Here is a 69,495-nt window from a genome sequence, read left to right on the forward strand (position 1 = left end):
GAGCAGTCCATTTAATCACTGGCTCTATGACAGCTTCTTCTTTCCACACACTCAGATTCTTTCTGGACAAGATAAAGAGAAACTTTTCAAGGTTGATTTCCAGAAATTCTTCTTGTTGCCACACCTCCTTAAATCTGGAACATAGAATTCTTCGAGATTCTTTCTCAAGTTCTGGACACATATGAAACTCTGCAAAGGAGTGCATTCCAATACAGTTATCAATGTCTAGGTGCCTCACCAAAAACTGCTCGCAAGCTTTCTTGACTGAAAGGAACTGTAGCTGATCTGCTGCCTCAAGCAAACTCTGAACATTTCTTTTCGTTATCTCAATTTGGGAAGTGTATGCATAATTTACAAGGCCTTCCAGAATATCGTGGTGGATGCCAGAAAGTTTTATTTTATTTTTAAATTTTTCTTTCATATCAGCTGTGAACATTGCCTTAAAGTAATTGCTACAAGCAGCTAAAACAGCTCGGTGACAATGGAAGATGATTCCTGAAGGACACTGAAGGGTAATATCAGTGAATAGCCCATCCACGTAAAATGTTCGGAATGCACCCAGAAAATCCACTGGATGCGATGAATCTTTGAAAAGATAAATATAATCTTCTTGTCCTTTTAGAGCCATGGCTGCAATAAATATAAAAGACACAAACGTGTTTTCAATTTGGTACATTACCTCAAAATAATACTACATATTCCAATCATGAGAACTGGATTAGCACCACACGCACCCCAAAACCAGACAAGTTCAGCGCCTCCACAACAAAGACAAAGCCTGTTTGGTTTCACTGATGATGTGGTGGTGGTCTTTTTAAACCCGGGGTGGCTGGGAGCCGGAAATGAGGCCCCCAGATTTCTCAGCTGTCCATCGGAAAGGAACCGCGGCCAGTGGGACCCAATGTGTGCAGCCCGTCCTGGGCTGGAGACCCCGCGCTGGGCCAGGGCTGCCGAGGCTCACCCCAATCGCCAGCCCGGAACGCCTCCATCCGGCCCCACTTTAACCCCTTTCGCTAGCCCGTCTCCCCTCCCAGTCACACCGAGAAGCCGCGAAACCCAGGGTGGAAAGCCCAGCGGAGACCGATCTCAGGCACGGGAAGCCCTGCGTCTCCGGGATCTCCGGGGACGGGGAGAAGGGAGAGCGGCCCCGAGCGCGGGCAGGGTTTCCGCGCGCCCCGCGCCAGGGCCCCGGGCCCGAGTTCCCGCCGGGAGCCCGGTCCGCCCGGGGGCCGGGGAGGAGGGCTCCGCTCCCCGGGGCCGCGCTGCCCGCCCTCCCGCTGCCGCGCTCCCGCGTCCCGCACCGCGCACAGGTGTGGAAGGGCGCCACACACGCCTTCCGTCCCGCGCTCCACCCGCCCGGTGCCCGCGCGGCCATTGTCTGAGCGTCCGGGCCGCTGCCGCGACCCGGCGGGCGGGCGAAGCGGAGGGCTCCGGAGGCGGCGCGGCCTCGGTCTCCCGCGCCGGGCCCCGTTCGAAGCCCGCGGCAGGCCCCGGGCGGCGGGCCCGCCCCGCACTCACCTCCGGCGGCGGCGGCGGCGGCGGTGGCGACGGCGGCGGCGGCGGCGGCGGACGCGGTGCAGGCCGGGGCTAGCGGCGGGCGGAGCTGGGGGCGCCTCCCGACCCTCTGACCATCTTTGGAAGCGGCGCGGCACCGCGCGGCTGAGGTTGCTTACTGCCTGCGAGTGCCGCGCCGGCCCCCAGGCGGCTCCTATTCGGGCGCCCGGCCGCGCCCCCGCCCCCGCCCGGCAGCCCCCCGCGCGGCCTGGCTGCGGGCCACGCCAGCGGACACACCCCCTCGCGGCGGGCCGCCGAGCCAACCGCCGGCGGGGGCGGGGCTCCAGGGGTCCCCGCAGCAGGTGGGGCGGGACTCGGCCCACGCCGCCCACCCCGCAGACCTCCCCGCGCCGCCCTTCCCCTCCGCGCCCCGCCCTCCCGCACAGAAACCGAAGGACCGCCGCTGCCCCGCCGGAGTACTGGCGAGCGAATCCCCAGGCTGCCGAGCATGTCCAGGGTTAACCTGGATGCTTTGAGGGAAACTGAGGACAGCCAGGGTCAAGGCCAAGTCCCCACGACAGGCGTCAGGTGACCATTCTCCAATGCAAGAGGCTGCGTGGATCTTTTGTTCACATAAAACATGTCTACGTGTTACACCAGAAAGTTCATTTTCTTGTCCCAACAAAAGGCACTGCTCATTTAAGGTTTGGGAGTTGGTGGCCAGGCTGAAACAAGACCCTTAGCCCTCTTGGCGCTTACAGCCCCGCACCTTCCCTGAAGAAGTCAGGGTGTTTCTGAGTGTGGCTGGAAGCCAGAATGGACAGTGGCCAGCCCCTAAGTGATAGCACCGCTCTGACCCGCCGAAGGAGCACGCCATGCACAGCCACAACCTCGGCAGCAAGTGGACCAGAACAATTGGCGGGAGGTCAGCTACTGCCAACTTCTGTTTTTTATCCCCATTTTCACGCCAGGAACAACCAGAGAAAGCCAAATTCATTATCTAACCCAGTCACCTATAATAGCTGACCCTAGTTTTCCCATTTCCCCTGCCAACAATCTTCAATCAGCAGGTACCGTGTGTGTGTGTGTGTGTGTGTGTGTGTGTGTCCCTCTTCCATTTTTATAGACTTCTCGCTTCCTTGACTGCCTTTGAAGCTCTGCCAAAGACAAGCGATGATGACTGACTTTCTTGCTATATCAAGTTCTGAACAAATAGCATGTGTGTTCTCTTTGGGAGGGGGGGGGGTTGTAATTTAGTTCCACATATCAGATCATCTTAATTGAATTATGTGGGATGCTGGTTATGTAGAACTTTGCAATCTCTGGAGTGCAACAGCTATGAACAGGTAAGAGACTGTGTGTTAGACCCGAAATGGAGGAAAAAGGAAAGATTTAATATATCAATATCTGGTCACAGTTTAGTACTACAGAAAGAAAATCAGATTTAGATTTAGGCCTGTTTCATCTCTGACAGTTCTCTTTTAGCCTTGAGTAAATTATTAAACTTCTTCAGGCCTAAGATTTCTGGTCTGTAAAACACAGGCAATATACTGTCTCAACCCAACATGAGGCCATTGTAAAAATAAAACTATGTGAAAGCTCTCAGAACAGGACATTACAATGGAAGATAATTACATTTAATTCCTCACCACAACCACATTTTGGGAATCAGTGTCTTACTAATACTTCTTCAAAAAAATTTGAACTCTTGAGTTTGCAGTGATAGAGAGCTTGTACAAGGCCCTGGGTTTCATGTTAAGATAAAGCCTAGTTAATTGAAAAATTGTAATTACAGGGGTGGGGAGTTTGGCCTAGTGGTAGAGTGCTTACCTAGCATGCACGAAGACCCGGGTTCAATTCCTCAGTACCCCACATACATAGCAAAAAGCCGGAAATGGTGCTGAGGCTTAAGTGGTAGAGCTCGAGCCTTGAGAAAGTCCAAGGACAGTGCCCAAGCCCTGAGCCCAAGCCCAGGACTGGCAAAAAAAAAAAGAAAAAGAAAAATTGTAATTACAGTTATTCTCTACAACTGATAGCAATGGTAATAACAATGCTGCCATGCAAGAAGAGCACAATTATGACTGATGGAAGTGGGATACTAAAGCATAGGAGTAGCTATTTGTGGCTATACTTGTTATATACCAAGCTTAATGCATAGAAAACATAGATTCTGCCTAATTTAGGGCCAGGGTTTCTAAAGTCCTAACAATATACAATAATTCTTGAATAAAATTTGCTATATTGTTACCTGTACAGAGTTATTTCAGATTGTTGCAGGCACTAAAACTTTTGCTTCCAGTCAAGATGTGACATGGTAAATCTGTAATCCCTGCACTTGGGAGGTTGGGGCAAGAGTGCCATGAGTTTGAGTCCAGCTTCTGCTAGAGTGAAAAGCTGTCTCAAAAAAGAAAACCCACTTTTCCTGTGTCTATCATGGCGCAGGATCAAGGTGAAAAGGAGAACCCCATGTGGGAGCTTCGCATCCAAAAGCTCTGCCTCAACATCTGTGTCGGGGAGAGTAGAGACAGGCTGACCCGGGCAGCCAAGGTGTTGGAGCAGCTCACAGGGCAGACCCCAGTGTTTTCTAAAGCTAGATACACTGTCAGATCCTTTGGCATCAGGAGAAATGAAAAGATTGCTGTCCACTACACAGTCCGTGCGGCTAAGACAGAAGAAATCCTGGAGAAGGGTCTGAGGGTGCGGGAATATGAATTAAGAAAAAATAACTTCTCAGATACTGGAAACTTTGGTTTTGGGATCCAGGAACACATCGATCTGGGCATCAAGTATGACCCAAGCAATGGTATCTACGGCCTGGACGTCTATGTGGTACTGGGTAGGCCAGGTTTCAGCATCGCAGACAAGAAGCGTAGGACGGGCTGCACTGGGGCCAAACACAGAATCAGCAAAGAGGAGGCCATGCGCTGGTTCCAGCAGAAGTATGATGGCATCATCCTGCCTGGCAAATAAATCCCCCTTTCTAGCCAAAGGCCAATAAAATGTTCTCAGTGAAAAAAAAAAAGAAAACCCAAATTTTGCTACAGCATTAGAAATCTAGCTATAGTATATTTTGCTACCTTATCATTTTATTATGTGACTTCTTCCAACAGAATGTACATTCCATGTAGGCAATGATTGTATATATGCGTGTGTGTGTGTGTGTGTGTGTGTGTGTGTATGTATGTGTAAAAGCACCAGCATTAAAACTTGAATTCTTTTTCACTAAAGGCCAGTAGTCTACCACTTGAGCCCCAGCTCCACTTCTGGCTTTTGATCTCTCAGAAAAAGTAATTTTTTTTTTCTAATCCTGGGGACTGAACTCACAGCATGAGCACTGTCCTTGGGCTTTCCTCAAGGCTGTGCTCTACCACTTGAGCCACAGCATCACTTCTAGCTTTTCTATGTATGTAGTAGCAAGGAATGGAACCTGGGTCTTTGTGTATGCTAGGCAAGCACTCTACCACTAGGCCAAACTCCCAGCCCCAGAATATGCTTTCATATTGACTTGGCCTGTAATTCCCAAATTCAAAGTTGAAGGCAGGAGTATTTGGAGTTCCATGTCAGCATAGGCTAAAGAGTGAAACTCAGTCTCAAAAGAAAACATACTTTCTTCTTGAGCCAAGGATAAAAAAACACAATCGTTTGGAACTGGTTGTAAAAGCATTGTCATTGCCTGGCACTGGTGGCTCAGGCCTGTAATCCTAGCTACTCAGGAGGCTGAGATCTGAGGATCACAGTTCAAAGCCAGCCCAAATATGAAAGTCTGTGAGACTCATCTCCAATTAATCACCAGAAAACTACAGTGGAGCTGTGGCTCAAGTGGTAGAGCACTAGCCTTGAGCTGAAGAGGTCAAGGCCCAGAGCAAACTCCACGACCCATCAAAAAAAAAAAAAGGCACTCCTGTAGTCCTACCTACTCAGGAGGCTGGGATTGTGGTTCAAAGCCAGCCCAGGCACAAAAGTCCATGAGACTCTTTTTCTCCAATGAACCACCATGAAATTATAACTTGCGCTGTGGCTAAAGTGGTAAACTGCTACTCTTGAGCTCAGGAAGAGTGCACAGGAGCTGGTTTAATCCTACCACTGATCCCATCCTTTAAAAAAGTTGTAATTTTGGTATATAACAAAATCCACAATATGATGTAGAGTGGTAAGAAAGTAGGAACGAGGGGCCAGGAGTTTGGCCTAGTGGTAGAGTGCTGGGTTTGATTCCTGGGTACCACATATATAGAAAAAGCCAGAAGTGGTGCTGTGGTTCAAGTGGCAGAGTACTAGCTTTGAGGAAGAAGCCCAAGGACAGTGCTCAGGCCCTGAGTTCAAGCCCTAGGATTGACAAAAATAAATAAAGAAAATAAAATAAAGAAAGCAGGAATGAGCAAGGTTTCCATTGTACACCGTTTATAAAAATTTTTTGTGGCAACCAGTATTTAGTTTAATTGTAAATAATTTTTGCTAGTTGTTTATATATATGACTGAAAAAAACCCTATCATTTAAATATAAAAGAGAAACTATTTTTCTTTTGCTAAGTAACATTATGTATAAACAGTGGAAGGATTTGTTAGGAAACATCCATGTTATTATTTTGTTTCCATATGAACCATCACTATGTATACATCAAGTCTGTATGATAGGCCCAAGTAGAAGATTTAACTTTTGGCCTAGGATGTGTTATCCCATAAGCCCATATAGAGGACATACAAAAATCTGTTTTTAGTGGGGGAGGGAGGAAGGGAAATGGGGACCAAGACATGTGAAAGGGTATCAATGTGTGGGAATTAAGGCACCATTTATCTGGCAAATATCATGTAACCCTTCTATTAATTACAATAAAAAATATATTTAAAAAAGTCTGTTTTTAGGGCTGATAGCGTAGCCTAGTGGTAGAGTGCTTGCCTCCCATGTACAAAGCCCTGAGTTCGATTCCTTGGTACCACATCGAAAAAGCTGGAAGTGTTGCTATGGTTCACGTGGCAGAGCACTAACTATGAGCAAAAAGTGTCCAAGGACAGTGCCCAGGCCCTGAGTTCAAGCTCCACGACCGGCAAAAAAAAAAAAAAATCTGTGTTTAACAGAACCTAAAAATTAAATGCACCTAAAAATTAAAGGCAACACTCCTCTCTGCTGCCCACAGCAGTAAGCATTTCAAAGTAGGGAAAGTAAGGACAGCAGAGCAGCCAGATGTTGGTGGCTCATGTGTATAATCATAGCTACTTAAGGGTCTGAGATCGGAAGGTCAAGGTTTAAAGCCAGCCTTGGTAAGATGTCTGTGAGACTATTATCTCCAAATAACCACCAGAAAACCAGAATTAGAGCTGTGGCTCAAAGTAGTAGAGTGCTAGCCTTGAGCAAAAAAGCTGAAGGACAAGCTAGGACACAGTGGCTCACACCTGTAATCCTAGCTACTCAAGAGGCCCAGATCTGAGGATCGTGGTTCAAACCTAGACCCAGCACTAAAGAATGGGAGATTCTTATCTCTGATTACCCACTAGAAAACTGGAAGTGGGGCTGTGGCTCAAGGGATAGGGCAGTAGCCTTGAGCCGAAATGCTCAGGGACAGCACCCAGGCCCAGGGTCTAAGCCCCAGGACCAACAACAAAAAAAGCTGAGGGACAGTGCCCAGGCCCTGAATTCAAACCCCATTACTGACCCTACACACAAAAAAATTTTCCAAAAGCAGCAGAGTTTTAAATTGATAGTTGTATACTTTGAAGATTAGGCCTTATGTGACTGACAAGCCTGTGAAGCTGGCTCTGTGTTCAGATCTCCTTTAGCAACAACCAGATAAAGACTTTCCAAATGCTGCAATTACTGGAATATGTCACTTGTCTTACTCTTTAATAAATTTTTGAGCAAGGGGTGCTGAATTTTCATTGCCCTGGGCCTCAAAAATTATGTAGCTTGCCCAGTGCTGGTGGCTCATGCCTCTAATTCTAACTATTCAGGAGGTTGAGATCTGAGGATCATTGTTTGAATCCAAACCAGGCAGTAAAATTCATGAGACTATTTTTTTCTCCGTCAGTCATAGGACTTGAACTCTGGGCTTGGGTGCTGTCCATGAGCTCTTCAGCTCAAGGCTGGTGATTAATTGGAGATAAGAGTCTCTCAGACTTTTTAGTGCCTGGGTTGGCTTTGAACCTCAATCCTCAGATCTCAGCCTCCTGAGTAGCTAGGACTACAGGTATGAGCCACCGCTTTCAGATCATGAGACTCTCATATGAGACTCTTATCTCATTAATCACTAAAAATCTGGAAGTAGAGCTATGGCTCAAGTGGTAGAGTGAGCACAAAAGCTTAGGGTCAGTTCCCAGGCCCTGAGTTTAAACCCCAGGACTTTCTCTCTCTCTCTCTCTCTCTCTCTCTCTCTCTCTCTCTCTCTCTCTCTCTCTCTCTCTCTCATACACACACACACACACACACACACACAAACTGAACTGTGAACTGTTGCCCTTTAATATTTAGTCGAAAGAATAAAAATGATTTAGTATTTTACAATATGATTAACAAAATGTAATTATATAAAAAGGTATGTTGAAAGCTAAGCTACCTACTACTTGAGAGATGGAATTAGCTACTCCACAAGTTTTCCACTGCCATGTAAAATCTGCCACAAATTGAGTAATTTAAAACATAGATTTAGAGGATAGGAGTTTGGCATAGTGGTAGAGTGCTTACCTAGCATGGCATGAAGTCCTGGGTTGGGCCACATACACAGAAAAAGCCAGAAGTGGTGCTGAAGCTCAAGTGTCAGGGCATTATTAGCCTTTAGCAAAACTAACAAAAAACCCCCATAAGTTTGGTATCTTATAGTTTCTATAGTTACAAGACTGGGCATGATGTGACTAGCTTCTCTGCTCAGGATATTATCAGACTTAAGCAGGGTATCAGTCTGGGCTTTCATATATGGGGCTGGGAATCTCTGTCAAAGTCACGTGGTTATTGGCAGAATTCATTTCCTTGCAGTTAGTTATAGAACTGACATCTCTATTATTTTTTTAATTATTTTTTTTTTTTGCCAGTCCTGGGCTTGAGCTCAGGGCCTGAGTCCTGTCCTTGGACTTTCTCAAGGCTAGAGCTCTACCACTTGAGCCTCAGCACCATTTGCAGCTTTTTTCTATGTATGTGGTACCAAGGAATCAAACCCAGGTCTTCATGCATGCTAGGCAAGCACTCTACCACTAGGCCAAACTCTGGGCCCTCTATTGTTTTTCTAGTTGTCATCCAGAGCTGCTTTCAAAATCTCGCTGGGGGTAGGAATGTCTAGCCTAATGGCAATATAAGGCTCTTTACTGTTTCACATATGTATGTATGTGTGTGTGTCCCTAAATGGTCTAGGTGCCCGTGGTTCATGCCTATAATCCAATCTATCCTCAGGCTGACACAGCCTTTTCTGTGTATATGGTGTGCAGAATCAAACCCAGGGCTTCATGCATACTAGGCAAGCACTCTACTATTAGGCCATTATCCTGGCCCCACACACAGTTTAAACAAGAAAAATGTAAATAAATATCTGATTGTCCTTAGCAAAAAAAGGTTCCCACATGATAGTTGTCCACATCCTTACTGTATCCCTCCTTCCAATGTTAAGCCAACAGTGGCATATTAAAACCCTTGGTGTTCTTTGATTCTGTTCTTTTACACAGTTGTGTTGTTTCTTTTGTATTGTTGTGACAAAGTACTTGACATAGAAAATTTAGATAGGAAGGATGAAGGCTCATAGACTCAGAAGTTTCAGTCCATTCTGACAGTGGCTCCCTTACTGTAGATCTGAGGTGAGACTGTGGAGGTACAACTGTTTACCTCTTGGCAAACAAGATGAAGAGGGCAAGAGAGCGATAGAGGGTCAGATATAACCTTCAAAGTCATGTCCCCCATAACTACTTTTTCTAGCTAGACAACCTCCTAAAGTTTCATCACCTCCCAAAATAGTGCCACCAGCTGAGGAAAGTGTTCAACACATGAGATAGTTCATATCTAAGTCATAACAGCAACCAGGCAAGAAAACTCTCTGGTTTGAAAGGCTCCATGTTTAGGTCAGACCCAGTTATCTTGGTTTCAGGTCAACTGTGCTCTAAAATACAACATAAAAATTATCCTAAATATGGCAAGTCACTAGGATCACACAGCACACAGCAACCAGGGACCATTTTAGGATGTGTCTTGGACAACAATGAGCAACTTGGGTGGAAAACAGGTGCCTTTATTCTATTTTCTATTCAATTCTGTTGTAATTTTAATAGTCACACAATGAAAACTTACCATAAAGAATTTGCTTCTCTCTGGGGGAGAAACAAAGGTTCTTTGGCTTTAATTTTAAAATTTTAAAGAATGTTCTTTAGCCTATTTAGTCTATATCCAATATTGGCTTCATTTTAATGCAGAAGACCAGCTTATGGAAGAAGCAATCAAGCATAAGATTTAGGAAAGATTAATGTAACATAATCCTGTGAAAATAGAATGTACTACCTCAAATATATTTCTTTGATGTATTTAGAGAAACTGCAGACATCTGCAGGCACAAGAATAGCTCTAAATAGCTCTAAAAAGCTGTCCATCTTCAAAACAAAAGTCATTTATATATATATTCTATATATCTGCATCAGTAAAGTCAATGGCAGATGCTATGCCCTTCCTGTACTCCCCTGCTACCTAGGAAGGGTCTTTCTACAGGAAAAGGATACCTCTTCCAGGTAGTTCTTACATGCATAATATGACAACCTTGTTTACTGTGCATCCATCAACCTCCCATAACCTGCACCCCCTCACTTCTCTTCAGAAGCAACAACACCTGCCCCTTTGCAAAGATTTAAATAAGGTTCAGCCAACTTGCCCCTCCCTGAGTCTCATATTCCTATGTCTTAGGCATGTAATGAAATTTGTACGGCTTTTTTCTTGTTATATCTGTTGCTGGTTTATTGCATAGACAAAAGTTACTTCAAATAGAAAAGAATCAATATAAAACTCTGCAACACAAAAATTATTTACCACACATATGGCAGCGTTATATTCTCCAAATAGGAAAACAGAACACAAGACCCTATGGATAAATGAACAGAGGTCATCCAATGATATTTTTAAAAAAAGAAATAGAGGTAGGGGTCCGTGGCTAATGTCTGTATCCTATCTATTCAGGAAGCTGAAATCTGACAATCACAGTTCAAACTAGTTCAGGCTGAAAAGATTTGTGAGCATCTTATCTTCAATTAACTACCAGAAAACTGGAAGAGGTGCTGTGACTCAAAATAGTGGAGTGCTAGTCTTGTGCTGAAGAGATTAGGGACAGTGACCAGGCCCAGAGTTCAAGCCCCATGACTGATTAAAAAAAAAAAAGGAAAAATAAAAGAAACGATTATTTTAATAAGGTTGGTTCACAAAGAATTAGCATTGAGGGCCCAGGAGTTTGGCCTGGCAGTGGAATGCCTGCCTAGCATGTATGTAGACCCTAGTTTGATTCTATGTATATGTACCACGTATATAGAAAAAGCCAGGAGTGGTGCTGTGGCTCAAGTGGCAGAGCTCTAGCCTTGAGAAAGTCCAAGGACAGTGCTCAGGCCTTGAGTTCAAGCCCCAGGACTGGCCAAAAAATAAAAAAAGAATTAGCATTTATTTATTTGTATTGTAGGAATGTAAAGTGTTGGTTTAAGGCAAGAATTCAGCCAAACACCCTGTTATGAGTGTTTCTAATCTGAATCCATTCACATTAGATAGGCTGATGCCTATACTGGATGGCAGGGTATAAGAAAGGAACAACAGGCTGGGAGTTTGGCCTAGTGGTAGAGTGCTTGACTAGCATGCATGAAGACCCGGGTTCAATTCCTCAGTACCACATACATAGAAAAAAAGCTGAAAGTGGTGCTATGGCTCAAGTGGTAGAGCTCTAGCCTTGAGAAAGTCCAAGGACAGTGCTCAGGCCCTGAGCTGAAGCCCAAGACTGCAAAAAAAAAAAAAAAAAGAAAAAAGAAAAGAAAGGAACAACATAGGAAAGTTCCAGAAATCTGTAAGGGAAATCCGTTCCATTAAGTCTGTGGTTGAATATTGTTATGCTATGCATGTGTAGGATGAGACTCTGTAAGCCTGGAATGACTCCAGGAACTATACACCAATAATTTCAGAGCTTACCTGTAGCTGAAAGACACAGATTCCATCAGCCCATGAAGCACCATTTTAATATACTAGAGACGAAGAAGGAAAAATGAAAAAGAATGCTCATATTAATAGGACTTTTTTTTTTTTGCCAGTCCTGGGCTTGAGCTCAGGGCCTGAGCACTGTCCTTGGACTTTCTCAAGGCTAGAGCTCTACCACTTGAGCCTCAGCACCACTTCCGGCTTTTTTCTATGTATGTGGTACCGAGGAATTGAACCTGGGTCTTCGTGTATGCTAGGCAAGCACTCAACCACTAGGCCAAACTCCAGGCCCCAGGACTTTTTTTTTTTTTTTTGTTAGTCATGGGGCTTGAACTCTTGAGCTAGGTGCTGTCTCTGAGCTCTTCAGCCCAAGACTACTACTGGGCCTGGGCGTTGTCCCTGAGCTTTTCAGTTCAAGGCTGCCGCCCTACCCCTGAGTGCTTCAGCCCTACTTCCCATTTTCTAGTGATTAATTGGAGATAAGAGTCTTACATTCATTAGTGTCCGACTGGCTTTGAACTGTGATTCTCAGATCTTAATTCCTGAGTAGCTAGGATTAGGGGTTCCAGCCACCATTGAGCACAGTTCCTCTTACTGTATTTTTTTTTTTTTTTTTTTTTTGCTAATCCTGGGCTTGAGCTCAGGACTTAAGCACTTGGACTTTCTCAAGGCTAGAGCTCTACCACTTGAGCCTCAGCACCACTTCCGACTTTTTGCTATGTATGTGGTACCGAGGAATTGAACCCGGGTCTTTGTGCATGCTACGTAAGCACTCTATCACTAGGCCAAACTCCCGGCCCTCTTACTATTTTTTGTATGTCCCAACTTTCTTCTGTATTTTCAGTTTTATCCTTCTCTGTACTATTAGGGATTTTTCCTGACCTGTCCATTCACTAATTACTACTTCAGCTATGTCTGTTCTATCTATCTAGTAACATAATTTCAAACTCAATGTATCAACATTCCTATAATTCTAGTATTCAGAGGTTTGAGGCAGGATTAAAAGGTCAGCATGGGTTACTGGGAAAAAATCTGAATTTTATAGTATTCCTATTGGGGTTTTTTTGGCTTATGTTTACATCATATTTTAAATGACAAGTTTAACAAACAAGTGTTCAAGGAGGAAATCTCTAATTACAATCTCTGGGACTTAGTATTTAGAACTTAATCAAAATTAGGCTAAGGGTTTGTATGTCATAGAAACATATCAATTTATGAAATAAAACATTATGTCTATAGAGTCATAGGTTTTTATGTCTATATAGTTATGTTTATATTTCCATTACCATGTCCATAGCTTTGGGTATGCAGTTATTGACTCCTCGCTCTTGTACTCTTTGGATTTAATAGCCGCATATTAAGGATACCATGCGCCTTTTGTTCCTTAGGTCTTGACTTGTCTCACTCAGCATGATTCGCTCTAGATTCATCCACTTCCCTGCGAATGCCATTATTTTATCTTGTCTGTTGGCTATGTAGAATTCCCTTGTGTATATATACCACATTTTCTGTATCCATTCATCTGCAGTAGGGCATCTGGATTGTTTCCATTGCCTGGCTATTGTGAATAGTGCAGAGATGAACATAGCTGAGCAGGTGTCATTATAATATCCTGGGTCATGCTGCTCAGTATTCCTATTGTTTTGAGATGGGTTCTTCCCCCTCTCCCCTCACCCTTGATCATAGGGCTCAGCTCAGGGCCTGGGCACTTTCCCTGAACTCTGGTTCTATTTTTCTGGTGGCTAATTGGAGATGAGTCTCACAGGTCTTTTCAGCCTGAGCTGGCTTTGAGCTGTGATAGTCAGATCTCGGTTTCCTGCATAGCTAGGATTGCAGGCATGAGCTTCTGGAAACCAGCTTCATTCTTGTTATATAACCAGATTGGCCTCAAAGTTGTGATCTATTTCAGTCTCCCAAGTGCTGGAATTATGGACTATACTACTATCCCTGGCTTGCATTTTTTTTCCATTTTCTGGAGTTCACTGAGATAAATATATGATCATAGGCACAGAGGCATTGTGCCTTTGGGTTTCTCCCCTAAGACTTCACTATTTTAGTGTAATGTTTACTTTTTTGCCAGGATCTTGAGAAATATTTGTCTCCAATAACTGAAGGTCCTGCATTATGAGACTGACGTGCTACCTACTGCACTAACAAGGCACCTGCATTTCTGTTTAAATGGTATCTACACTTCTACACTTGCTTTTTGTGGCTACTTTCTACAGGTGCGGTACAATATCCTTGTAAATTTTTGTTTTTTGCCAGTCCTGGGCTTGAGCTCAGGGCCTGAGCCCTGTCCTTGGACTTTCTCAAGGCTAGAGCTCTACCACTTGAGCCTCAGCACCACTTCCAGCTTTTTTCTACGTATGTGGTACCGAGGAATCGAACCCAGGTCGTTGTGCATGCTAGGCAAACACTCTACCACTAGGCTAAACTCCCGGCCCCCCTTGTAAAAATTTTTTATTTGTGGTACTGGGGTTTGCATTTAGGGCCCTGTGCTTGCTACGCTGCCACTAGTTGTTAATTCACCAGATCTTTTGCAAAACTTTTTACATATTTGGAGGGCTATTTTTTATTCTTCAGGGTAACAATATTCCTACACATTAAAGTGTCTTAACACACATCTCAGGTTCTGTGGGTCAGAGTACAAGCACAGCTTATTTATCTGGGTCTATTTATGTAGCTGCTCTATAGTCTAAGGTTGCACTTATGGTATTTGATGGTATCAGGATCCACTTCCAAAATCACATGGTGGTTGTAAACATCAGTTTCTGACACTCATTGGAACAGGGTCTATTTCTTGTTGACTTCTGCCTAGAGATCAACCTTAGTACTTGCTTTGTGGCTCTCCCCCCAAACCAGCTCACAAAAGCAGTGTAATTCTTTGAAATTAACGAGTCTCTTAAGATGGGAGTTTGATGTAATATATAATTTTCTCTCATGATGTGCTACATGATATTCTATTGATTTGAAGCAAAACCTAGTTGTCCACTCCCCTCTACCCATCAAAAAATCAGTGTAGCAAAGGAACCCCTATGTCCTCATACCTAAGGGCTTGACTGATCAAAGAATAATGTCTATTCCTCTTACCTAGGATGTTTATTCCCTCGAGAAGCAAATTTAATTTGCTTCGATCAGGTACTTAGAACCCTAAAAAATCTTAGATTTCAGAGACTATAAGAGTATTTAAAACTGAGCTGCCATTCTTTTAAGCTACTGTTTCCTTTTTTGTGTGTGCCAGTCCTGGGGCTTGAATGAACTCATAGCCTGAAAACAGTCTTTGGGTTTTCTCAAGCTAGCACTCTACCACTGGAACCACTGAACCATTTTGGGCATTTTCTGTGTGTATGTGTGATACTGAGGAATTGAACCTGGGTCTTCGTGCATGCTAGAAAAGCACTCAGCCAAACTCCTGGCCCTCTAACCATTCTTATATCTAACTGGCAATCACTTGTGGTCCTTCTTTAAGGTACTATGTATTTCAACATAATCAAATCTATTAAGGCAAAATAAAGATTCATAATTAAAAAAAAATAAAGAGTTGGGATCGGGGTCTAGTGGTAGAGTACTTGCCTAGCATACACAAAGTCCTGGGTTCAATTCCTTGGTACTATATACACAGGAAAAAAAAAGCCGGAAGTGGTGCCATGGCTCAAGTGGTAGAGCCATGAAAGTCCAAAGACATTGCCAAGACCCTGAGTTTAAGCCTTAGAACTGGCAAAAAATATATATATATAGATATAGATATATATATATCTATATATATATGAATACCATTTTTCTCTTAATAAATTTTACTGAATATCTCTTTTTGGAGAGTTCTATAATTTAGGAAAGAAAATCCTAATATTAGAACATACTGAATATGACTAAGTCATTAACATAGAAATGATAAATTTTCTGAAAAAAATATCTGGTGGTATTGGGCTTTGAACTCAGGATTTTGTGCTGGCTCAACAAGTACTATGTTTAAGCTATACATCTAGCCCTAAAATAGCATTAATAAAAATTTCTAGACCAGTTGATACCTCACCAATATATCAAAATCTCCTAAATGTTGACTATTCCTGTAAATTATATGCTACATTTCCCATGACAATAGTGTTATATTTGTTTTCAATACTGACTAAACAAGCATATTGAACCTAGGTGTGGTGGTACATTACTAGCACTCAGGCAGCTGAAGCAGAATTACAAAGTTGAGGCTAGTCTGGGCTACCTAATGAGACAATCTCAAAACAAAAAACAGCCAAGTGCCAGTGGCTCATGCCTGTAATCCCAGTTACTCAGGGGGCTGAGATCTGAGGATCATGGTTCAAATCCAGTCTGGATACCAAGTCTGAAACTTTTTTTATTTTGACCAGTACTGGGCACCGTCCTTAGGCTCTCTCAAGGGTAGCACTCTACCATTTGAGCCACAACACCACTTCCACATTTTTTTGTATAGGTGGTATTGAGGTGAACAGAGGTCTTCGTGCATACTAGGCAAGCACTCTACCACTAGACCATGCTCCCAGTCCCGTGAGACTCTTATCACCAGAAAACTAGAAGTAGTGCTGTGGCTCAACATGGTAGAATACTAGCCTTGAGCTGAAGAGAGCCCACGGACAGCATCCAGACCCAGAGTTCAAGCCACACAATTGACAAAAAACAAAACAAACCCCGAAAGTTCTTTTTAGAAAAAGAACTTCCAACAATACTGTACCCATATCTTCAAAATACACTTAGGAAAGCATTATATACATTTAAGAGCTTATTTGTAAACTCTGCAACTACTTTTTATTTCTGGGATATCTGCTGGAGTAAACATGACCTCCATAGGAAATTTAAAATGCAATATGCTTATAAATATCTTTAGTAGGGACTACTAGTTGTACCTGCCTGAATTCTCTTATCCCAATTTCCATAAAGCGAAAGCCATTATTTTCCATCTTCCCTTGAAGTAGATGGTGCATTAACTATATCTTGGCTAATGTACTCACTGCCATCCATGATGCCCAGAATGTTGCTATGAGGGCTGAAGCTTGAACAGGAAGTTCAGTTCATAAATTAAAAGCCAAGTGCTGAGGCAGAGTACCTTAGCAACCTTGAGATATTTCTGGAATTCTTTTGAAGTGAGAGGAAACACCCCCACCCCCTCCTTTTTAAGCCACTATCATCTAGCACATTGTGTTTTTTGTTGTTGAACCTAACCTTAACTAATACACATTCCAATTGTTGGCATTACTCCTTTATTAGAGACTGTAAATGAGAAAGTATTTCGACACCTGAAGACCAAACTACAATAGAAGATTCTATGGGCTGAAGATCTTGAGACATTTTGGAAAGAGTTTTATGTAAAGTATATCCTTTCCGTGGCATGGCAACATCATTCTTCTTTAAAAAGGTTACTGGACAGAAATCATTTCCACCATCACCTACATAAACAATTCGTGTATAATTCACTCCCTGCTTTAACCGTTTATCTACAAATTCTACCAGTACTACATTTTTGCAAAGATTCTTTGGGCACCTATCACAAGAATGGGCATGATAATTTTCCACAGTGAGATGACCATTGGTATCAAAAGCTGCTGGATTTGTAAACACATTATCAAACACATCATGGACATTAGCAGCTTGTAAAATCCAATCTATGAAGACTGAATTTGAATCTGAAATAATGATGCAGTCAAATGTATTCTTATTCTCTCTTATGAAGTTGAAAAGTTCCACCACCCCTGGAGTGAAAGGCATTGATATCATTGTTCTTTTCATTTCATCTTCTCCTATGCCTTCATTTCCCAAATACTTAAAGACTCTGCCCATAAATTCTGTCCAAAATCCTTTTTGGTAAGAATCTTGAAGTTCAATTGGAAGCTTTTGGTTTGGAGCACATTGCACAATCCAAGTGTCACTATTGTCATCTATGATTGTATTATCGAAGTCAAACACCAACAAAATTTTCATTGTTCCACAAACAGCTTTGGGTTACCCTAAAAAAAAAAATAAATATTATTCCCTAAATATTGTGTTTATACTTATCTAAATCAGGAAGTAAATGTTAACTTATTAAAAGACACTGTATAATCCAAGTGCATTACTGTCATCTATGATTATCAAAACCAAACACCAAAAAATTTTCCTTGTTCTAAAAATAGCTTTGAGTTACCCCCCAAAAATACAAATATCATGTAACCCTTTTATTAATTACAATAAAAATATTTTTAAAAAAGAATATTATTCCCTAAACATTCTGTGTTTATACTTATCTAAACATAGAAGTAAATGTTAACTTATTAAAAGATAATGTATAATCCAAGTGTCACTATTATCATCTGATTTTATTATTGAAGCCAAACACCAACAAAGATTTTATTGTCATAGAAATAGCTTTGAGTTACCCTAAATAGTCTGTGTTTATACTAAGTGAAAACTAGAAGTAAGTGTTCACTTACTAAAAGAACTATAATCTAATCAATCACTAAGTAGTTTAGGATTATAAACTAAAACTCATTTTAAAGAAGCAAAGTTTGTATAAGTAGTTTAAATGAGTTTAAGAACAAAATATCTAAAAAAAAAAAAGGGGTATCATTGTGCTGTTATAAGGATGATTCTTTAAGAGTATTCACAATGAGGGGGGAGGGAAATGGGGACAAAAACATGAGAAAGGGTAGCAATGTTTGTGAAGTAATGCACCTTCTATCTGGTGAATATAATGTAATTACAACTATAGACCTATCAAAGAGAAGTAGGTTATCTGAAATTGGATAGGGAACGGGGGAAAACAAGATGAGGGGTGGGGGAGGGGGGAAGGGAAATGGGGACCATGACATGTGAAAGGGTATCAATGTGTGGGAATTAAGGCACCATTTATCTGGCAAATATCATGTAACCCTTCTATTAATTACAATAAAAAATATATTTAAAAAAAAAAGAAAGAGAAGTAATGAAACAACCTCTTACAGATAAATTTATAAGTTAGCCGGCACTGGTGGCTCACACTGCAATTCTACCTACTCAAATTTGAGGACTGCAGTACAAACCAGCTCAAGCAGGAAAGTCTGTGAAGTGTTTTTGTCAGTCCTGGGGCTTGAACTCAGGGCCTGGGCACTATCTCTAAGTTTCTTTTGCTCAAGGCTAGCACTCTACCACTTGAGGCATAGCAACACTTCCAGCTTTTTCTGTTTATGTGGATACTGAAGAATTAAACTCAGGACTTCAACCATGCTAGGCAAGCACTCTACCACTAAGCCACATTCCCAGCCTCTCCCCTCCCCCCCGCCAACTTTTTTTGTTTTGCCAGTTGTGGGTCTTGAACTCAGGTCCTGGGCACTGTCCCTGAGCCTCTCTATGCTCAGTTGAGCCACAGTGCCACTTTTGGCCTTTTCTGTTTATAAGGTACTGAGAAATGGAACCCAGGGCTTCATGCATACTAGGAAAGCACTCTACCACTAAGCCATATTCCCAGTACCATCTTTTTTTCTTCTTCTTTTTTTTCCCTCTAATGTGTTACTAAGGAATTGAACCCAGGGCCTCATGCATGCACTTTGCCACTAAGGCATATTCCCAACCTTCCCTGAGCTTTTTTGCACAAGGCTAGCACTCTACCACTTTGAGCCACAGCTCCACTTCTGGTTTTCTGGTGGTTAACTGGAAATAGTCTCACAGACTTGCCTGCCTGAGCTGGCTTTCAACTGTGATCCTCAGATTTCACCCTCCCGAGTAGCTAGCATTACAGGTACGAGCCACTAGCACCTGGCTCTTATCTTCAGTTAGGCACTTAAAAAAAGTTCAAAGTGGAGTTGCCTCTCTAAAGTGGTAGAGCACTAGCCTTGAGCAGATAAAACTCAGGGAGAGCAATCAGGCCCTGAGTTCAAGCCCCAGGATCCGCACCTAAAAATAAAGAAAAACTATGTTACATGACAGAAAAAATTCAAAACAATTATCTTTTGCTAACTTCAAATTATCAAGCAGCCACACAATTTTATTATACATGAGTATTAAGTAACAAGGTTATATATAGTAATAATACTCTGTATACTAACCAAAATTCTGAAGAGATTTGATATAGCATTCATTTTATTTATTTTTTTCGGGGGGGGGATCATGGAGCTTGAACTCTGGGTCTGGGTGTTGTCTCTGAGCTCTTTAGTTCAAGGCTACTGCCCTACCCCTTAAGCCACAGCACCACTTCCCATTTTCTAGTAGTTAATTGGAGATAAGAGTCTCATGGTCTTTAGTGCCAGGACTGACTCTGAAGCGAGATCCTCAGATCTCAGCCTCCAGAGTAGCTAGGGTTACAGGTGTGAGCCACCTCACCCTGCAAGTAATCTCTTTTGTTTTCTGGAATTGGAACTTGACTTGAGGGTCTTGCTCTGGCTTGGCTTTCTTTTTCTTCCTCCTCCTCCTTCTTTTTTTTTTTTTTTGGTCCGTCCTGGGGCTTTAACTCAGGGCCTGGGCGCTGTCCTTGGATACTTTTTGCTCAAGGCTAATACTCTGCCACTTGAGCCACAGCACCACTTCCAGCCTTCTCTGAGTATGTGGTACTGAGGAATCAAACCCAGGGCTTCAAGTATGCCAGGTGAGCACTCTACCACTAGATTGTGCTCCCAGCCCATGGCCTGGCTTTCTTGCTCATAGCTAGTAATCTACCACATATGATCTATTTCCAGCCCTGTTTTGTTTGGTTTGGCTAGTTAATTGGAGATAGTTTCATGAACTTTTTAGCTGGGCTGGCTTTGAAATGTAATCCTCCAGATCTCAGCCTCTGTAGTAGCTAGGATTACAGGCATGAGCCACAGGCACCCAATTTATAATCTTATAAAACACACATATAAACACCTTGAACTCTGGCCTTTGTATTATCCCCTTTGCATTTTTTTTTCCACTCAAGGCTCTACCATTTAAACCTCACCTCCATTTTTGGAGGTAAGAGTCTCAGAAATTTTCCTGGCTGAGCTGCCATTGAACCCCAATCTTAAAATCTCAGCCATCTGAGTGGTTGCAATTATAGAAGTGAGCAACTGATGCCTGGCTACAAAATATAACCTAAAAATATTGGGCTGATTAATATGTACCAATGACATACAAACCCTAAGCTTAATTTTAATTATGTTCTAAAATCTAAGTGTCAGGGATTATATATAGATTCCCTTCTTGAATATTTGTTTGTTAAACATGACATTTGGAATAAGATGTAAAAATCAATGTTAATAAATTCTGTAATACAAAAAAAGTTCAAATAAAAAATATATATATTGGTCTGGGAGTTTGGCTTAGTGGTAGAGTGCTTGCCTAGCATGCACGAAGACCCGAATTTGACTCCTCGGTACCACATACATAGAAAAAGGCAGGAAGTGGGTCAAGGGGTAGAGCTCTAACCTTGAGAAAGCCCTAGGACAGTACTCAAGCCCTGAGTTCAAGACCCATGACTTGCAAAAAAAAAATCTTTAGCTTGATATCAATGTTTAAATGCCATTGCTGTAACTTAAGTGACTGATTTATGTTGTATTTGAAATTCTAAAACAACTACTTGAGAACTAGAGGCAAATCTAGTATAGTATAGTATAGCAAGTATAGTATCGAGGGAAAAAGTGCAACTCATTAGAAGAACACTTGCTGGATATGTATGATGCTCCTGGTTCAAAACTCTAGCACAACTAGTTAAGATTTTATTGGACTACAGACATGGCTCAAATTGTCGAATGCCAGCCATGAGCAAGAAAACCCAATAAGAACACTATGACAAAAGTTCCAACTCTAGCACCAATATCAAACACTCCCCTCCAAAAAAAAGTCTGAACCCAATAGCTTTTGTTAAACATTTTTCATGTATGCTTATAGTTTCTCTAGACGATTTAATTTTAACATACCAAATCATCTGAAAGTATCCAAGTGATGACACTGCTAATGATGCAACCACTAAGTTTTTGTTTTCACTGGAAGAAAATGAAGTTCATTAATTGTAAATATAAACAGAAGAGGGGGACAGGAGTTTAGCCTAGCGGTACAGTGCTTGCCTAGCAGGCACAAAGATGGGGATTTAATTCCTTGGTACCACAAACATAGAAAAAGTCAGAAATGGTGCTGTGGCTCAAGTGGCAGAGTTCTAGCCTTGAGGAAAAAGCCCAAGGACAGTACTCAAGCCCTGAGCTCAAGCCCAGGACTGGAAAAACAAAAACAAAAACAAAACAAAACGACAACAACAACAACAAAAAAAACAAAACAGGAAAGGAAAAATTAGGCTGGACAACAAATACAGATGAAAATTATCATATAAAGACTAAATAATTATACTATTCACAATATCCAAGTGATGGAAACAATCCAGATGTTCTACTGCAGATGAATGCAGAAAATATGGTACACACACACACACACACACACACACACACACACACACACACACACAAATGGCATTCTACATAGCCAACAGACAAGCTTCTTTTCCTACTTGTGCCACAGGACCACTCCCAGCTTTTTGAGTAGTTTATTGGGGATAAGTGCTTGGGCTGGCTTTGAACCACAATCCCCAGATCTCAGTTACCTGACTGGCTAAGTCATTGCTTTAAAAATAAAAACAAATACAAAGTTGGTGCTGGTGGCTCACATCTGTAATTCTAACTACTCAGGAGGCTGAGATGTAAGGATCACAGTTTTAAGCTAGCCTAGACAGGAAAGTCTGTGAAACTCCAATTTCTTTGCTTCCTTTTTTTTTTTTTGCGAGTCCTGGGCTTGAGCTCAAGGCATGAGCACTGTCTTTAGGTTTTATCAAGGCCAGAGCTCTACCACTTGAGCCACAGCACCATTTCTGGCTTTTTTCCTATATATGTAGTACTGAGTAATCTCATCGGGTCTTCATGCTTGCCAGGCACTCTATCACTAGACCAAACTCCCAGCCCGAAACTCCTACTTCTAATAATTTACTCAGAAAAAGCTACGTGAGCTGGGTGTCGTGGCTCATGCCTGGAATCCTAGCTACTCAAGATGCTGAGATCTAAGGATCAAGGTTCAAAGCCAGCCCGGGCACAAAAGGACCTGAGACTCTTATTTCCAATTAACCTCTAGAAAACAGGGAACTGGGGTTTGGCTCAAGGGTAGGGCAGCAGCCTTGACCTGAAAAACTCAGGGACAATGCCCAGGCCCAGGAGTTTGGTGGTAGCCTTGAATTAAAGAGCTCAGAGACAGCGCCCAGGCCAACTTGAAGCGCCATGACCTACAAAAAAAAAAAAAAAAAAGAGAAAAAAAAAAAGAAAAAGAAAAAGAAAAAGCTGTAAATGGCATTATGGCTTGAGAGGTGGAGCACTAGCTTTGAACACAAAGAAGTTCAGGGACAGCACCAAGGCCATGAGCTCAAGCCCCAGAACTGGCAAACAACAACAACAAACAAAGCAGGTTTGTGACAAAAAGATAGCTAGTAGAATAATCAAGCAGTTCAGAACTGAACTCTACAAATCCAAAGCACTTGCAGTATTTCCTAAGCATCAGTTTCCTTGGAACCATGTGTTTTTCATTTTAAGTTTAGTTCTTCCTTAAAAAAAAGTGTTTTGGGCTGGGTGCTGGTGGCTCACACCTGAAATCTTAGCTACTTAGGAGACCAAAATCTGAGGATTGTAGTTCGAAGTCAGCTGGGTCAGGAAAATCTGTGAGAGGTTTATTTCCAATGAACTACCAAAAAGCTACAAGTGAAGCTATGATTCAAGTGATGTAGTGCTAGCCTTTACGTGCTCAGTTGGAGCTCCAATGAGCTACTTCCAGCAGTACATTTTGCTGGTTATTTTGGAGACAAGAATCTAATAAACTGTCACACCCAGTTCGGCTTTGAACTGTGATCCTCTGGATGTTAGCCTCCTTATTAATTTTATAACTTTCTCTATTAGTATTTGCTCACCACTCATCACAAACCTTTATTAAAAATACTTACCCCCAAAAGATATTTACCAATAATACATCAGACAAAGCTTAATATCCAGTATCTACAGGAAACTCAAGAAACTAATCCCTCCCAAACCCAACAAACCAATCACTAAATGGGCAAGGGAACTAAAGAAAGACTAATCAAAAGAAGAGGTAAAGGGGCCGGGAGCTTGGCCTAGTGCTAGAGTGCTTGCCTAGCATGCATGAAGACCCAAGTTGGATTCCTCGGTACCACATACACAAAGTGGTGCTGTGGCTCAAGTGGTAGGGCTCTAGCCTTGAGAAAACCCAAGGACAAAGCTCAGGCCCTGAGCCCCAGCCTAGGACTGGCAAAAAGAAGAAGAAAAAGAAGAAAAAAGAAGAAAAGGAGGAGGTTAAAATGGCAGAAAAGCATATGAGAAAATGTTCATCTATGGTCATAAAGGAAATGCAAATAAAAACAATCCTAAGATACCACCTTACCCCAACAAGAATGGCCAAGATTCTGAACTCAGACAATGACAGATGCTGGCAGGGTTGTGGAGAAAAAGGAACCCTAATGCACTGCTGGTGGGATTGTAAGCAAGTTCAGCCACTCTGGAAAGCAGTGTGGAGGTTTCTTAAAGAACTGAAAATAGACCTTCCCTATGATCCCACCATACCACTTCTGGGCATCTATCCTGAACAGCATGACCCAGGATATTATAAGGACACCTGCTCAGCTATGTTCATCTCTGCACTATTCACAAAAGCCAAGTGATGGAAACAATCCAGATGCCCTACTGCAGATGAATGGATACAGAAAATGTGGTATATATACACAAGGGAATTCTACATAGCCAACAGACAAGATAAAATAATGGCATTCGCAGGGAAGTGGATAAATCTAGAGCGAATCATGTTGAGTGAGACAAGTCAAGACCAAAGGAACAAAAGGCGCATGGTATCCTTAATATGCGGCTATTAAATCCAAACAGTACAAGAGCAAGGACTCAATATTTGCGTACCCAACGCTATGGACATGGTATCGGAAATATAAACATAACTAGATAGACATAAAAATTTATGACTCTAGAGACATAATGTTTTATTACATAGATTAATATGTATCTATGACATACAAACCTTCAACCTAATCTTAATTATGCTCTAAAATCTATATGCCAGTGATTGTATATAGAGATTCCCCTCTTGAATACTTGTTTAACACATCATTTGAAATACGATGTAAAGGGGCCGGGGGCCGGGAGTTTGGCCCACTAGTTAAAGTGCTTGCCTAGCATGCATGAAGACTCGGGTTCGATTCCTCGGTACCACATACATAGAAAAAAAAAGCCGGACGGAAGTGGTGCTGAGGCTCAAGTAGTAGAGCTCTAACCTTGAGAAAGTCCAAGGACAGTGCTCAGGCCCTGAGCTCAAGCCCAGGACTGGCAAAAAAAAAAAAAAAAAAAAAAAAAAAAAAAAGACTCTTGGGGCCGGGAGTTTGGCCTAGTGGTTAAAGTGCTTGCCTAGCATGCATGAAGACCCGGGTTCGATTCCTTGGTACCACAACATAGAAAAAAGCCAGAAGTGGTGCTGAGGCTCAAGTGGTAGAGCTCTAGCCTTGAGAAAGTCCAAGGACAGTGCTCAGGCCCTGAGCACAAGCCCAGGACTGGCAAAAAAAATAAAAAATAAAGGGGCCGGGAGTTTGGCCTAGTGGTAGATTGCTTGCCTACCATGCACAAAGACCCTGGTTCGATTCCTTGGTACCACATACATAAAAAAAAAGCTCAAAGCGGTGCTGAGGCTCAAGTTGTAGAATTCTAGACTTGAGAAAGTCCAAGGGCAGTGTTCAGGCCCTGAGCTCAAGCCCAGGACTGGAAAAAAAAAAAAAAAGAAAAAAAAAATATGATGTAAAAAAAAAAAAAATCAACGCTAAATTCTTTAATAACAGCAACAACAAAAAAAACTTACCCAAGCTGGGCATGGTGGCTCACACCTGTAATCCTAGCTTCTCAGGAGGCTGAGATCTGAGGATCAAGGGTCAAAGGCAGCTTAGGCCCTAAAGAGCATGAGATTCTTATCTCCAATTAATCACTAGAAAAGGGTAAGTGGGGCTGTGGCTCAAGGGGTAGGGGCAGTAGCCTTGGGCTGAAGAGCTCAGGGATAGCGCCCAGGCCCAGAGCTCAAGGCCCATGACCCCCACACACACACATATACATATATATATATATATATATATATATATATATATATATATATATATATGTGTGTGTGTGTGTGTGTGTGTGTGTTTACCCAATTATGTAAAAATGAGCTATGTAACTTGAGGGTGGGGATATGAGGGAGCAAATGGGGGAAAACAAGCAAAGGGATGATCCTGATCAAGAACTAGTGTACTTACAACCTGACTTCTGGAATTGTAATCCTTTTGTACAATTAGTGAATAATAATAAAATACTTACCCAAATTAGTTATTTCCCAGATAATTATCTTGTTTCAGCATAGAGCTTAGGTTAAACAATCATGACAATCTTCAGTTTTAAATGCCAGGCAGTTGTCAGTTGTTTTTAAACAACATCACTCTAATTCTGTATGCAGGAAATAAAGTCTTCTGGTTGGGAGCAAAGGAATGGAAACTTCTTAACTCCTAAAATTAATAAAAGTATTTTAAAAGTTTACAATTCTTTTCTAATTATGTTGGCTTTTTGGGGGAGGGGGGAGGGCGTTGTGGGGCTTGAACTCTGGACCTATGCATTGTCCCTAAGCTCTTCAGCTCAAGACTATCACTTTACCACTTGAGTCACAGCACTATTTCTGCTTTTCTGGTGGTTAATTAAAGGTAAGAGTTTCATGGACTTTCCTGCCCGGGCTGGCTTTGAACCATGATCCTCAGATCTCTGCATCCTGAAGTAGCTAGGATTACAGGTGTGAGCCACTGGCAGCCAGCTTTATGTTGGCTTTTTTTTTTCCTTATATAAGAAACATCTATTGACAATGTGAAAAACAAAATTTTGATATTACAAATACCCGAAATATAAAACGGGGACTGTTACATGAAAAAAAGTTTCTAATTCAGTGGATAAAATCATAACTGTTAACCTGAGATTTCCAGGTTCAAGGTTTTTTTTGACGTTGTTCCTAAAATTACGTTTTTCTTTTCTTTTCTAATTTTTGTGCCACTCCTGGAGCTTGAACTCAAAGCCTGGGCACTGTCCCTGAGCTGTTTTTACTCAAGATTAGCATGCTTGGAGATAAGCATCTCACAGACTTTTCTGCGTGGGCTGGTTTCAAAGTGGGATCCTCAGATATTCAGCTTCCTGAGCAGCCAGGACTACAGGAATGAGCCTCCAGTACTGTTCTGTTTTCTTTTTTTTATTGTGTAGTTGGACAAAGGGGTTACAATTCCATAAATCAGATTATAAATACAAAGCTTCTAGATCGGTGTTACCCCTTCCATCATTCTCCCTTATTTCCTGACTCCTATATCCCTACCCTCTTTACAAAGTTCAATTTTTACATAATGTCCATTGAACATAATAGTCATTTACTCACTCTTCCTCCAGGGTTGTTTTGTTTTTTTTTTTTTTGCCAGTCCTGGGCTTGAGCTCAGGGCCTGAGTACTGTCCTTGGACTTTCTCAAGGCTAGAGCTCTACCACTTGAGCCTCAGCACCACTTCTGGTCTTTTTCTACGTATGTGGTACTGAGGAATTGAACCCAGGGTTTTGGGCATGCTAGGCAAGCACTCTACCACTAGACCAAAACTCCAGGCCACTCTTCCTCCATTCTTGTCCTCCCCTTTGCTTTCCCCTAAAAACATGTTTCCATTTATTGGTATTCATTTTGGGTTTTTTTGCGGGGGGGGGGGGGGTAGGGGGGGAGTCATGGGGCTTGAACTCTGGCCTGGGCCTTGTCCCTGAGCTCTTCAGCTCAAAGCAATTGCCTTACCCTTGAGCCATAGCCCCACTTCCCATTTTCCAGTGATTAATTGGCTTTGAACTTTGATCCTCAGATCTCAGCCTCCTGAGTAGCTAGGATTACAGGCTCACTGGTATTCATTTTGATAAACAATTTATTAGTTGTTTAAATGTACTGTTCTTTATTAGTTTGTGTGTGTACATGCGTACAGCCCTGGATATAATGTGTTTGTATTTTAGATCTGGCTTCCACATGAAAAAACATGTGCTCTTTATTTCTAGGAACCTTAATTCACTTAACATAATTTGTTCAAGGGTCAACCATTTCCTTGAAAATCACATACTATTTTTTGAAATAGGTGAGTAAAGATCCTGACTTGTAATGCTCTGTATAGATGCTCAGATGATATTCCTGGATTATAGAGTAGCCTTATGTTTAGTTCACATTGTTATTTTTAACTTGTTATATTATTATATTGTCAGTACACATTCAAGTAAGCGTGGTGGGGTTTGCCTATAATCCTAGGACACAGGAGGCTGAGGCAAAAGGCTGACTAGATGCTAGGCTAATCTGAGCAACAAAATGAGACCATCTCAAAACAAATCAACAAAACATTGAAAGATTTTAGTGAAATGCTTGAAATAAAATTATCCAAAAATCAAGGAATCCGTTTTTGAAACCTGTTGTCAAAATTACAAAAATGACTAATTGTTCTCTCCAAAACTATAAATAAGCAATGTCTATTTGCTATGTCTGTGATGTTTCCATCGTGTAAGAACAGACCATGTGAGCAGAGTGCCGGTGGCTCACACCTGTAATCCTAGCTATTCAGGAGGCTGAGATCTGAGGATCACCGTTCAAAACCATCCTGGACATGAAAGTCCATGAAACTTTTTTTTGGCCAGTCCTGAACCCACCAAAAAAAAAAAAAGGCACACTATATGCTTCTCACAATTATGAAAACTAATAAGACATATATTCAAGCATTGTAGACTCACTAAATAAAGTACATGTAGGATAGCCAACTATTTAGTTAGATGCTATGACTCTAATCCTAGCTACGAGTCCTAGCTATTTAGAAGACTTGAGACCAGGAGGATTACAGTTTGAAGCCAGTCTGAGAGATTTCATCTCCAACGAACCAGTAAAATGCCAGACAACAACTGAGGTTCAAAAGGTACTGTGCCAACTAAGAGCAAGAAAGCAAAGCAAGAAAACTGAAGGAGCCAGCTTCCAGTAGCTCACACCTGTAATTCTAGCTACTCAGGAGGTTGAGATCTAAAGTCACATTCAAAGCCAGTCCAGCCAATAAAGTCCCTGAGACTCTTCTCTGCAATTAACCATCACAAAACTGGAAATGGACATGTGGCTCAAAGTAACAAGAGTGCTAGCCTTGAGTGCAAAAGCTCAGGTACAGTGCTCAAGCCCTGAGGGCAAGCCCCAGGACTGACCAAAAAAAAAAAAAAAAAAGAAAAAGAAAACAGAAAGTTGAAGAACCTGAGATCCTAACTTCAAGTTTCAGTATGGGCAAATACAAAATATGAATATTTATTCAGCCAATAAAAGGTAAGATATTCAGTTTAGATAACATAAAAAACAAAATAGCATTTACAGTGTAATTGCATATATGTGTGTGTATATGTATATATATGTAATATACACACCAATTAATCAGCTAAGAGCCCAAAAGACTCATCTCCAATTAATCAGCAAAAATCATAAAGTGGGTATGTGTGATTAAAGTAGAAGAGCACCAATCTTGAGCATAAAAGTTAAGAGCTTGAGTCCATGAGTTCAAGCCCAGTATCAATACATACATACATACATACATACATACATACATACATACACGCACACTTTAATGTATACTGGTAAGGTTCAATTGCAGTCCATACTTTTTCTAGTGATTTTGGTAAAACAAGGAAAATAGGCAATAGAATAACTTAAATTGTTCTAGATCTAGATGGAAATGCTACCTTTTAAACTTACAACAAAAATTTACAGTAAAAAGTAGGACTGGGAGGCAAAGAACACAAATTCTAGATCAACTAGTCTGTAGAGATCTATTGTGGTTGTAGTATCTGAAGTCAAATGATGTCTGACTCCGTCAAATTGGCAAATTATTGATAACAAGTCTTATGATATTTAGTATGTTTTGTAAATACTTCCCCTAAAATTCCAGAACTTTTTTTTGGTCAGGTGTGATACTTGAGCTCTGGGCCGAGGTGTGGTCCCTGAGCTCTTCAGCTCAAGACTAAAAGTCTCATGGATTTTCATGCCTTGGCTGGCTTTGAACCTCAATCCTCATATCTCAGCATCCTGAGTAGCTAGGGTTACAGGCATGAGCCACAAGTGCCAAGCTAAAGATTAGGGTTTGTTTTTTTTTTTTTTCCTTTTTGGTCAGTAGTGGGGCTTGAACTCTGGGTCTGGGTGCTGTCCCTGAGTACTTTAGCTCAAGACTCCTGCCCTACCCCTGGGCCTGGGCATTGTCCCTGAACTCTTCAGCTCAAGGCTAACACCCGACCCTTGAGCCAAGCCCCACTACCCATTTCTAGAGGTTAATTGGAGATAGGAGTCTCAGGTCCTTTTGCGCCCTGGCTGGCTTTGAACCTTGATCCTCAGATCTCAGCCTCCTGAATAGCTAGGATTACAGATGTGAACCACTGTGCCCGGCTTTAGAGAACTTTTTTTTTTTGCCAGTCCTGGGCTTGGGCTCAGGGCTTGAGCACTGTCCTTGGACTTTCTCAAGGCTAGAGCTCTACCACTTGAGCCCCAGCACCACTTCCGGCTTTTTTCTATGTATGTGGTACCGAGGAATTGAACCTGGGTCTTCGTGCATGCTAGGCAAGCACTTTAACCACTAGGCCAAACTCCCGGCCCCTAGAGAACTTTTTGTAGAGAAATTATTCTCAGTGGTTTCTGGAAGCTCTGCATCAATAACAAGCAATGCACTCATTGCCCATTGCTCAGGACTATTGACTGAAGTATGGGAACAGCCTTGAAAGGCATCTTGCTGTCCATTGTAATATTCAGGTTCCCTCAACTCAGTGTCGCTGTCCTGTAATGCAATATACTCCATGTGTACATGATTTATGCCTTACTTTGCATCATCTGAGACAAAATTGCTAGTATTCTGGACACTGCTGTAATTTCTGACCTAGCAATCTTGAGGTTTGTATAAAACAATGAAAGATTGTTGGCCTGCAAATACAGTCAAGTCTTGTAGTGCTTGTAGTACTTTGGCATGTTTTAAGCTACTTCCAATGAGCTAGCAATATTATACACACATAAAGTTCTGTCTATGGGTATTTTAAACCCTTCTGTACTTACCAGCATTATTACAGTGGAACATCTGATAGAAAACCTGAAGAAAAATAGCACAACTATGTGTTAGAACTTCCATTATTCAAAATCTTATTACTTGCTTTCATTTTGAGTGGCTTCAACTTGGTGCCTAATTATAAGTGTCTTCAGAGCCAAATAGTTAATGATACTATCATGGGCTAGGAGTGTGGCCTAGTGGTAGAGTGCTTGCCTAGCATGCATGAAGCCCTGGGTTCAATTCTTCCATACCACATCCACAGAAAAGGTTGGAAGTGGTGCTGTGGCTCAAGTGGTAGAGCACTGGCATGGAGAAAGCTCAAGGACAGTGGCTAGGCCCTGGGTTCATGCCCCAGAACCCAGGGTTGGTAAAATCATCATCATCATCATCATTTTTGGATCTGTGGTCCATGCCTGTAACCCTACTCCGGAGGCTAAGATCTGAGGATCACTGTTCCATGTCAGCCGTGGAGCAGGAAACTAACAAAAAGCCAAAAACAGAGCTGTGGCTCAAGTGCTAGAGCACTCGCCCCGAGCACAAAAGGTCAAGGACTGCACTCTGGCCTTTAGTTCAAGTTTCAGTGGTCCCTTCCTCCCAAACACACACACACAGACACAAGTCGTGAGTTTAGGTTCCAGTACACACACACACAAGGCTTTTGAAATCAAGTGCTATACCTACTCCTGACAGGCTTGTGTCATTAGTAACCTGACAGACCCCAAAACACATTCAACTCACTATGATGGACTGACCAAGTAGTCTAAAATATCGTGAACGTCCTACCTCCAATGTTCTGAGGGCGATACTCCAGCTTTAATATACTATGAAAACAACAACAATAACAAAAGGGCGCAGAGTGCGGTCGAGTGCTCGCCTAGCATGCAGGAAGCCCTGGGTTCCATTCCTCAGGACCACATACACAGAAAAAGCCAGACGTGGTGCTGGGGCTCAGGTGGTCGAGCTCTAGCCTTGAGCAAGAGAAGGTGAGGGGCAGAGACCAGGCCCTGAGTTCACACCCCAGGACCCGCAAAACAAAACCCAAAACTCTCTGACCCACTGAGTCCTGTCCACGCTTCAGTTCCTTAAAAAAGGAAAATCTACAAGCGAACTACCCATAGTGGTGTACAGTTAAGGCTCCACCTTCCGTCCGCGGGGGCACCAAGTGGGCCGCACACCGGCGCTAGGCCTCGCCTGCTCACACACCTGCCGGTCCGCCCGGAGGTGGGCGTCGGGACCGAGCTGGGGTTCGACCCCCGCGAGGCGAGCTCCAGGGCGGGGGCGGGGGGGGCGGAGGCGCAGACTGGGCTGGGGCCGAAAGCTCCTCACTGACCAGATACTGGCGTCAGCCGCCCCAGCCGTTCCGACGTCCGCGAGGCTCCGGCGGGCTAGGTCCTCCAGCCTCGCTCCCACGCCGGCCCGCCAACGCCGCTCCGCCGCACCCGCCCCGCGTCCACGGTGTGCGCAGGCGCAGTCTCGCCACGCCGGTCCTTTTTCACCCCCACCCCGCCCACTGAGGCGCGTTCTCCGTTCCTGGGCGACGGCTCGCGTCACTTCCGGCGGCGTTGCTCAGCAACCGAATGTTCTCAGAAACTTTTAGAGGGCTGGAGTCGGCTGGGCCATAATCTGGTATCCAAATCTGGATGCTTCGGGAGCAAGATGCTAGTGCGGTTTGGAAGGCGCTCTGGACAAGCCAGAGAAATGACTGGTAAGCATGCTCAGCAGCAGCGGTGGAGTTTGTGGGAGTTACACCGTCTTGCCTTGGGATAAATGGCTGGGAGAAGGACGGGCACCAGGGAGAACGTTGGAAAAAGTTTACAGAAACAAGGATGGGGAGGAAAAAAAAAAAAAAAAGCCCATGCTGGGCGCCGATGGCGCACGTCTGCAATCGTAGCTACTCAGGAGGCGGAGATGTGCGGATCGCGGTTCAGAGTCACCCTGGGCAACTCGTACTGACCAGCTGTAGATCCTCAGTCAGTTTCCAGACGTGTTTTCCAAGATCCAGGAGGCGTGGGGGCGGGGAACCTAAATTTTGTGATTCACCAAAACGATTGAGATATCTTTTGGAAACTCCAGTGACCTGAGTCTGCTGTGACTCCGCCAGCCTTAGTGCTGTCTCTAAAGGGAATGACTCATTCCTATCCACTCTAAAGCGAAGGTAACCATTCTCCTCCACTGTCTGCGGTTTCTGTGTGCACACTTTACAGTCTTTGTGGTCAGCCTGTGGAAGACCAAATGAATAAGAACAGTAAAAACAAAAAGAGGTTAGGGGCCGGGAGCTTGGCCTAGTGGTAGAGTGCTTGCCTAGCATGCAGGAAGACCCGGGTTCGATTCCTCGGTACCATGTACATAGAAAAAAGTCAGAAGTGGTGCTGAGGCTCAAGTGGTAGAGCTCTAGCCTTGAGAAAGTCCAAGGACAGTGCTCAGGTCCTGAGCTCAAGCCCAGGACTGGCAAAAAAAAAAAAAAAAAAAAAAACCCACCCCGTACAAATAAAAAATAAGTCTGTTCTAGAGGGTATGGCTATATTAACAGAAGTCTGCCTGGCTACTTTAAAAAATAAAACCTTGTTAATTAATATTATCCACTGAGATTTCTCTGATCCTCAAAAATATACAGCAACTTGGTTCATCTTCTGATGTCAAAGAGGAGGGATAACATTGTGGACTACACACACAGCTTGCACTCACTGCTGTGTACTGTATAGGGAATGGTTCTACCAGTACGAGCTGTTTGCTCTTTGTAACTCTTTATAATATTGGTGAATTAAGTTTATTTTTAATTGTGGGGATAATGTACAGAGCGGTTACAGTTACATTCATCAGGCAGTAGGTGCATTCTCACACTTCTCATGTTTTTGTCCCATTTCCCTCCCAATCTTGGTGAATTAAGTTTTCTCCATGTTATATCATATCTTCAAGAATTGGATGGGGCCAGGAGCATGGCCTGTTGGTAGAGCGCTTGCCTAGCATGGAGGAAGCCCTGGGTTCGATTCTACAGTACCACATACACAAAAAAGCCAGAAGTGGTGCTGTGGCTCAAGTGATAGAGCCCTAGCTTTGAGAAAGCTCAAGAACAGTGCCCAGGCCCTGAATTATAGCCCCAGGACTGGGAAAAAAAATAATTTTAAAAATCCAAGGGGTAGGACTGTAGCCTTGAGCTGATGAGCTCAGGGACAGCACCCAGCCCAGAGTTCAGGCCCCATAACCCACAAAAAAAAAAAAAGAATTGGGTGAAATCATGACACTGAGCTGGGTACCGGCTCATGTCATAATTGTAGCTACTCAGAACCCTGAGATCAGAAGATTTCAGTTCAAAGCCAGCTGGAGCAGGAAAGTCAGACAGACTCTTATCTCCTATTAACCACCAGAAAACTAGAAGTGGCATTGTGGCTCCAAGTGGTAGAAGGCTAGCCTTGAGCGAAAAATCTCAGGTACAGTACCCAGACCCTGAATAAAAGCCCCATGACCAACAAAAATACAAGTAACAATAACAAAATGACACTGTGCTCCATAAATATGTTCAATCACTATGTGTCAATTAATATATCTAAAAAGCCAAGTTTGGTGGTTCAAATGTGTAATTCTGGCTTCTTGGGAGGCAGAGATTGGAGGCTAACCTGGCCAAAGAACTTTGTGAGGCTTCATTTCAGTCAATGGTTGTTATCTTAGCTGCAGGATAAGCACAATGGCTAGGCACAGTGGCATGCTTCTATTTTCCCAGTTACATGGAGAAGCACCGGTAGGAGGCTTGAAGTCCAGGCTAGCCCAGACATAAAACTGGTTATTTTCCTTCTTATTCCTCTTCTTCCTCCTCTCCCTCCCCTCCCCCTCCCCCTCTCCTCCTCCTCCTCCTCCTCCTCCTCCTCCTCCTCCTCCTCCTCCTCCTTCTTTGTCAGGTATGGGGTTTGAACTCCCAAATGGGTGCTGTCCCTGAGTTCTTTTTTTTTTTTAATTTTTTTTTATTGTAATTAGTAAAAGGGTTACATGATATTTGCCAGATAGAAGGTGCATTAATGTCCCTGAGTTCTTTTGCGCAAGGCAAGCACTTTGTCATTTCAAGCCATAGCTCTATTTCTGTTTTTTTTTTTTTTTTTTGCCAGTCCTGGGCTTGAGCTCAGGGCCTGAGCACTGTCCTTGGGCTTTCTCAAGGCTAGAGCTCTACCACTTGAGCCTCAGCACCACTTCTGGCTTTTTCTATATATGTAGTACCAAGGAATCGAACCCGGGTCTTCGTGCATGCTAGGCAAGCACTATAACCACTAGGCCAAACTCCCAGCCCTATTTCTGGTTTTGGTTTGTTTGATTTTTTGTTTTGATTGGTTAATTGGAGATAAGAGTCTCAAGGGGACTTTTCTGCCTGGGTTGGCTTCCAACAGCATCTTTAGATTTCAGGCTCCTAAGTAAGCAAGAATTATAGAAGTGAGCCACCAGCAGCTGGCAAAACTGGTTATTTCTTACTTCAAAAATAACCAACACATGGGGCCGGGAGTTTGGCCGGGAGTTTGAGCTCAAATCCAGGACTTGCACCAAAAAAAAAAAGAATAAATTAACCTGGACACTGGTGGCTTGCACCTGTAATCCTAACTATTCAAGAGTCTGAGATCTGAGGACCACTGTTCAAAGCCAGCATGGGCAAGGAAGTCTATGAGACTCCAATTAACCACCAAAAAGCCAGAAGTAGGGCTTGGGTTCAACTGATTGAGTGCTGGGGACAGTGCCTAGACTTGTGTTCAAGCCCCAGGTCCAGCACACACACACACACACACACACACACACATACATTAAATAAATTAAGTAAATATTCAAAGCAATTCCAGGTGTCATGGAATATAAAAATTTCTGAAGAAAAATCATTTGCATGCTTGAAAGTCTTAATCATGTGTTGTTTTAAATTTTACTAGGAATAAGGAACTCTGGAGAAGATGGAATTTCCTACCCACCTCTTTTACCTAACAAGGTAGATCTTAAGCAGGTGACCATAATTCCACACAGTGAATGGGAAAGAATTCAGGACAGCCTGGATGGTTTGACAAGAGAAGCAGCAGCTCTCCGTGCAGAAAGAAAGGCAAAGAAAGATATGCATTTACAATCCCAAAATGTGGTAAAGCATTGGACTAACACATATGCAGTAAGTATTAATTTTCCAGGGCTCTACGATATTGAAGACATATTTTAATATTCCCTCATATTTAATATTCTCATATTTTTATGCTAAATGTGTCATAAAATTCACTGAAACACATTTTCAATATTTTCATTTGGGTATAAATAGTAATAACAGTAAACATATTTAAGGTGTAACTTTAGGCAATTAGACAGTAGTATCTATGTCAAATACTATTATTACAATTAAGATAATGAACATTTATCATCCCAGAGTTTCCTCAATCCTAGGTCACCACTTATCAGTGTGTTATTATATTGCAGGTTTTACTCAAAACAATGTGAGATTAATTCATGTTGAATGTATTTGTTCACATTTCATTTTTCTGGTTTTGTTTTGCTGGTCCTAGGACTTGAACTCAGGGCCTGGGTGCTGTCCCTGAGCCACTGTGCTAAAAGCTAGCGATATACCACATGAGTCATAATACCCCCTCTGGCTTTTTTTGAGTCATTATTGTAGGTAAGACTTTCCTACAGCCTGAGTATGAGCTGTAATCTTCAGATCTCGCCTCCTGAGAAGCTACGATTACAGGTGTAAGCCACTGCCATCAGCTATTCACTTTTTTTGCCAGTCCTGGGGCTTGAACTCAAAGCTTGGGCATTGTCCTTGAGCTTTCTCAAGGCTAACGCTCTACCACTTGAGCCATAGCACCACTTCTGACTTTTTCTCTGTATGTGGTATCTGGGAATTGAACTCAGGGCAACATACATGCTAGGCAAGCACTCTACCACTAGACCATGCTCCTGGCCCTGTTCACTTATTTTTTATTGCTGCATAATAGTCTCTGGAATGGTATTCTGATCTCTTGATGGTTTGACATCAGATGGTTGCATTTGATTTTTTTCCCATTTTTTTTGGCTATTGCCTTTTACTCGTGTAAAGATGTACATGTGAACATAGGCTTCCATTTCTTTTGGGTAAATATCCTGGTGTAGAATGACTGAATCACATGGTTGCTGTAGCTGTTTTCCAAAGCTATTGCCATTTTCCATACATTTGCTGCAAGTTAGTATAATCTGTCTTTTTTTTTTTTCTTCTTTTGTCTCTGTCCCTGAGCTCTTCAGCTCAAGGCTACTGCCCTACCCCTGGGCCTGAGCCTGGTCCCCGAGCTCTTCAGGTCAAGGCTACTGCCCCTCCCTTGGAGTCACAACTCCACTTCTGGTTTTTTAGTGATTAACTGGAGATAAAAGTCTCATGTCTGGGCTGGCTTTAAACTGCTATCCTCAAATCGGTAGGATTATAGGCATGAGCCACTGTATCGGCTTTTTTTTTTTTTTTTTTTTTTTGCCAGTCCTAGGGCTTGAACCGAGGAATAAAGCCCGGATCTTCATGCATGGTAGGCAGGCACTCTACCACTAGGCCAAACTCCCAGCCCCTAATTTTTTTTCCAGCAATTTTGTACTTTATTTTTTTTCCATGTATTTTTATTGTAATTAATAGAAGGGTTACATTATATTCACCAGATAGAAGGTGCATTACTTCACATATATTGATATCCTTTCTTATGTCTTGGTCCCCATTTCCCTCCCCCAACCCCCACCCCTCATCTTGTTTTCCCCCTTCCCTATCCAATTTCAAATAATCAAATATGCATTTATCCAGTATATTAGATAACAAAGTGAAATACTGTAACAATATGAGATAACGAAGGGACAGCAAAAGAGATGAGAGATAACATAGTACATTAAGGACAACGATCACTCATTATATGGCTTTTGTTTCTATATCCTAGAGGTCCTTTCATGTAGCGTCATACTGTATGGCCTTATGTATCAAGGTTTTGCTCTACAGCAAATCTCTGCTAGGAGAGCCCAAGGTTTCTACTGATTATGACAAGTGAGGGAAACCATTGAGCCTATGTTCCTTTGAGTCTGGCTTACTTCACTTAATATGATTTTTTCTGAGTCTTTCCATTTCCTTACAAATGGGGAGATGTTGTTCTTTCTGACAGCAGCATAGAATTCCATTGTGTATAAATACCACATCTTGGGGCCAGGAGTTTGGCCTAGTGGTTAAAGTGCTTGCCTAGCATGTATGAAGACCCGGGTTCGATTCCTCGGTACCACATACATAGAAAAAAGCCGGAAGTGGTGCTGAGGCTCAAGTGGTACAGCTCTAGCCTTGAGAAAATCCAAGGACAGTGCTCAGGTCCTGAGCTCAAGCCCAGGACTGGCAAAATAAATAAATAAATAAATAAATAAATAAATAAATAAATACCACATCTTGTTGATCCACTCATCAACTGAGGGACATCTAGGTTGGTTCCGTATCTTTGCTATGGTAAATAGTGCTGCAATGAACATTGTTGTGCTAGTGGATTTAGTATGCCCTTGTTTCTGGATGTTTGGGTAAATGCCAAGGAGTGGAATTGCTGGGTCATAGGAGAGCTCTATGTTTAGTCTTTTGAGGAATTGCCAAGGCGAGATGGATCTTGAGTTCAAGGATTGCACAGAGAGGTTGAGGTCACGCTGAACAGTATGGTAAGACCTATTATCAAAACCAAAACAAAACACACACACACACACACACACACACACACACACACACAACATGATAGAAAAGACATCACAATCAGAAGGGAGAAAATGAGAATAAGAAAACTTGAGTCTGACATATAAAAAGGATTAAATTACATTCCAATGGTATAGAATATTAAAAATGATTTTTAACAAGCTTAAAGATGTAAATTTAAACAGGAAAATTTTAGCATAAATCATAGAATCTCTTCAGGATAACAGGGTAATTAAGACAAAGATATAACTAACAAAGGAAAAGAAAGACCTCATATGACCTGACTCATTGAATAAAATCCTCAGAGGTGTAGAAAAACATAAAATAGGTTGGGTGCAGTGGCTCATGCCTGTAATCCTAGCTACTCAGGAGGCTGAGATCTGAGGATTATAGTTCAAAGGCAGCCAGGGCACTACAAAGACTTTTATCTCTAACTAATCATAAAGCCAGAACTGTGCTGTGGCTCAAGGGATAGGGCAAAAGCTTTGAGCTGAAGAGCTCAGAGACAATGGCCAGGCCCAGAGTTCAAGTTCCAAAACTGACAAAAAAAGAAAAGAAAAGAAAAACAAAACATGCTGGTGTTGGTTTCTTAAATGAGCAAAAACGAAGTTGGGTATTAATTATGTAACTATAGATACTAATTTCAGAAATATAGAAACTAGTAAAAGTAATTATCTTATAATGAGGGGAGATAGCAGATGAAAACTTACTATAGAGAAAAGCTCATGTGTATGTCTATGATATGTTTGCATTTTGACTAGATATGCTACCTTCCTAAATAATTCAAATAAAAAGTGAACTAAAAATGTAACCTTGTGGAGTTGGGATTGACCTAGAGGTAGAGTGCTTGCCTAGCATGCACAAAGACCTGGGTTTAATTCCTTGGTACCACATATATAGGAAAAGCCAGAAGTGGTGCTGTGGCTCAAGTGGTAGAGAGCTAGCCTGGAAAAGGCCCAAGAACAGTGCTCAGGCCCTGAGTTCAAGCCCAGGACTGCCAAAAAAAATGTAACCCTGGGGGTTGGGAGCATGGCCTAGTGGTAGAACATGGCCTATGCTTGCCTAGCATAGGCCCTGGGTTCGATACCTTGGTGCCACATACAGAAAAAGCCTGAAATGGTGCTGTGGCTCAAGTGATAGAGAGCTAGCCTTGAGGGCAGTTCAAATGCCAGGACTGGCTGTATGCCAGTGGCTCATCCTACTTACTCAGGAGGCTAAGATTTGAAGATTGTTGTTTGAAGTCAGCAAGAGAGATAAGCCTCATTTCCAGTTAATCATTAAAAATCTGGAAGTGAGGGGCTAGGACTTTGGCCTAGTGGGTAGAGTGCTTTCCTAGCATGCATGAGGACCCAGGTTCGAATCCTCAGTACCACGTATACATGGAAAAAGCTGCAAATGGTGCTGTGGCGCAACTGGTAGAGCTCTAGCCTTGAGAAAGCCCACGGACAGCACTCATGCTTTGAGTTCAAGGCCCAGGACTGGCAAAAAAAAAATCTGGAATGGCGTGCGTGGTGGCACACGCCTGTAATTCTAGCTACTCAAGAGGCTGAGATCTGAGGACCAAGGTTCAAAGCCAGCCCAGGCACAAAAGGATCTGAGCCTCTTATCTCCAATTACCTCTAAAAAAGGGGAAGTGGGACTTAGCTCAAGGGTAGGGTGGTAGCCTTGAGCTGTAGCACTCAAGGACAATGCCCAGGCCTAGGAGTAGGGCTGTAGCCTTGAGTTGAGGAGTTCAGGGACAGTGCCCAGGCCGAGTTCAAGCCCCAGGACCCACAAAAAAAAATCTGGAAGTGTATCTGTGGTTCAAGTCATACAGTGTTTTGAGCAATAAAGCTAAGGTATAGTGGCCCAAGCCCTAATGCCAAATGCACACACACAATGGAACCCTATTGTTTAATAATTTCACAAAAAAATGACAAAATTAATAATGCAGGTTGAAATGATTGCATTATAATGTTCAATTTTAGTAAAATTAAATTGGAAAATGAAAACAAAAGAGTGCTTTTGAGCCAGGTGCTGGTGAATCAAAGCTGTAATCCTGGAGGTTGTAATCTGGAGGCTGAGATATAAGGATCAGAGTTCAAAGCTGGCCTAGGCAGAAAAATCCCGTAGATTCTTATTTTTATTTTTGCTAGTCCTACGGCTTGACTCAAGGCCTGGGCACTGTTCTTGGAAACTTTTTGCTCAAGGCTGGCTCTCTACCACTTGAGACACGCCACCACTTCCAGCTTTTTCTGTATATATGGTACTAAGGAATTGAACCCAGGTCTTTGTGCATGCTAGGCGAGCACTCTACTGTTGTACCCGAATTCCTAGAACCCCAAAAAGACCACCAGAGGCCACAGTCAAAGCTAAAAAGCAAGGGTTGTTTATTTACGAGTCTAGACTCGGGCCTCCGAGTACCCGTAGCCGGCAACGCTGGAAGACCTTATGCAAGGATTTTACACAGATTTTATAGGGGAATTATAATTACCTGATTGGCTATTTGATAACTCAAACTACTGGTCGAATCAGAGCTCAGGTGTCTAACCACTGAGCACCAAGCTGTTGCCACCTGGGGTTCAAGTACATGGGCCCTAAGCAAGGGGGGAGGGGGTCATTCCCAGAACATGGGACAATCTTGGCACAACACTACCATTAGGCTACTCTCCCGGCCTTCCAGTACATTCTTATCTCCAGTTAACCAGCATAAAGCCAGAAGTGGAAGTGTTTCGTAAATGATACAATCTTAAGCAAAATTAGCTAAGATACAGCATCCAGATCCCTGTACTGACATATACAAATCAATGCTTTTGGATTGGGGTATACATCAATGGTAGAAAGATTGCCTAGCCTACACAAACCCCTGGGTTTGATCCTCAAAAACAAAATGCCTTTGTCTTTTCACAGGGGATGAGAGAACAGAAACTTAAAGCCAAAAAGAAGCGTGATGAAGAAATTGAGGCCGAAAGACAAATCCTTGATATTGAAGAAGAAATATACAAGCAAGGACAAAGGAAAAAGGCCATTGAAAAAGCAAAGCAAATCCAGTTATATCAGACAGAAAGAATGAAAAAATTTCATGTACTTTTCTTTTTATTTTTGCTGTTTGTTTTGTTTTGTTTTGTTATTGTTTTTGTGGGTCATGGGGCTTAAATTTGGCCTGGGCTTTGTCCCTGAGCTCTGCAGCTCAAGGCTACGGCCCTACCCTTAAGCCAAGCCCTACTTCCTATTTTCTTGGGGTTAATTGGAGATAAGAGTCTCAGGTCCTTTTGTGTCCAGACTGGCTTTGAACCTTGAGAGTAGCTAGAATAGCCTCCTGAGTAGCTAGGATTACAGGTGTGAGCAACCGTGCCCAGCTCATATGTGTTTTACATGCGTAATTAATGATAGTTATGATATTTAAACTTCTTTTTTTTTTAATACTGCACTTTTTTTTCAAGTCAGGACTGCTTCTCAGTAGAGTTATGACTGAACGTGCAGCCCAGATTGAATTCCAAAAGAATAACATAAAATCAGATAAAAAATGGGAGGAACAACTGAAACTCAGTGTTGAAAAAGCTCTAAAAGAAGAGCAAGAAAAAGAAGAAAAACGATGTAGAGAAAGAATAGCTCTTGCCAAAGATCACCTGAAACAGTATGTATGTAGAAATCACCCCCCCCTGCACTTTTTTTTTTTTTTTTTGCCAGTCCTGGGGACTGAATTCAAGGTCTGAGAAATGTCCTTGGGCTTTCCTCAAGGCCAGTGCTCTACCACTTGAGCCGCAGCACTACTTCAGGCTTTTCTATGTGTATGGTACTGAGGAACCAAACCCTGGCCTTGAAGCATACGATGCAAGCATTCTACTAGGCCAAATTCTCTGCTTCTTTGGGCACTTTTTACTCAAGGCTATGAGGCCTTTTCTGTATATATGAAACCGAGGAATTCGAACCCAGAGCTTTGTGCATGCTAGGTGGCACTGCACCATTAGGCCAAGCTCACGGCCCTCTTTGTACTTTTTCTACTAAGTATTTTAGCATGGTGCTTTTGTAATAATAAAAAAGTGCTATATCAATAATGAGAAAAAGAAGATACAAAAAGGGTGATTTCGGGCTGGAGGAAGCATAGCCTAGTGGTAGAGTGCTTGCCTAACATGCCTGAAACCCTGGCTTTGATTCCCTGGAACCACATACACAGAAAATAAACAGAAGTGGCACTGTGGCTCAAATGTCAGAGTGATAGCCTTGAGCAAAATGTGGCCGAGGCCAGGTGCTGGTGGCTCGTATCTAGCTCCTCACGAGGGTGACAATCACAGTTGGAAGCCAGGCTGGGCAGGCAAGTTTGTGAGACTCTTATCTCTAATAAACCACCAAGAAAAGCTGGAAATAGAGTTGTGTATCAAGTGGTAGAGTGATAAATAACATTGAGCAAAGCAACTCAAGGGCAACATTCAGACCCTGAGTTCAACCCCCAGGACTGGCACACAAAGTACAAACAAAAGGTTAGAACTCACTGTTAGAGCTGGATATGATTGGTGCACTCCTATAATCCTGGAACTCAGAGATGGAGGCAGGAGGCCAGCCTGTTTTACAAAACAAGAATCTTCCTTGGACACAAAATTCTTTTGCTTCCTCATTCAGGATGATGTGGTGGTTACTATTGCTGTAACAATGCTGTAACAGCTGGAACATATTGGCAGTTAGCTGTCATTGTTTATTTCTCTTGCATCTGTTGGGTGGCAGATCTAGACTAGACTCTGTTGGACAGCTTTGCCATAGTAAGGAACTGAACTCTGCCAGCACGCTGTGAAAGTGGATTATCCAGCCTTAGTAAAGCCCTCTCACTACAGCCCCACGCTACCTTGAGGGCAACCTCTTGAGAACTGCCTACCCAAGGCACTCTGGTTGACTGTCAGGAAAGTGACTGATAGTGACTGTGGATAGTAGGATTTTTTTTTTTTTGGTCCATTGTGAGGCTTGAACTCAGGGCCTGGGCGTTCTCCTTGAACTTTTGTACTCAAATCTAGTGCTCTACTGCGTTGAGCCACAGGTCCACTCATGATTTGGGGGGAAATAATTGGAGATAAGAGTCTCACAGCCCTGCAGTCATCAGATCTCAGCCTCTTGAGTAGCTAGGATTACAGGTGTGAGTCACCTGCACCTGGCTGACAGTATTTTTAATTACTAACTTACAGTACTTAGCAATCAGTTACTGAACTCACTGCACAACTTCTGGCCTTTGCCTGAAAACCAGATTGTGTGTGTGTTGGGGGGGCGGGATTTGCACGTGCACATGCATGTCAATTGTGGGACTTAAAATCAGGGTCTGAGCACTGTCCCTTAGCTTTTTTTTTCTCTCTCAAGTCTAGCATTCTACCACTTGAACATCACTTCCACTTCTGGCTTTTTGCTGGTTTACTGAAATAAGAGTTTCATGGACTTTCCTGCTGCGGCTGGTTTCTCACCTTAATCCTCAGCTCTTAGCATTCTGAGTAGCTAGGATTACAAGTGAGAGCCACCATGCCTGGATGGAAATCAGATTTTTCTTTTCTTTCTTTCTTTTTATTATAATATATAGAGGGGTTACAGTTATATTCGCCAGATAGTAGGTGCATTATTCTCACACATTCTCATAATTTTGTCCCCATTTCCCTCTTCCTACCCCTCCCAATCATCTTTTTTTTCCCCTTCCCTTTGCTATTTCAAATAAATAAATGTATATACAATATGCCAGGTAACAAAATCAGATACAGTAACAATATGAGATTAACCAAAGGGCAACAAAAGAGAAGAAAAATAACATAATACATTGAGAACAATAATCACATAAGATAAAGCTCTTGTTTCCATATCCTGGAGATCCTTTCATTTAGTCTCATCCTATATGACCTTATGTATTTAGGTTTTGAACTATTGTAATCTTCTTCTAGGAGAGTCCTAGGTTTATACTGATTATGACAAAGAGGGAAACCATTGAGCCTGTGTTCCTTTGAGTCTGGCTTACTTCACTTAATATGATTTTTTCCAAGTCTTTCTATTTCCTTCTGAATGGGGCGATGCCATTCTTTCTGATGGCAGCATAGAATTCCATTGTGTATAAGTACCACATCTTCTTGATCCAATCATCTACTGAAGGGCATCTGGCTTGGTTCTGTATCTTTGTTATGGTAAATAATGCTGCAGTGAACATTGTTGTGCTAGTGGCTTTAGTATATCCTTGTTTCTGGATGTTTGGGTAAATGCCAAGTCTACTGGGTTTTGCTTTAGAATGAAGGAACGGGAAGAAGAAGAAGAAGAAAGGAAAAAATGTGAAGAAAAAGATGCGGAGGAGATAAAGCGACAGAATTCATTGTATAACATAGAAATGAAAAAAAGAGAAAAGAAGAGAAAAGAAGAGATAGAGGAAAGCAGGAGATTATTTTTGGTAAGTTGAAAATGTAGAAGTTCAAAAATTATACAAAGTCACATCGCATATCAATGGCTCATCCCTGTAATCCTAGCTACTCAGGAGGCTGAGAGATCATGGTTCAAAACCAGCTCAAGTAGGAGTCTTATCTCCAGTTAAGCACCCAAAAAGCTGCAAGTGGAGCTGTGTCTCAAGTGCTAAACCACTAGCCTTGAGCAAAACAAAAAAGAAAAAACAAGCAAACAAAAAACTCACAGACAGTAAATACCAAGTTCCCGAGTTCAAACCCCAGGATTGTGTGTGTGTCCAAACACACACACACACATACACATACACATACACAAAACTCCAAAGTCAAATACTTAGCTTTTAATATATTAATAATAATAGTGTGTGGGGCACGTCCCATCAAGGGTAAAAGGCCTACCTCGTGGCCCAGTGCTCACTTCCTGGTTTTGTGTAAGAGAAAACAGAGGCCAGGAGCATAGCCTAATAGTAGAGTGCTTGCCTAGCGTGCAGGAAGCCCTGGTTTCAATTTCTCCATACCATTTACACAGAAAAAGTCAAAAGTAGTGATGTGGCTCAAGTAGTAGGACACTAACCTTGAGCTGAAGAGTTCAGGGACAGTGCTGAGTTCAAGCCCCAGGATGAGAGGTTGGCGGGAGGGGGGGCCGTTGGGGGGGGTGGGGGAGGATTGTTGCCATTAAGTTGTGTTGCTAACAGAACATTTACTTTCAGAGAATGTGTATTTAGTATAGTTTTGTGTGCTCTCTTGCATAAAAACAAATGAAATTTCTTTTTCAAATGAGTTTCCTTAAAATAAGAATTTGTATTACACCTTTTTTTTTTTTTGTGGTACTCAGGTTTAAACTTGGAGTTTCATGCTTGCTAGGTTGATATTTACCATTTGGGCATGTCCCCAGCCTGACTTTATTCTAGTTCTTGTGGAGATGGAGTCAACTCTTCTGACTGACTGGCTTCCAACCCTGATCTTTTAGATCTCAACTTCCGAAGTAGCTAAGGATATAGGGGTGAGCCACCCTCCTAGCTTATTTCAAAACTTTTATGTTTTCTTTCCTTTTGCCAGTCCTGGGGCTTGAACTCAGGACATGGACACTGTCCTTGAGCTTTCTCAAGACATTTTCTATACCATTTGACTCACAGCACCACTTCCAGCTTTTTCTGTGTATGTGGAACCAAGGAATTGAATCCAGGTCTTCGTGTATGCTAGGCAAGCTCTCTACCATTAGGCCAAACTCCTGGCCTACACACACACACACACACACACACACACACACACACACACGTGTGTATGTATATATATATTTTTGTTGTTGTTGTTGTTGTTGTTGTTGGTTATGGGCTTGAACTCTGTGCTTGGATGTTGTCCCTGAGTTCTTCAGCTCAAGGCTAGCACTCTACTACTTGAGCCACAGTGCCACTTTTGGTTTTCTGATGGTTAATTTTAGGTAAGAGTCTCATGAACTTTTATGCCCAGGCTGGCTTGGAACCCTGATCCTCAGAGCTCATTCTCCTGATTAGGATTACAGGCAGGTTCTGCTCCCCCCCCCCGTCCCCACCATCTTGCTCTCTCTCTATATATGTATTTTTGCCAGCCCTGGGGCTTGAGCTCAGGGCCCGAACACTGTCCTTGGGCTTTCTCAAGGTTACTGCTCTATCACTTGAGCCACAGCACCACATCTGGCTTGTTCTATGTATGTGGTACCAAGGAATTGAACCCCGGGTCTTTGTACATGCTAGGCAAACACTCTACCACTAGGCCAAACTCCCGGCCCCTATATTTTCTTTCAAACTCTTTTTATTCTAAAATAGTACATTGGGGCCGGGAGTTTGGCCTAGTGGTAGAGTGCTTTCCTAGCATGCATGAAGACCTGGGTTCGATTCCTTGGTACAACATACATAGAGAAAAGCCGGAAATGGTGCTGAGGCTTAAGTGGTAGAGCTTTAGCTTTGAGAAAGTCCAATGACAGTGCTCAGGCCCTAAGGCCAAGCCAAAAAAACAAACAACAACAAAAACTGAAATAGTACATGCTCAGAGTTAAAACACCAAAAGGTGCAAAGGAAGAGTAGCAGTTTCTTGTACTGTTCCTTTTGCTTCCTGTAGGCAACCATTTTCAAGTTCAAGGTACTGGGACTTGAACTCAGGGATTCACATTCTCACTTAGCTTTTTGGCTAAGGCTGGAACTGTACCTCTTGAGTCATTTCTTCACTTTCAGCTTTTGCTGGTTAATTGGAGGTAAGCATCTCACAGATTCCTGCCCAGGCTGGCTTTGAACTGGAATTCTCAGAGTTAAGTTTACTGAGCACCTAGGATTATAGGTATAAACCACTGATCCTGGCTTGAAAGTTATATTCAAAATATTCTTAATTTAGGGCCGGGAGTTTGGCCTAGTGGTTAAAGTGCTTGGCTAGCATGCATGAAGACCCGGGTTCGATTCCTCGGTACCACATACATAGAAAAAAGTCGGAAGTGGTGCTGAGGCTCAAGTGGTAGAGCTCTAGCCTTGAGAAAGTCCAAGGACAGTGCTCAGGCCCTGAGCTCAAGCCCAGGACTGGCAAAAAAAAAAAATTCTTAATTTAGGTTTTAAAATATGTAGAAGGATCTAAGATACTCCAATTGATTTATGTGTTTTGGAGAGAGATTTTTGCCTTGTTGCTCTGGTAGTTGAGGATTTAACTTTTCTTCATATCCCTATTCTCATCTTCCACTACTCCCTAAGTAAATGTCACAATTTTATGTAAATTATTATTATAATTATATAAATATTTTATTTGCCAAGACAAGTAATATTCTAGGATTTTTTTAAGACTATAGAAATTTGATTTTAGGGGTTGGGGTGTGTCTCAGTAGTAGACTGCTTGCCTAGCGTGAGTGAAGCCCTGGGTTCGATTCCTGAGAACAATGTCAACAGAAAAAGTGGGAAATGGCACTGTGGCTCAAGTGTTAGAGCACTAGTGACAGTTCCTAGACCCTGAGTTCAAGCCCAAGGACTGGAAAAAAAAAAAGAGATGATTTTAGCCAAATGTGTATGGTTCCTGCCTGTAAACCTAGCTACTCAGGAGGCTGAGATCTGAAGATCCTTGTTCAAAGCCAGCCCAGGCAGGTAGGTCCATGAAATTCTTATTTCCAATTAAGCATAAAAAAAGCATAAGTGGCTCAGTGTCGTAAAGCACTAGCCTTGAGCTCAGGGAAAGGCACCCAGGCCCCAAGCTCAAGACCCATGACTGACAAAAAAAATTGGTTTTACTCATTATTTTTTTCTATGTATGTGGTACTGAGGAATTGAACCCGGGTCTTTGTGCATAGTAGGCAAGCACTCTACCATTAAGCCAAACTCCCAGCCCCAGTTTACTCTTTTTTTAAAGACAATTTTAACTATGTAGTTTCAAACTTGCCTTGTGGCTCAATATATGAAATTGTAATACATTACATAGTATTTTATATTTTATTCTCCCCCTTATGTCATTGAGATTATGCTTTATTTAACTATTTTCTGTTGTTGAACATTTAGAGATTGTTTCCATTTTCTTCTATTAAAATACTTTGAGATGAAATGTTTGATTCCTTTATTCATAGTTCTTCTCATTTGGGATATAGTTCCTGCAGAGAAATGGTTGCATTAGAAGCTAAGACTATTTGAAGGTTCTGGATAGATATTGATATGTGAAAAAAATGTGAGAAGATAATATATATTTATTTCTCCAAGGAACATATGAGTGATAAAAATATCATAAAAGCTGTAGAACAGCAGCAACAGGAAGAAGAAGATGAAAAAATTAGAAAAATGATCATAGCAAAAAAGCGTCTTATAAAAATGAGACAAGACAAAGAAGCTGAAATGCACAGGTAGAATTTTTAAAGTAACTTTATAATTAATGAACTGCTATCTGAAATTATTTCACAATAAGTCAAAAGTTAAGAAAATTGTCTTTAAGAATAGAAGTACCACTGTTTAGTTTTGTTGTTGTTGTTGTAGGGGTTTTTTGTTGTTGTTGTTTTTGCCAGTCCTGGGACTTGAACTCAGGTCCTGAGCACTGTCCTTGAGCTTTCTCAAGGCTAGCTCTCTACCACTTGAGCACCAATTCTGGCCTTGTCTGTGATGTGGTAACTAGGAGTTGAACCCAGGGCTTCATGTATGCTGGATAAGGATTCTAGCACTAGGCCAAGTTCCCAGCCAAGTATCACTGTTTATAGATGATGTTTACAATTTTGGACATTAAAATAGTTAAACTATTTTTTGACTATCCAAGGACTCTCTTGAATGAATGGTTGAAAATATTTATCCTCTGAGGGAGAGATGAGCTGGAGATGTCTTTGTGAGTCATTGGAACATAAGTGATAATGACAGCCATGGATACAGGTGATTTCCCTGTGACAGCTAGGAAATGAAGGTGGCATAGCCCCCGGGGAATTTCATATTTAAAGGTCAAATGGAGAAAAAACACAAGAGAATAGTTTCCAGAGATTGGAAGAAAACCAAAGAAACCTTAAGGAAGATAATAGATAATTTTAGAAAGAAGAGAGAAATCATCAGTGTTTTATCAATAGAGGGATTGACTAAGATTTTATAAACGAGTATTTCATTTATAAAATGAGACTTAAAAGTGTGAGTCGCAGACAGCCTCCTGAGTAGGTAGGATTACAGTGGTGAGCCACCAGTACACAGCAAAAAGTATTTCTTGGGCCGGGAGTTCAGTTCCTCAGTACCACATACATAGAAAAAAGCCAGAAGTGGTGCTGTGACTCAAGTGGAAGAGCCCTAGCCTTGAGAAAGCCTAAGGACAGTGCTCAGGCCCTGAGTTCAAGCCCCAGGACTGACAAAAAAGTCATTTCTTTGCATAATGTACAGTGTGGAATGAGTGGAAAAACAAGAAAGGAAGGTAGATTGCAGTCCAGATATTTCTGCCTATATCTTTTGTATCATGTGCAAATCTTCTTGTGGCTTCATTTCTTTTTTTTTTTTTTGCCAGTCCTGGGCTTCAGCTCAGGGCCTGAGCACTGTCCTTGGACTTTCTCAAGGCTAGAACTCTACCACTTGAGCCTCAGCACCACTTCTAGCTTTTTTCTATGTATGTGGTACCGAGGAATCGAACCCGGGTCTTCGTGCATACTAGGCAAGCACTTTAACCACTAGGCCAAACTCCCGGCCCTTGTGGCTTCATTTCTCCCTTAGTCTTTACCATGACCCATAAACTTTCTACCCCCTCCTAATGCCCAGCTGACCTCACTCTCATCTCCCAGACCTCATTTCCTACTGTACTAACCAACTCTGACTCTTCCTGTGTACTATCTGGGTTACAGACATTTCCAGAGTACATGTAATTTGCTTCTCTACCTCTTTCAGATCTTTACTTAAAAAAAATTACTTTCTCCTTGAGGATTTCCCAATCCCTTTATTAAGACAATATAAAATTGCATTATTGTAAGAAATGCACTGTTTTGGCTCATGGTTTTGGAGGTTTCAGTCCATGTTGCCTTTCAGTCTGCAGCACATCATGGTGGGCCTGCAGGGTGGAACAAGCCTCACCTCATGGCAGTTGAAGAAAGAAAGAGAGAGAGAGAGAGACAGAGAGAGACAGAGAGAGAGACAGAGAGATGGAGAGAGGAAGGGAGAGATGAGACAGGAGGGTGAGAGACAAAGGAGAAAGGAAAGAAGAGTAGAGTGGAGAGAGCAAGAAGAGAAAGTAAGGGCTAGAATTCCAATATCCCCTTTAAGGATGTGACCCCAGTGACCTAATTTCTCTTCACTAGGCTCCATCTCTTATGGGTTACATTCACTCCCCCCATTGAGTACATAGGATGGTGATAGGCTTTCAAGACATAGGCCTTAGGGGTACAATTCAAATTAAAACACCTTTATCATTTTAACTGCATTCTTTTACTTCATTGCTTGGTAGCTATATTGTATTACAGTTTATTTACTTTATTGTGATACCAGGTTTGAAGACAGAGTCCAGTGCTTGGTAGGCAGGTGCTCTACTGCTGTGCTTTGTCTTTATTGCCCCCCCCTTTTTATTTGTCATGGGATTTGAACTCTGGGCTTGGGCACTGTCCCTGAGCTACTTCGCTACCCCTTGAGGCACAGCACCACTTCCAGTTTTCTATAATTGTGAGCCACTGGCCCTGCTAACACTTTTTTTTCCCTACAGATACTTGCATACACACAAATACATCACAACCATATATATTATTATTTTAATTTTTAGAAATATTTATTACTTTATTAGTATAAAAATTCATTGTTGGAGTCATGAGTTTGGCCTAGTGTAGAGTGCTTTCCTAGCATGCATGAAGACCCAGGTTCGATTCCTCGGTACCACATACATAGAAAAAAAAAAAAAAAAGAAGTGGTACTGAGGCTCAAATAGTAGAGCTCTAGGCTTGAGAAAGTCCAAGGACAGTGCTCAGGCCCTGAGCTCAAGCCCAGGACTGGCAAGAAAAAAATCCAATTCATTGTTAACACAGGTTCTAAGAATAAATTTTAAATATGTGACAATATTCACTTGAAACAATATAAAAGGGAGTAATACATCTTTTTTTAATAGATTGCAAAATATCTCAGCTTTCACAATGAAAGTACCTTCACTGTGTTACAAATCTTCTCCTCTTGTTATAGGCAAATGGAGGAGCGGAGAGGAAGAATAAATAACTTCCTGAGTAACCTAATGAAAGAGAAACTTGATAATGAAGATTTGATTGCTGCTAGAGATTTTGCAGAAGCTGAGACTGAGTTTGAGAAAAGAGACAAAGAAAAGAAAGAAAAAACACAAGCAGAATTAAAAGCGATTGCAGAACATAGAGCCCTTGTGGTAAACAATTCTACTAAGACTTTTTTTTTGGTGGGTTGTGGGGCGTGAACTCTGGATCCGGGCTCTTCAGCTCAAGGATACACCCTACCCCTTGAGCCACAGTGCCACTTCTGGTTTTCTTGTGGTTATTTGGAAATAAGAGTCTCATGGACTTTAGTGCCTAGGCTGGCTTTGAACCATGACCCTCAGATCTCTGCCTCCTTCAGCTAGGATTACAGGTGTGAATCACCATGCCCGGCTTTAATTTTTTTTTTTTTTTTTGCCATTCCTGGGGCTTAAACTCAGAGCCTGAGCACTGTCCTTGGGCTTTCTCAAGGCTAGAGCTTTACCACTTGAGCAACAGCACTACTTCTGGCTTTTTCTTTTTTTTTTTTTTTTGCATTTTTTTAATTGTAATTAGTAAAAGAGTTACATGATATTTGCCAGATAGAAGGTGCATTAATTCACATACATTGATACCCTTTCACATGTCTTGGTACCCATTTCCCTCCCCCCCCCAACAACCCCCACCCTACTTCTGGCTTTTTCTATGTATGTGGTATTGAGCAATCGAACCCAGGTTTTCATGCATGCTAGGTAAGCACTCTACCACTAGGCCAAACTCCAGGCCCCTAATTTTTTTTATTTAAATGTTTCTGGAAAACTGCATAAAAATTATCCAATTACACTCTTTGAAAGACATCATTCCCCTGTATGACTGTCATAACAGTTAATTATAGATTGATAAATGATAGTAATTTTTTACCTACAAATAGTTCCTTACCTTAAGATCTTGATTTTTTGGACCTGTGTTTCCTTCCTCCCTCTCTCTCCCTTCCTCCCTCTTTTCCTTCCTTCGTTCCTTTCTTTTTTCTTCCCTCTTTCCTCACTACTCTCTCCACCTCCCTCCATTCCTTCTTTCCTTTTTTCCCTCATTCATTTTCTTCTTCCATCTATCCCATTTTCCTCTTCTACCATTCCCTCTACACTGGCTATATAATCCAGCCTGGTTTCAAACTCAGATCCTACAGCTCCAGCCTCTCCCCACTACTGGGATTACAGGCATGTACCACCACACCTAGCTGTATTTTCTCTTTTTTTTTTTCTGGATCAGTAAATTTTTTTGATTGTAATTAGTAAAAGGGTTACATGATATTTGCCAGATAGAAGGTGCATTAATTCACATGCATTGATACCCTTTCACATGTCTTGGTACCCATTTCCCTCCCCCCCACACTCCCCTGTATTTTCTCTTTTAAACCCTAGAAATTGTTCTATTTCACTGATGTTTTCTTTAGGCATTTCATAATATCCAGGAAACTAAACAAATAAAGTAAACTAGACATATCAACATAGGTGCATATGTTTTTCTGTCCTGTTTCACTCCTGGATGACTTTCTACTTGGAGGATTCTAACTCTGTCAGAACTGGTAGCTAAAATTAATTTTAGTGTTTTTAAAAATTACTTTTCACTGTCTAGATGAGAAAGAAAGAGGAAGAAGAAAGACAACGAAAAATAGAATCTAAAGAGTACATGGAGGCTATCCAAAAAGCAGATGAGATTTATTGGAAGCAGGAAAAAGAGAAAAAAAGCAAAGCTAGTAAAGCACTCCGAGATCTTCAAGATGACCATATTCAGCAAATGGTAATTATTTTATTTTAGTGACAAATATGTAATGCAGTTTTCATGCTAGTTTCTGGTCTCCCAAGCAGTTTCTTTGTTAGGAATGGTTGCTATGGTTACCAGCGTAGGCCTTTGCATCCTCTGCACTGAGGTTCCATGTTAGCTTTTTCTTTTACAAAAATGTTTTTTGTGTCCATTGTTCTACATAGTGCCATCTCATGGCTTCCCTTACACTTCACTCGTCACTGAGGATAATGAGCATCTGCTCATGTTCTCCTTAGCTGTTCCTATGACTTCTTTTGTGATGATCCATTTAAATGTATTGTCAGTTATTTGAGGGATTTTAGTTGAGCTTTTTTTTTTTTTTTTTTTATTTTTTGCCAATCCTGGGGTTTGAACGAAGGGCCTGAGTACTGTCCTTCAGCTTTCTCAAGGCTTAGATCTCTACCACTTGAGCCAGAACACCACTTCCAGCATTTTTTTTTTTTTGTAGGTCATGGGGCTTGAACTCTAGGCCTGGATGCTGTGCCTGAGCAATTTAGCTCAAGGCTACTGCCCTACCCCTGGGCCTGGGCATTGTCCCTGAGTTCAGCTCAAAACTAACACCCTGCCCCTACAGCCACAACCCAACTTCTCTTTTTCTAGAGATTGAGGATAAGAGTCTTATGGTCTTGCCAGGAGTTTGGCCTAGTGGTTAAAGTGCTTGCCTAGCATGCATGCAGACCCGAGTTCAATTCCTTGGTACCACATACATAGAAAAAAGCCGGAAGTGGTGCTGAGGCTCAAGTGGTAGAGCTCTAGCCTTGAGAAAGTCCAAGGACATTGCTCAGGCCCTGGGCTCAAGCCCAGGACTGGCCAAAAAAAAAAAAAAAGAGTTTTATGGTCTTTAGTGTCCAGGCTGGTTTTGAACTGTAATCCTCAGATTACAGTAACTGGGATTACAGGCATGAGCCACCATGCCCAGCTTATTTCCACCTTTTTCTATATATGTGGTACTGAGGAATTGAACCCTGGTCTTCGTGCATGCTAGGCAAGCACTCCACCACTAGGCCAAATTCCCAGACCTAGTTAAGCTTTTTATTATTCAAATATAACATAAAATTTAATATTTTAATGTGTGTGCATGGTGTGTGAGTTGGGGATAAAACACAGAAATGCTTGTATTTCCTGGCTTTTATCTTTCTTTCAGTGCCAGGAATTGAGCCCAGGTCTTGCTCACGCCAAGCAAGCACCATGCTCTCAGCTCCACCTCCAGCCCCATTTTGACTACTTTTCAATGTAAACTTCGGAGGCAGTGCACGCATAGCAACTATCACCACCGTCATTACACTTTCCTCATCCTGTACTGAACTCTGACCCATTAAACAGTAACTTCTTCTCTATGTGCCTGTCCTTCCAGGCCTACTTCTTTCTTTTTTTTTTTTTTGCCAGTCTTGGCCTTGAGCTCAGGGCCTGAGCACTGTCCTTGGACTTTCTCAAGGCTAGAGCTCTACCACTTGAGCCTCAGCACCACTTCCAGCTTTTTTTTCTATGTATATGGCACCAAGGAATCGAACCCGGGTCTTCGTGCATGCTAGGCAAGCACTCAACCACTAGGCTAAACTCTCGGCCCAGGCCTACTTCTTTCTGTTCTACCTTCTGTCTCCATTCTTTTTATTATTCTAGGGACTTCATCTAAGGAGAATCATACCGTATTTATCCTTTAGTGTGTGACTTATTTCACTTAGCATACTGGTTCCAGTGTTCACGCATGTGGCAGTATATATTCTATTTTGTGAATGGACCATGTTTTCTTTGTCAGTATAGCTGCCCACAGACCTGTGAGGGGTTTCTTCTTTGTGGTTATTGTGAATAGTACTTCCTCAATGTAGGTATCCATTTTTTGGGGGGGTCAGTCATGGGGCTTGAGCGCTGTCCCTGAGATCTTGAGCTCCAGGCTAGTGCTCTACCATGCTGAGCCACAGCACCACTTCCATTTTTTTTTTCTGGTTCATTGGAGATGAGAGTCTCATGGATTGTTATGCCTGGGCTGGCTTTGAACTGGGTAGGATTACAGGCCTGAGCCACCAGCACCCAGTTTGTCCTATCAATTCTTAAAGACAGAATAGAATTTCTGAGTCCTTTGTTAATTCTATGTGGAACATTTTCATGAACATCTGTACTGTTTTTCATTGAAGCTGCAGGGTTTTTTGTTTGTTTGTTTGTTTTTGTCGGTTGTGGGACTTGAACTCTTCTGGGCCTGGGCTCTGTCCCTGAGCTCTTTAGCTAAAGGCTAGTATTCTATCACTTGAGCCAAAGTGCCACTTCCAGTTTTCTGGTGGTTAATTTAGAGAAAAGTCTCACAGACTTTAGTGCTCAGGCTGGCTTTGAACTGCAGTACTCAGATTTCAGCCTCCTGAGTAGCTAGGATTACAGGCGTAAACCAGCTCACCTGGCTGGAAATGTTTTACAATTACAAAACAATTTAGTGAAGCGCTAAGTAGTACAGTACATAGACCATGCACAGTTTTCTTTTCCTTCCTTCCTTTCTTTCTCTTCTCTTCTTTTTTTTTTTTTTTTTTTTTTAGAAATAACCATCGTTTGGGGCCAGGAGTTTGGCCTAGTGGTAGAGTGTTTGCCTAGCACAAAGACCCAGGTTTGATTCCTCAGTACCACATACATAGAAAAAGCCAGAAGTGGTGCTGTGGCTCAAGTGGTAGAGCTCTAGCCTTGAGAAAGTCCAAAACAGTGCCCAAACCCTGAGTTCAAGCCCCAGAACTGGCGAAAGAAAGAAAGAAAGAAAGAAAGAAAGAAAGAAAGAAAGAAAGAAAGAAAGAAAGAAAGAAAGAAAGAGAGAGAGAAAGAAAGAGAGAAAGAGAGAAAGAGAGAAAGAGAGAAAGAGAGAAAGAGAGAGAGAGAGAGAGAGGAAGAAAGAAAGAAAGAAAGAAAGTAAGAAAGAAAGAAAGAAAGAAAGAAAGAAAGAAAAGAAAGAAAAGAAAGAAAGAAAGATCGATCCTGGGCTGGGATGTAGCACAATGATAAGTCGCTTGTCTAGCAAGTGCACATCCTGGGTTCAATCCCCAGTACAAAAAACAACAACAACAACAAAAAACCAAACAAGAGATAACCGTCATAAAGGGTTTAAAGTAGCATTTCAGGTCTGGAGAATATATTAGTGGTAGAACATTTACTTAGCATGTATAGGAAGGCTGGGTGTTCAATCCTCAATATAGCTTCCCTTAAAAAAATGTGGCAGGGCCAGGAGTTTGGCCTAGTTGTAGAGTGCTTGCCTAGCATGCATGAAGACCCAGGTTCGATTCCTCAGTACCACATGCATAGAAAAAAAAGCCAGAAATGGTGCTGTGACTCAAGTGGCTAGAGAAAGCCCAAGGACAGTGCTTAGGCCCTGAGTTCAAGGCCCAGCCCTGGCAAAAAGAAAAAAAGAAAAAAAAATTAAAAATGTGTCAGTGCATTGTGAGTTTTTAAAATCTATTTTTTTCTTTCTTTCTTTCTTTTTTTGGCTAGTACTGGGGCTTGAACTCAGGGCCTTGTGCTCTCAGCTTTATTATTCAGGACTGGTGCTCTACTACTTGAGCCATGCCTTCATTACCATTTTTTTCATATTGTATTTTCTTTCTTTCCCAAATAGGCTAAAAATAAGTTTAATGCAAAACAAGCAAAAGAAGAAGAACTAGACCACTACAGATCGACCAATGCTCTTGAGGCTGAAAAGGAGAAGGAATTTCAGGATTATGCCAGAGAAGTGATTAAATTTGAAACTGAATCAGCAAATAAATTCATTTATCCTCTTGTAAAAGCTGTACAGGAAGGACCTGGAGGTGGCCATGGGCCAGCTCTTGTGGAAAGAGGAGGATTAAGACCAAGCTATCAGGCAAATGATATTACTGGAGTCCAGCTTCCTTCTTACAGCTCCCAACGAACAAAATGTGATTTTCAGAAATCTAAGGGAAGGCTAGGTTTTACTTATTTTTAAGACTGACAAAATTTATTGTAGTAAATATGAGATACAAATATAAATGGATCATATACTTATGATTTCTATTAATAAATCTGTTATTCATCTCAGTACAATTGTGACTGATTTCACCTATTTCCATTGAGTATATATAAATGCCCAAGGTTACATGATTCAGATATTCTTTTAATCTTGGGTCCGGGGGAAACCTTCCACAGGTACTAAGTACATTGCCACTATTTTGCCATAATTATAATTCACTGCTCTAATAGGCAACCTTGAGTCTAGTAAGCTATCACTTCCCATTTTCCTTCTACACAACCTTTGGCAACAACGAAACTGCTATTTCTGGATTTGTCTGTACTGCCTACCTCATGAAATCATGTGGCCAGCTTTGGCATCTGGTTTTACTTTGCCTGATGTTGGGAGCCAGAGTGGAATCAAACTGTACCTTGACTTGCATCAGACAATGGCTTTATTGTCTTATTGTTTTCTGGCCCTATTCTATGTAAATGACCTGAGATTTACCATATGAATGTAACACCTGGAGGTTCCCTGGGTCAGGAGGAGGGAAGAAGGGGGAGTGAAAAATAAACACGGCAGTCTCAGAGTCTTTACCTGGACTGCGGACATCCCGGACCTGGTGTGTCTGTCTCTCTTCTATTTCTTCCTAGTCCTTGCCCCCGATTTCAGGAACCCCAATCTGCGAACCCTGGTTTGCTGCCGGTTGGCCCCGGCATCTGGTGCCCGAACAGGGACCCTGAAAATCTGGGACGAAGGTGAAGGACCCCTCCCTGTGGTGAGTAACACATCGTAGGACTATTAAGAGAGGATCTTAAGAGAGTGTATAGTCAGGAGTAAAAATTATGGGTCAAGTTAATAGCCATAGGTCATATGTACCGATCTTAACAGGCCTACTTGAAGCCCACGGAACGTGGGTGGAAAAAGGGGTGCTTCAGAGCTTCCTACAGTTTGTCGAGGAGGCATGCCCGAGGTTTATAGAGGAGGAATTCCAAAAAACCTGGCAGCGGATAGGAAAAAGAATTCAAGAATATTATAATGTATATGGCCCCGAAAAGACCCCAGTAGAGGCTATTGATGTATGGAATTTAGTAAGTGAATGCATAGATCCTCAACATGAAAATGCTGAACTTAATCTTGAATTAAGGGAACTTTATGAGTTAAAGGACCCTTCTGAAAAACCTGAGGCTGAGCCATATGCCGCAGCCCAAGAGAGTCTAAGTGAGATCTTGAAAAGGGAACAACAACCAGTAGATATTGAGTATCAGAATTCAGGTTTGAATATCAAGGAGGAAAGTTATGATGAGTCATTGGAGGGCTGGGTGGCTACGATAGAGAAGAAGTTAGAAGAAATGCTACATCTTCTATCGAAAATGGGGATGGAGCAGAGAGCCCCCCCAGAAGTAGGAAAGAAAGATGACCCTCAGGCCACTATGGTGTCTGATTCTAAACCTTACCCCTCACACCCACCGCCTCCGGCTGCAGCCTTACGGCCTCAATCCCTTTAGGCTTTAGGCAAGCCTAAAGGCCCTAGCAACAAGTCCCTTTTAACAGGCACTACAACCAGGCACAGTGCATCGCAATTAAACCTGACTCAGGCTGCTAGAGAGAGGGAAGATATTTCAGGGCCTCGATGCTTCCCTAGTTTAGTTGATCATGATGAACAAGTATACCATCAACCTGTTCCTGTTAAACTATTACAGGATTTAAAAAATGCCTGCTCCCAATATGGGCCAACTGCCCCTTTTACTCAAGTAATATTGGAGGCCGCGTGTGCTGGTATTGCATGCCCAAATGACTGGAAGCGGCTTGCCAGAGCATGCCTTAGTGCAGGAGAGTACTTATTATGGGAGACAGAGTTCACTGCACAGTGTCGGGCTAAAATTGAAACAAATAGGTCTAAGAACCTGCCCTACACTGTTGATCAGTTGTTAGGAGAGGGAACCTATAAAAACACCGAAGATCAATTGGGTTATGCAAAAGAGGCCTATTTACAAATAAATACTGCGGCGAGAGAGGCTTGGAAAAGGTTACACAATTATACGGGGAAAATTTTGTATCACTACCCGTCTAACAAACTTCTCCAATTTGCTGCGTGTCATACGTTTCTATTTCCTTCCATAGTACGGGCCTCGCCTTTATCTTCTGCCGCTTTGGTATTTACAGATGGATCCTCTAATGGAACGGCTGCTTTGACCATCAATGGGAAAACTCAATCTTGGGTTACGGGTTTTTCCTCCGCCCAAGAGGTGGAATTAGAGGCTGTTTTACAAGCACTCGTCCTGTTACAAGATGAGCCCTTTAACTTATACTCAGACAGTCAATATGTAATTCGTGCTCTTCAAGTCATAGAAACTGTTCCCTTTATTGGAACTACTAACTCCAATATCCAGACTCAATTTCGCCAAGTACAAACTTTGCTTTGTTCTCGCAACCACCCTTGTTTTTTTGGCTTTGTTCGAGCTCACACTAATCTTCCTGGCCCTTTAAGTGAGGGCAATGCGGTTACTGACTCCGCCACCAGAGTTTACTTAACTCAGGTTGAACTTGCTAAGCAGTCACATGCCATCCATCATCAAAACAGTCGAGCCTTGCGCCGACAGTTTAAATTATCTAGAGAAGCAGCACGACAAATAGTTAAGACTTGCTCCAACTGTGTCCCTTTTTCACCAGCCCCCCATTTAGGCATAAATCCACGAGGACTGCTTTCTAATCACATTTGGCAGATGGATGTCACACATGTTCCATCATTTGGCCGATTAAAATATGTTCATGTTACTGTAGATACTTATTCTAATTTTATCTTGGCCACCCCCCTTGCTGGGGAAGCCACTAAACATTGTATTTCTCACTGCATTCGATGCTTTGCTGAGATGGGGATTCCCTCGCAAATAAAAACAGATAATGGCCCTGGCTATGCAAGCCGAGCATTTCAATCCTTCTGCCATTCCTATAATATCACTCATATTACAGGCATTCCTTACAATCCTCAAGGTCAAGGCATCGTGGAGAGAGCTAATGGATTATTAAAACATCAAATTGCTAAAATACAGAAAGGAGAGTCGTATCCCGCTACCCCTGTGAATATACTTAATCATGCTTTATTTGTTTTAAATTTTTTGAATTTAGATTCAAATAATTTATCTGCTGCTCAGCGATTCTGGGAAAAAAGAGAGCAGCGTGCTTTTGCCTTAGTAAAGTGGAAGGATCCCCTAACTGGTGCTTGGCATGGACCCGATCCTGTTCTAACCTGGGGTCGAGGGCATGTATGTGTTTTTTCACAAGGAGAAAATGACGCCCGCTGGCTGCCTGAACGCTGCGTTCGGATCGTGGAGAGTGACAGTGGCCATCCAAGCAGCGACTCACTGGGCCTACACCCCCAACCCTCCAGTGGTGCATCCTGCGACGTGGGAAGGACCTGAGTTATTTGTGCATGTCAATTGGGACTGCTACTGATCCACTTGTTCCACACATTCATATGAGCTGTGTTTCTCCTCCTTTTACTATTATGTAGGGACCTTTTAACATATTCATTGACTCTACACAATTTAATATGTGACATTATTTTGTCTTTACCAGCCCTCTTCTTAATAACCTTTTTTGTAAAAGATGCCCAGGTGAAAAGCAAAGGCCTCCAGAGGTAAGTAGAAGTCGGCCGACCCCCTGTATGTCTGCGTTTTATTTTATTTTATTTTTGTTTGTTTGTTTGAAAAGGTGCACTGTGGGCCTAAAACAGAGGCCTGGGTGGTCAAGGGATGCCTTGACCCCCCCCCTCCCCTTCTGAGTTTCTTGTCAATAACAAGGCATACCTGAGAGTCCCACCAGCAAGACATGTCTAAATCTAAAAATAACTGTTTGGTGAAAACATTCATTTGAGCTCATGTTTTTTGTGTTAAGAGTATCTGATTGAGTCCAATTTTCTTGTTATATGTCAATGTCTGATTATTTAAAAGTCTCCGTTTCTCTGTCTTGTTCGTGTTACATATTTTTTCTTGTCCAGTTTTGTCTTTAAAATTGGTACCATTTCTAAGTATGGATCCTTATGGTTTTTCTGTGCGTACTCAAGCACACATCCTTGTTATTTATTTGAACATTTCTGGGCCTAGCATGGCCGCTCCCCCATGCCTGCAGTTGTGACAAGCCCTGGAAAAATAAATTCCAGCTAAGTTGCCTTGCAAAAAGTTTTGTTTTGAACCTGGTTCTCACCTGTAAGAGTAAAATTGGCAAAACTCTCTTGACACAAACTTCCGGAAAATGAATGGCCGATATTAATTTTGCGCGCTTTATGATCTTTGAGTATGAATGTGTGTGAATGAGTGAGTGAACATGTTCAAGGTTAAATTGTCAGCATGCTGTATAAAACAATGGATAAATTTATACTTAAACACAAAGACAATTGGGTAAATCTAAGCTTAAAACTTCAACAAAAATATTAGGTTTGAATGTTTTACAATGTCTCAAAGAATTATTGTGTTGTCTTAAAGAAAAACTGGTAAATATTTTTCTAGATCCTGAAATCTGCATTTTATTGCAGGGCATACAGCTGTTTACATTGTAAACATTGTATCCTGTTCAGCACAGAGGTGTTAGGGAATTTGGGATTTATTACTTTAAGTTAAAGTTTGGAAACATGTATTAGAGATTTAAATGTAAAATTGTTCATTAACGTCAGAAACTTTGCCTGTCCTTTCTTGCAAACTGACACTAGAAATCTGATGGTAAAATGTGGATAATGTGATTAGTATTTTAAAGGAATGTTTAAAGGTTTATCTCCATGCTATTGGGTGTATTTTAAAAAGGAGAGGAAACTAAGTCCAGACTTAGACTTTTGGTGCACTGATGTCTATAGTTCTTGCATTAGGGAAAAACTGTTATTTGAGTTTAAACTGTTGTTGGAGTTCTAGACAGTAATCTAAACTGCAAAAGAGCCCTTTTTTCTAAAAGGCAAGAGGAGTGCCTTGGGCCTTAGGGGGCCTGAAGGCAGAAGGAGTTCTTTGTGCCCTTAAAGGTTTTTCAATTGCAAATAAAGGCTAAGGTGTTAATTGTTTAAGCCAGTATCAGTAAAAGTTATTAAGAACATTGGAAATGGGTTTCTAAACAATATTTGAAAGTGAAGTTGTCTTAAATGTTTAAAGAAAGAGAAAAAAGGAAAATTAGGACTACCAAAGTAATTGCTTAATTGCTATTTCAGCTTGCTCTTGTAAGTTACCTTATAGCAACTTCCAGCTAGCCCATGGAGAAGGACAGCAATCCTTATTCAGATGTAACTTTGGCTTTTACCGGGTTCTAGGTAAGCTCATGCTTAGAGACTATTTCTGTGTTGACCACCTTGTTGCTTTAATTGGAGTAATGTGGTCTTTTGTAGGACTCATTGATCTGAAAGCCGCAGCTTTGAGCATGCCCGGGCAAAGCAAAATCCCTGTGAGACTGTGGTGTCTAATCTGCCAGCAGAATGCTGGGACAGAGTTGCTTTGGAGCTTGAAGTGGCAGAGTGCTAGCTCCGAGCTGAAAAGCTGGGGGGAAGCACTCAAGCACCAAGCTCGGGACTCATAGTGGTAGGGTGCTAGCCTTGAGCTGGAGAGCTGAGAGACAGTGCCCAGGCCCCGAGTTCAAGTACAGCAACCAACAAAGTGAAATGCCAATGGCATGTTTATCCCTGTGTGGAGAGACACTACTGGGACACGAAAGCCTCTGCTTGGATGGCAGAGATGGTGTCAGATCTTAGTCACTTGTGCTTGGCCAATCAAATTAATCAGAGCCGGGAGGTCATAGAATAGTTTGTAAGCATGCCTTACTAATGCCCGTGCCTTTCATAACTGGGCAGGAACTTGTCTATCTTCTGTGATAGTGGGTAGTTTAAAGTCCTAATTGAGCGAAATTTTTATTTATTTATTTATTTATTTATTTATTTATTTATTTTATTTTTGACACCAGCCACAAATTCAGGAAAAGTTTGTGGATCTGAGGCTTGTGTCTCTATTAATCTGTTTAGATCTGACAACTGAAGCATTGTTAAGGTTGCAGAAATTTAGTTCCCCAGACAATCAAGAAAAAGCCTTTGCAAATGGGTGCTATGTAAGCTACACTATTGTAGCCAAAGATGGTTTGCGCAGTTGTTAAATGTCAAATATGATCTCCAGTTTGGAGTAAATTATTGTTCCTAATATCTAATCCTTGCAACCCCTTGATAAAACAGGCTAGGCTTCTTAAGGTCCCTGGTCAAGCACAGAGACAACACCCCTGAGTCAGCTTGAAGAAGTTACAGAAGTTGAATCTCCGCCCATCAATCCCCGTTAGACCAAGGGACCAAAGTCATTTTTGGAAAATGTGACAGGATAAATTAGGGGTATAGAAAAGAGTAAAAATTGCACTTGTGTTTCTTTTAAAATAAAAAACGGGGGATATGTTGGGAGCCAGAGTGGAATCAAACTGTACCTTGACTTGCATCAGACGATGGCTTTATTGTCTTATTGTTTTCTGGCCCTATTCTATGTAAATGACCTGAGATTTACCATATGAATGTACACCTGGAGGTTCCCGGGGGCAGGAGGAGGGAAGAAGGGGGAGTGAAAAATAAACGGGCAGTCTTTACCTGGACTGCAGACATCCCTGACCCGGTGTGTCTGTCTCTCTTCTATTTCTTCCTAGTCCTTGCCCCCTATTTCAGGAACCCCAATCTGCGAACCCTGGTTTGCTGCCGGTGGCCCCGGCAGCCTGATTCCAAGGTCCATCTATGCTATACCAATATCAGTAACTCATTTGTATTCATGGAGGAATAGTATTCCACCATTTGTTTTTGCTGTTTTGCTGGTTCTGGGGCTTAAACTCGGACCTGGGCATTGTCCCTGAGCCTCTTTGTGCTCAAGGCACTTGAGCCACAGTGCCACTTCTGGCTTTTTTTTTTTTTCCAGTCCTGGGCCTTGAACTCAGGGCCTGGGCACTGTCCTTGGACTTTCTCAAGGCTGGAATTCTACCACTTGAGCTACAGCACCATTTCTGACTTTTTTTTTCTGTGTGTGGTACGGAGGAATGGAACCCAGGTCTTCATGCATGCTAGGCAAGTACTCAACCACTAAGCCAAACTCCTGGCCCACTTCTGGCCTTTTCTGAGTGGTTTATTGGAGATAAGTCTCATGGATCTTTCTACTGGCTCTAAACTGCTATTGTCAGATCTCAGTCTCTTGAGTAGATAGGATTAGAGCTATGAGACAGTGGCACCTGGCTTCAAAGCCAGTTATCTCCACAAAAATTCACGCCTGTAATCCTAGCTACTCAGGATACTGAGGATCACAATTCGAAGACATCTAGGACACTAAAGTCTGTGAGACTTTCCAATTAACCATTAGAAAACTGGTAGTGGCATTGTGGCTCAAGGGGGTAGGGTGGTGGCCTTGAGCTGAAAAGCTCAGGGACAATGTCCACACTCAGTTGTTCATGTCCCATGACCGACAAGAAAAAAAAAAAAGAAATTCATGTTTCTTATTCAATTCACTATCAAGCAATGTGATTACTGAACAGTTTAGATTTGGTTTTTGTAGAGTTAACTCACTAGATATACAAATTACCATGCTTTAAAATCATTTAAAAATAATTCTACATGTATTTTTTTCCCCTAGTCCTAAGGCTTGAACTCAGAAACTGGGTGCTGTCCTTGAGCGTTTTTCGCTCAAGACTAGCACTCTATCATTTGAGCCATGCCACTTGCTTAGACTGGCTTGGAACCTCAACCCTCAGATCCCAACCTCCTGAGTGTCCAGCCACCTGACTTGTATGTATTTTTGTAACCTTGATACAAATTCAGTGCTTGTGTGTGTGTGTGTGTGTGTGTGTGTGTGTGTGTGTGTGTGTGTATGATGGGGCTTGAACCCTGGGCCTGGATGCTGCCCCTGAGCTCTTAGCTCAAGGCTACTACCCTACCTCTTGAACCACAGTGCCACTTCAGTTTTCTGGTGGTTAATTAGAGATGAGTCTCACGAGGGCCAGGAGTTGGCCTAGTGGTAGAGTGCTTGCCTAATATGCACAAAGAGACCCCGGTTCTGTTCCTTGGTATCACAAACAGAAAAAAGCTGGAAGTCATGCTGTGGCTCAAGTGGTACAGCTCTAGCCTTGAGAACGTCCAAGGATAGTGCTCAGACCTTGAGCTCAGTCCCAGGACTGGCCAAAAAAAAAAAAAAAAAAAAAAAAGTCTTACAGACTTTAGTGCCTGGGCTGGCTTTGAACCTCCATCCTCAGATCTCAGCCTCCTAAGTAGCTAGGATTACAGGCATGAGCCACCATGCCCAGTTTCAGTGCTTTTATAATTATATTTTGTTTCATTAAAAAAAATGGCAAAATGTAGAGAAATGAGTTAGGATGGTAACTTCTAAGCTAATTTCCATGTGTAGGGTTTAATAGTGTTGTACTTAAATTGCTGTGCCATCTATGGGCTTAGTTATATTTCACAACGCAAACTCTGCATCCCCTAAAGTATTCTACTTCCCTGGCCTCCTCAACTGTGGCAACTTCCCTTTCCTGTCTCTATTTGACCAGTCTGGTACCTTCTAGAAGTAGCCTTTGAGACAGAATGACATATCCTCCAGGTTCTTCCCATGTAGCAGGTGCCAGTTTCAAGGTTGGAGTCTGTTGTATCTGCCAAATGTGCTCCATCATAGGGCTGCTTCCATTCGGTGGCTAGTGCTGTTTTTTTTAAACTATATACCCAGAGGTAGAAATTGCTGAATCACAAAATTCTAAAATTTGGGGGAACTTTTTTCCCCTTTCCTTTTTGCTCTCTCTCCCTCCCTGAAGGTCTATGTAGACCAGGCTAGACTGGAACTGGTAATTACCACACACCCACAAGGTTATGGGAATGTTTTTTTGTTGTTGTTGTTTTGGGTTTTTTTGGTCATGGGGCTTTAACTCTAGGCTTGGGCGCTGTCCCTGAGCTCTTCAGCTCAAGGTTACTGCCCTACCCCTGGAGCCATAGCCCCACTTTCCATTTCGTAGTGATTAATTGGAGTTTCACGTTCTTTAGTGCCAGGGCTGGCATTGAACCATGATCTTCATATTTCAGCCTTTTGAGTAGCTAGGATTAGTCATGAGCCACCTCACCTGGCTGGAAATACTTTTTTTTAAAATTATAAAACAATTTAGTGAAGAGGTAAGTAGTACAGAACATAGACCGGCAGAAACAAATGCTCTTACTCTAAGTGACTCAGGTGAGAGGAAAAAAAGATGTAAACACTGAATTAGCACTTTAAAAAGGTCAAAGTGGAGCTGTGGCTCAATGCTATCTTGTGCTAAAAAGCTCCAAGCCACTACCCAGGCCCTGAGTTCAAGCCCCATGACTGACCAAAAGGAAAAAAAAAATTAGGATTGTAACTGATGAAACAAAAATGTTACCTCTAAACCAGACACTGCTTACTTACATGTGTCTATAATCCTATTCAGGAAGCTGAAATATCAGAATTATGGTTCAAAGCCAGCTTGGGCAGGAAAGTCTCTGACTCTTACCTCCAATCAACTACCAAAACAGTGGTAGTAGAGCTGTGGCTCAAGTGGTAGAGCTCTAGCCTTGAACACAAAAGCTCAGGGACAGCACCTTGGCCCTGAGTTCAAGTACATGCCCAACCAAAAAAAAAAAAAAGCTGGAAGTGGTGCTGTGGCTCAAGGGGTAGAGGGGGAGCCTTGAGCTGAAGAACTCTGGGATAACACCCAGACCCAGAGTTCAAGTCCCACAACCAACAAAAAAAATACATATTAGAAAGGTTATTTACTAGAATCTAAAACTTACTGTGTTCTAAGTGTGAGCCACTAGCACTATTTTAATACACAACTTGCACAAATGATAGGTAGCACTTAAACATTTTATAAATTTGCTCTACCAAATAAAAGACATAAACACTAATGGGATTTTTTGTTATTGTTAATTGGTTAATTGGAGATAAGTTTCATAGAAGCCAGGCACTGGTGGCTCATGCCCTATAATCCTAGCTACTCAGGAGGTTGAGATCTGAGGATGGCGGTTCAAAGCCAGCCCGGGCATGAAAGTCTTTGAGACTCTTATCTCCAACTAACTGCCAAAAAACTGGAAGTGGTGCCTGGGCTAGGATCAAGTGATGGAGCCTTGAGGTGAAGAGCTTAGGGACAGTGCCCCCAGCCTAGTTCAAACCCCCACAACTGACAATCAAAAAAAAGAAAAAAAAATAGAGCATGGACTCGTCTGAAGTCCTCCTGGCTTTGAACTGTGATCCTCAGATCTCAGCCTTCTGAGATGCTAGGATTACAAGTGTGAGCCATCAGCACCAAGATATAAATTTTGAGTTTTAATAACACACAAACCATAGAATTTTGTTTTTGGCTTTGTTAGTATTAGAGCTTGAACTGAAGACCTCAAACCCTGTTCACATGCTGACTCCAATTAATGGATTTGTCTTCAAATCTTGTTCTACTTCCTGAGAAGCTAAGATTACAGGAATAAGCCACCAATGCCTGGTCCAGAATGCTATATCTTTCAAATAACTTAAAGGCACACTTTCCCTAAATGTATAAATTAAAATAAAAACCAAATGAATCCTAGATGTTTTCCAAAGGTTTTTGTGTGTGTGTGTGTGTGTGTGTGTGTGTGTGTGTGTGTGCCAGTCCTGATACCTGAACTCAGGGTCCGGGCACTGTCCTTGGGCTTTCTAGGCTAGTGCTCTACTCTTGAGCCACAGCACCACTTTGAGCTTTTTCTGTGTATGTGGTACCGAGGAATCAAACCCAAGGCTTCATGCATGGTAGGCAAGCACTGTACCACTAGGCCACACTCCTGGTCCCAAAAGTCCTTTTTTAATATGGCTTCACAACTCCTATTAAAGACTTATACAGCATAAATTGAAGTGTAATACTTAAAACATGTACTTTAGTTTATTCCCAAACCAAGAAATCACCAAAAGTGAATATCAAGCTCAGTTTTGTTGAACTTTTCTGTTTTCTTAAAATACAAATATTTTATTTTTATTACTTTTAAGGTTGCATACAATAATTAAGACAACCCCAATATATTTATTATAGTATACTTTATTTAATACAATGTTTAACTATAAAAGTTAATACAGTTTTGAAGTTTAAATTTTTGTAAAATGCAGTTTGCAGAAAAGTTATAGTTACTAATGACAAGAAGCAGCTTTTTGAAACTAATTTTACAATTGAGACAATCTTATTCTTATGTTTCATTAAAAAAAATATACATCACAGTGACTTTTGAGCTGGGAAAAGAAGTATGTTAACTTCATTATGCTTTCCCTTCCACAGAGAGCAGTCCCAGCTTACACCCCATATAGAAATCCCCAGTTCATTTGTCCATTTCTCACAACAGGAAAAACACAAAGGGAAAAAAATTACAGCATGTGCTTTTGCTAACAAGAGATTTGCTTTAAAAATAATTTTTAAAAAAGTACAAACACAAAACAACCATACCACACCCTCCATACTAATATCATCATTCTCAACCATGATGGAAGTCTTTCCTTTTTTGACACACAAGCTAGAGTTTGCATTTGCCTAAATCTCTCCAAGGCAGCCAAAGGCCCACTGCTCCCATGTAGGTGTACCAGGCAACACTGCACTTCTGGGACTGGCTTTACTATTATTGTGAAAACAAGTACTTATAACACAACACATCCTTTTACAGCAAGTCAATTAACCTACAACCCAAGGGGTTAAAACTAAATGTCTGAACCCTCAGTGAAATTATGGTAAACATAACTAAGACAGACACACATACACACACACACACATACCCCACTCTGTTTAATAGAAGTCCTTTCCTATGAAGGCATACCCATCCAGTTTCTACAGAAGTTTTCTACAAGATCAGCGTGATAAAAACTTGCTCTAAATACTAACTATGCAACAAATTAGCATTATTAATACTATTACCCAAAATACCAGGAACCCAATGTGTGCCTTGTTGGTAGCATCCAGAAATCTGTTTTAGTTTCACATCTTCAAAGGTCACTTGGCAAAGCCAACATGTATCGACTTCACACTTTTGCAAATTTAAGCCCTTTACAACTTCTGAGGGCTTCAATTTAGTAACTTAAGAATAACTATAGTTCCATTAACCCACCAACTATAATTAACCTTGTTCAAAAAAAATTCACACAATTACGAAAATTCTACACTTTAGGAAAATTTCTCAGTTATGACCTAGTGGTAGAGTGCTTGCCTAGCATGCATGAAGCCCTGGGTTTGATTCCTTGGTACCACATACACAGAAAAAAGCTGAAAGTGATGCTGTGGCTCAAGCAGCATAGTGAAAGCCTTGAGCAAAGTGCTCAAGGACAGTGCCCATGCTCTGAGTTCAAACCCT

General features: G+C 41.9%; 3 protein-coding genes and 1 pseudogene across 14 annotated transcripts in view; 2 read left to right on the forward strand and 2 right to left on the reverse strand.

The window, feature by feature from the left end:
- The window catches only part of Klhl23 (kelch like family member 23), a 17,760-nt gene extending 17,132 nt beyond the window's left edge, over positions 1 to 628 (reverse strand). Inside the window, exon 1 of the mRNA XM_090342673.1 lies at positions 1 to 628. This exon is cut by the window's left edge and continues 585 nt beyond it. Coding sequence (XP_090198799.1) covers positions 1 to 628 — 628 coding nt within the window.
- Positions 629 to 1,917: 1,289 nt separating this feature from the next.
- LOC150056237 (large ribosomal subunit protein uL5 pseudogene) lies at positions 1,918 to 4,521 on the forward strand (annotated as a pseudogene). 2 transcript variants are annotated; one of them, XR_016537253.1, is made up of 2 exons: positions 1,918 to 2,419; positions 3,937 to 4,521. The product of XR_016537253.1 is annotated as a large ribosomal subunit protein uL5 pseudogene, transcript variant X2 (transcript). The 2 variants fall into 2 exon arrangements; XR_016537252.1 differs by lacking the exon at positions 1,918 to 2,419 and having other exon boundaries at positions 3,900 to 4,521.
- A 12,310-nt stretch (positions 4,522 to 16,831) lies between these two features.
- On the reverse strand, positions 16,832 to 32,192 carry Phospho2 (phosphatase, orphan 2). Of its 10 annotated transcripts, XM_090342679.1 has the most exons (5): positions 31,918 to 31,979; positions 30,723 to 30,756; positions 25,939 to 26,123; positions 21,472 to 21,537; positions 16,832 to 17,592 (listed from the first exon to the last, which is right to left on the reverse strand). In XM_090342679.1, the coding sequence occupies exon 5, from the start codon at positions 17,564 to 17,566 to the stop codon at positions 16,841 to 16,843; it is 726 nt and encodes a 241-aa protein (XP_090198805.1). In that variant the 5' UTR covers positions 17,567 to 17,592; positions 21,472 to 21,537; positions 25,939 to 26,123; positions 30,723 to 30,756; positions 31,918 to 31,979; the 3' UTR covers positions 16,832 to 16,840. The 10 variants fall into 10 exon arrangements, with proteins under 10 accessions (XP_090198805.1, XP_090198800.1, XP_090198806.1 ...); XM_090342674.1 differs by lacking the exon at positions 21,472 to 21,537; XM_090342680.1 differs by lacking the exon at positions 25,939 to 26,123 and having other exon boundaries at positions 31,918 to 31,960.
- Positions 32,193 to 32,287: 95 nt separating this feature from the next.
- On the forward strand, positions 32,288 to 57,715 carry Cfap210 (cilia and flagella associated protein 210). Its single transcript, XM_090342685.1, has 9 exons — positions 32,288 to 32,419; positions 35,613 to 35,839; positions 41,276 to 41,449; positions 41,809 to 42,002; positions 44,612 to 44,768; positions 48,480 to 48,619; positions 51,390 to 51,582; positions 53,042 to 53,206; positions 56,814 to 57,715. Exons 1-9 carry the CDS (start codon positions 32,371 to 32,373, stop codon positions 57,156 to 57,158), a joined length of 1,644 nt encoding a protein of 547 aa, XP_090198811.1. The 5' UTR covers positions 32,288 to 32,370; the 3' UTR covers positions 57,159 to 57,715.
- The last annotated feature ends 11,780 nt before the right edge of the window (positions 57,716 to 69,495 follow it).

Source organism: Megascapheus bottae, chromosome 12, assembly GCF_031878675.1.
Source record: "Megascapheus bottae isolate mThoBot1 chromosome 12, mThoBot2.hap1, whole genome shotgun sequence".
Classification (NCBI taxonomy): domain Eukaryota; kingdom Metazoa; phylum Chordata; class Mammalia; order Rodentia; family Geomyidae; genus Megascapheus; species Megascapheus bottae.

Coding starts and splice junctions, on each gene's coding strand:
- Phospho2 (XM_090342677.1), bottom strand. CDS start 17,566: ATGAAAATTTTGTTGGTGTTTGACTTCGATAATACAATCATAGATGAC.
- Cfap210 (XM_090342685.1), top strand. CDS start 32,371: ATGCTAGTGCGGTTTGGAAGGCGCTCTGGACAAGCCAGAGAAATGACT. Junction 48,620..51,389: donor AAAGAAGCTGAAATGCACAG/GTAGAATTTTTA, acceptor CTCTTGTTATAG/GCAAATGGAGGAGCGGAGAG. Junction 53,207..56,813: donor ATGACCATATTCAGCAAATG/GTAATTATTTTA, acceptor TTTCCCAAATAG/GCTAAAAATAAGTTTAATGC.